This window comes from Artemia franciscana, chromosome 21 (assembly GCF_032884065.1).
Source record: "Artemia franciscana chromosome 21, ASM3288406v1, whole genome shotgun sequence".
Lineage (NCBI taxonomy): Eukaryota > Metazoa > Arthropoda > Branchiopoda > Anostraca > Artemiidae > Artemia > Artemia franciscana.
Genome location: NC_088883.1, coordinates 32,832,832 through 32,901,602, shown reverse-complemented (window position 1 = coordinate 32,901,602; position 68,771 = coordinate 32,832,832). Strand labels below are relative to the sequence as shown.

The following is a 68,771-nucleotide window of genomic DNA, read 5'->3' as shown; positions in this document are numbered from 1 at the left end:
GTCTAAGTGGGTACCATGCGAAATCTGGGGAATGTACACAGAAAGGGTATGTGAAAGCACAGGATGGTTGGCTCCCAATCATCCTGTTGGAAGGGGGTTTATCATAACTAGGCCATGTTTTGCTGACGAAGGATGACAGATTGAGAAAATTGGTCATTCATCTGTGGCCCAACAAAAAGTAGGTTGACCCCCCTCCCCCTGAATGGGACAGGAATATTTCATAAGCAAATATTCCTTTAAAGGGAAACTGGAACAGCGTGGGAAGAAATAAAGAGTAGAGCTTTGAATAGATTAGTGTGGAAGAGGACCGATGGCAACTGTGTTGGCCTCAGGCGGCTCATTACTGCAGCGAGACGCAAGTAGTAGCATTTGCAGTAGTATATTAAAGATGGAATTGGGGAATGGGAATGCCTAAACTATTTAAAATAAACGCTCTTCGCCTGTCTCCAGCCAAGACATTTTCTAGAGCTGATTTGGTAAACTGCAGTTACAAACCCTTCTTCTTCCCTTTATTGCCATAGAAACTGTCGGCAGGGGCGGATCCAGGATTTTCTTTAGGTGGGGGGCGCATGATAAGTTGTTTTTTTTAAACTCGCGAACAAATATATACCCGCAATTTAAAGGGAACCTCGAAAATTATACGTCGTAGGTAGGTAGTGGGTATTGACGTAAATTTAATCTAAAATCTGGTGAGGGTTAAAGTTCTAATAAATCTATTGAGATTAAAAAGGGAAAAAAAAATATTGATACGAAAAATAGTAAGTAATAAACACCAACCCGCCATTCAAAATAAAAAAAAATTATAAAGCTGTTCACCATCTATAAAAAAATTATATTTAATATTTTCTGCATAATTTTTTGCCTTTGTACTTCTGACCACTATAGTGAGTGAGTTAAGCTTTTATTGTAAAAAGAAAAAAAGAAAAGGACAGGACAGGACAGGAGAAGTTTATGTGGGAGGATCTTTCCATGGAGTAATTTTTCATGAGGGAAGAGAATTTCCATGAAGGGGCGCAGGATTTTCTAGCATTATTTAAAAACAAATAATGAGAAAATAAATAAAAAAAAGTTTTTTCAACTGGAAGTAAGGAGCAGCATTAAAACTTAGAATGAACAGAAAATATTACGTATGTAAGGGGGTTTTTCTCCTCCAACAGTACCATGCTCTTTACACTAAAGGATCTTTAGTAATTTCAACTATTTATTGTACGGCCTTCGTGATTCAGGGGTTATCAAACAGTTCGTGGTAACGAACTGTAGTAAGGAGCGACCCGGCTCAATAGTAACCAAAAATCTAAAAAATTGAATTTTGATATCAATAGCTACATCAAAAGAATCGCATTTTAATGCTGATTTTAAATATATAAGTTTCATCAAGTTTAGTCTTACCTATCAAAAGTTACGAGCCTGAGAAAATTTGCCTTATTTAGGAAAATAGGGGGAAACACCCCCTAAAAGTCGTAGGATCTTAACGAAAATGACACCATCAAATTCAGCGTATTAGAGAACCCTGCTGTAGAATTTTCAAGCTCCTATCTACACAACTGTGGAATTTTGTATTTTTTGCCAGAAGACAATCACGGGTGCGTGTTTATTTGTTTTTTTTTTTTCCCAGGGGTCATCGTATCGACCAAGTGGTCCTAGAATGTCACAGCAGGGCTCATTCTAACGTAAATAAAAAGTTCTAGTGCCCTTTTTAAGTTACCAAAAAAATTGGAGTGCATCTAGGCCCCCTCCCACGCTCATTTTTTTCCCGAATTCAACAAATCAAATTTTGAGACAGCCATTTAGTTCAGCATAGTCGAAAACCATAATAACTATGTCTTTGGGGATGACTTACTCCCCCACAATCCCTGGGAAGGGGCTGCAAGTTACAAACTTTGACCAGTGTTTACATATAGTAATGGTTATTGGGAAGTGTACAGACGTTTTCAGGGGATTTTATTTTGTTTGGGGGTGGGGCTGAGGAGAGGGGGCTATGTTGGAGGATCTTTCCTTGGAGGAATCTGTCATGGGGGAAGAAAATTTCAATGACAAGGGCGCAGGATTCTTTAGCATTACTATAAGAAAACAATGAAAAAATAAACATGAAAACGTTTTTTCAAATGAAAGGAAGAAGTAGCATTGAAACTTAAAACGAACAGAGATTATTACGCATATGAGGGATTCTAAAACTACTTCAGCATAAAGAGCGAGGTATTTAGAAGGAGGTAAATACCTTGCTCTTTATGCTAAAGTATTTTTAGTAATGTCAACTATTTATTCTACGGCCTTTCTGATTCAGGGGTCATTCTTAAAGAATTGGGACAAAACTTACGATTTAGTGAAAAGAGCGAGGTATTACCGAGGGTACAAACCCCCTCGTATACATAATAAAAATATAAGGTTATGAAGTTTGTTACGTAAGTTAATTCTTAAGTTACGTATATTTTTTACTAATAAAAACGTTCGTTAAAAATTAAAAGTTCTAGTTGCCTTTTTAAGTAACCGAAAAATTGGAGAGCAACTAGGCCTCCTTCTCCACCCCTTATTTCTCAAAATCGCCTGATCAATACTAAGAGAAAGGCATTTAGCCAAAAAAAAGAATTAATATACAAATTTCATTTTAATAATTTATGTGCGGAGAGCCAAACCAAACATGCATTAATTCAAAAACGTTCAGAAATTAAATAAAAAAAACTAATTTTTTAGCTGAAAGTAAGGAGCGACATTAAAACTTAAAACGAACAGAAATTACTCCGTATATGAAATGAGCTGTCTACTCCGCAATCCCTCGCGCTTTACGCTAAAGTTTGACTCTTTGCCACAATTCTACTTTTTAAAACAATTAAAAGCTTTAGCATAAAGAGCGAGGGATTGCGGAGTAGACAGCTCATTTCATATACGGAGTAATTTCTGTTCGTTTAAGTTTTAATGTCGCTCCTTACTTTCAGCTAAAAAAATTAGTTTTTTTTAATTTAATTCTTAAAGAATTGGGGCAAAATCCAAGCTTTAGTGTAAAGAGCAAGTTATTGACGAGGGGGCGAATCCCCTAGTATACGTAATAAAAATATAAAAATATAGAACTTCGTTGTGTAAGTTAATTCGTAAGTTACATATATTTATTACTAATAAAATTTTTACTTAATCAAAGTTTTTTATTGTTTCAAAAAGTAAAGCTGTGACAAAGAGTCAAACTTTAGCGTAAAGAGCGAGACGTTGAGGAGGGAACAACCCTTTCTAATACGCAATAATTTCTGGCGTTCTAAGTTTTAATGTCGCTTCTTACTTTCAGCTAAAAGAATTGTCTTTCTATTTAAATTTTTACACGGTAGATGTCTACCTCAATATTTCGGTGAATGTTTATAATGGTCAGTCGTATCAGTCTAGAGTCTTGTGAGTTTAAAACTCTTCGTTAGCATTTCCTCTTCTATTCATCCTAAAATATTCGAATAAAGATCAAAATCGTCAGAAAAACATGAACTCTAATAAAGATGCATGTAGATATGTACTTCAAACTAAATATATGAATCGAAATACTCCTTAAAAACAAATAATTATGTAATAGTTATTTTTGTTTTTGATAGGTATAGATTGATGATTCAAATTCTCAAGATTTCAAACTCTGGTAGGTTTCTAATTGATTTTTTTTTATCTTGAGATTTCCAGCTATTCAATTCAAACGTCTGTTCAATTGATACGTCTGTTGAGCACAAAAATAAAAATTTGGAATTTGACTCAGATTTAGGATTAAGTAAGAAATTTGTCCTGTAAAATTTTGATTTACAAACAACCAATCGTGGAAACATGATTGGATGGCATGTATCAAAATAAGTATAAAAATCCTCAGCGGTATATATAGCACTTGAGACATTTTAGGGGCAAATATAAAGCAACCCCTATACAAAAACATAACTGTATTTTGTGGCTGGTTACTATTGAGAAGGTGAGAAATTCTGAAGTATATTGTAGTTGCATTCCGTTTCCGCGGATAACTCAAGTTGTGTGAATTTCCGCTTTTTATCAACATTTTATTAGTAAATGTTTGAAAAAAAATCGAAGCCATTCCGCTGATTCAAACTGAGAATTCAGAGACCCATCTATACCAGCTAAATAAAAACAAAATAAACACATAATTATTTGTCTTCTTTTATAAACAATTTTTTCAATATTACTTCTTCTTAAATGATTACTCCGACCTTTGAAGGAGTATTTCAACTTACATATTTAGTTTTAAGTATATGCGTATACGACCTTTTATTAAATTTTTAAAGATTTCTAACTTTATTTTAATGTTTTAGGACGGGGTAGAGGTGATATGTCATATAATGCAGAGCTTTATATGACATATTATGACATATTAAGCCAGTATTTGCTCACCAAAGTCCAAAACTTAAATTAATAATTTTTGCACTTCTCATACATTCAGTTTCTATTATACAAATCCCCTAAAAAACAAAAAAGTTGTAAAAGTCACACTGCTTCGCAAAAAAAGCTAACCAGAACAGACAGCCAAAAAAGTAATAATATAAAATTTCTTCACCTCTGTGCCATAATAAGACTCGAAAACAAATTTTTGACCGTAAAATTTTGCTATATAAGTAAATATTTTGCTATTCAGCCCCGTTGCGACAGCCCAATCCTGAACTTTCATTTTAACAGCCTAAAGAAGTTAGGATTTCAAATTTCCCCTCCTTGTTATTACAAAATGAAGATTTTCGCCTCCCAGTTGGCTTTTGAGGTAATACGGACATGTTTCCTTGATAAACCTAAATTCAATTAAATACCTTTTGGTGGTATGCAGCATCAGTAAAATCTAACAGAGACCACAAAAAGCAACTAAAACCTTGTTTCAAACTTGTTGCAAAAAGAAACAGTCTTAACAATAAAAAAAATCATTAAAACTCAACTAATAAAAACCAATTAAAAAAAAATTAACTTTCGCCCTAACCCGAACCAGAGCAAGCGGTCCCAACCACAAATCCACCACTATGGCAGGGGGTACCCCCCCGCGCCCCTGCAATCCTGCCACAGACTGTCGGCCCGTTTGTCATTTCCTAGTGCCAAGCAAGTAGGGGACACTTTCGGAAGGGGCCATAACAAACATTTTCATTGGATAATTTGAATAAGAGGCACTCCGTAGTTTGGGGACAATAGACAAGCCCCATTACATAGCATATACTAAAATCAGACTGAGTTCAGGGACATGTTATATAAAATGTTTATTTAGTCATAAAAGTAAGTAATTTAATCAAAGGAAGTTGGAAGATTTGAATTATTGTATTTCACCAATTGTCTCTTATGCTTTATGAAAAATAATTTGCATATTTTCCACTTTGTAATTTCCACAAAACTAGTTCTGCAAAATTTGACTAACATTTCTGAAAAGTATTTTAATTGTAACCTCCCCCCAATGAGAGCCATCAACAACTAAGCTAGATCCTAGGTTAAAAATAGTTTTTGGTGGCTCCTTGACAAGGCCCATTTAGCAATGCCACAAAAACTGCTTCCCTTGTCATCATTGGTATATGTATTTGTGACTTGTACCTTTCATGCTTGAGTCCCTGTGTATTTGCTCCCAGCTATATTTACAATGAGGAAAATTGAGGCCATTACCCAAGGACACTATAATTTACGGTGCCATATGCGGGCAGATCTTTTGCTAATTACGATTTTCAGAAACAGTTGATCATTGCAATTCAGATTGATACACACTTTTTTCACTTTGAAGTGATCTTTTTTTTTCTTTTTTTTTAAATGATTGATCAGTATTGAATAAAGTTCTTACGTCAGTTTAATGCTTAGAGTTGTTTTGATTAACTATAAACTTTAGGGTGAGAAATTATAAATTAGAGTGCCAAAAAAATCAGACCTATGAGTGATACAAAGTCAAATCTGGCTCTTAATATGATGTTTATTAATTCTAAAGCTATTTATTAACTATAAACGACAAAATAGGCGATTATTTTCAAATGAAAAAAAAGGAAAAAATAACTTAAAAGGAAATGATCTCTGTGTGCCATTGCCACAACAAACAACCGGATTCAAGGTTTCCATTCTCAAGAAAAATGTCTGTACTTTAATTTAACATCAATTTGTTCCTTCTTTTCAAACCAATCTGGAAAATTTTTTCTTCTCTAATTCAACTTCTTACTAAGTCCCGAAGTACCAAAAAAAAAAAAAAAATTATTATTGCCTTTTTGACATACAGCACAAAATAAAAATCTGATTTGCCCAGCTACTTCCCAAATATTTCATCATATATCTAAATGGCAAATGTTAAGTGTTAGAAGCTTTGGTAAAGAATATCAGTAAAAATCTACACTGGTGCCACCTAGTTGCTCAGTGATGCGGCTGTACCTATATATTGAACACGCTATATTTATTCACTACAATAACTTTAAGATTAGTTGCAATCGAGTGCTTGGTACTGAAACCAATTCATTGTCATTAAGATACGTAGAGACGGTGTTGCTAAATATTCTCTCTTAGACTTAGAGAGCTACTGGCATTATGCCACCATTGTGGATGGGAATAGTTTGTATATCTTGCCAATCGCGAGGTATTTTCAATGCTGCATTACTAATGCTTTGCGGACTTCTTTCAGAGTCCTAAGCAAAATTTGTCATGTCTTATTGCTTTGCTGGAATTTAATTTTGTAGCCACGTCTCGTCTTTTTCAGAAAAACAGCAGTTGGTGTCTAAAAACAATCTACTTTCGGCTTCATAAAAATAAGTGGCTGGTCTATTTGCATCAAATATTCTTATTCCTCTAACCAATTATAGCTTGAATTAACGGGACTGAAGGAGGTTTTCTGGTTAAAGTCAATCATGCCAAACTTTATTATTCCGCCATAATAAACAAATAATCTACCGGAATAATATTGTTTCTTCATTTCCTGGTAGCTTGATGTTAAGTAGTTCACTTGTGTGAGGCTTTATTTTAACCCTTGCTAAACTGTTTCTTGTTTTATTTGCTGACTTGGCAATACTACTCTTGACTCTTGACTCTTTCTCTCAATTCTTCTTTTTAAAGCAGTAAAAAACTTTTGCGTAAAGAGCGGGGCGTTGATGAGGAAGCAGCCTCTTTCATATACGAAGTAATTTCTGGTCGTTTTAAGTTTTAATGTCGCTCCTTACTTTCAGTTAAAAAACTTGTTTTTTTTTTTAATTTCTGGACGTTTTTGAATCAATGCATGTTTTGATTTTGGCTCTCCGCAGAGGAATAATTAAAACAAAATTTGTATTTTTTTCTTTTGGCTAAATGGCTTTCTCATAATTTTGATCGAATGATTTTGAGAAAAAAGAGCGGGGGAGGAAGCCTAGTTGCCCTCCGATTTTTTGGTTTATTAAAAAGGCAACTAGAATTTTTAATTTTTTACGAATATTTCTATTAGTAAAAGATTTACGTAACTTATAAATTAGCTTACGTAAAGAACTTTTGTATTCTCATATTTTTATTACATATATGAGGGGGTTCGCCCCCTCGTCAGTACCTCTCTCTTTACACTAAATCTTAAATTTTGTCCCAATTCATTAAGAATGACCCCAGCATCACAAAAGCCGTAGAATAAATAGTTGAAATTGCTAAAAATACTTTAGCGTAAAGAGTGAGGTATTAGGAGGAGGTGAGCCCCTCAAATGGGTAATAATTTCTGTTTGTTTTAAGTTTTAATGCTGCTCCTTACTTCCAGCTGAAAGAACTTTTTCATATTTATTTTTTCATTGTTTTTTTTTAAATAATGCTAGTAAATCCTGCGCTCCCTTCATGGAGATTTTCTTCCCCCATGACAAACTATCGATGGAAAGTTCCCCCAGCATATCCCCCTCTTCTCAACCCCTCCCCCAACCAAAAAAAATCCTCCTGAAAACGCCTGTACACTTCCCAATAACCATTACTATATGTAAGCACTGGTCAAAGTTTGTAACTTGTTGCCCCTCCCACGGGGACTGTGGGGGAGTAAGTCATCCCCAAAGACATAGTTATAAGGTTTTTCGACTATGCTGAATAAAATGGCTATCTCAGAATTTTGATCTGTTGACTTTGGTAAAATAATTAGCGTGGGAGGGGGCCTAGGTGCCCTCCAATTTTTTTAGTCACTTAAAAGGGCACTAGAACTTTTCTTTTCCGTTAGAATGAGCCCTCTTGCAAGATTCTAGGACAACTGGGTCGAAACGATCACCCCTGGGAAAAAAAAAAACAACAAACAAATAAACACGCACCCGTGATCAGTCTTCTGGCAAAAAATACGAAATTCCACATTTTTGTAGATAGGAGCTTGAAATTTTTGCTATAGGGTCCTCTGATACGCTGAATGCGATGGTGTGATTTTCGTTAAGATTCTATGACTCTTAGGAGGTGTTTCCCCCTATTTTCCAAAATAAGGTAAATTTTCTCAGGCTCGTAACTTTTGATGACAAAGACTAAATTTGATGAAACTTATATATTTAAAATCAGCATGAAAATCTGATTCTTTTGATGTGTCTTTTAGCATCAATATTCTGGTTTTAGAGTTTCGTTTACTATTGAGCCGGGTCGCTCCTTACTACAGTTCGTTACCACAAACTGTTTGATATAGTATTGGCTGATAAAATGGCCTATAAGCTAACGTGGTATTCACGTGATTGTAAGACGGCAAACCTTATTGATTATGTTAAAAAAACAAATAAACACGCATCCGTGATCTGCCGTAGGTCTACAGTCGTGATCTACAGTAGGGTCTCTGATATGCTGAATCTGATGGTGTGATTTTCGTCAAGATTCTATGACTTCTAGGGGGCGTTTCCCCCTATTTTCTAAAATAACGCAAAATTTCTCAGGCTCGTAACTTTTGATGAGTAAGACTAAACTTGATGAAACTTACATATTTAAAATCAGCATTAAAATGCGATTCTTTTGATGTATGTATTGGTATCAAAATTCCATTTTTTAGAGTTTTGGTTACTATTGAGCCGGGTCGCTCCTTACTACAGTTCGTTACCACGACTGTTTGATGAATAATGTCTGACGTGAAGGTCAAGTTCTTTCGATATGATATATATATATATATATATATATATATATATATATATATATATATAATATATATATATATATATATATATATATATATATATATAATATATATATATATATATATATATATATATATATATATATATATATATATATATATATATATATATATATATATATATATATATATATATATATTCTGACCTACCCAGATGTTTTTTTTTTTTTTAATGCGTGAATATCCTAAGATACTAGGAGAGCTTTTTAAGATCCTAAGAACTTTGGAGAATTTTTAGGGGTATCTTAAACTAAATCAAAAGGCACTAGGTGCATCCAGTTTATCAAAAAGATAGATGTGCGACAGTTTAAGAACAGCTGAGGGTATTAAGTTGAAACTTTCAGGAGATGTTAAGGGGTATTTTTTAAAGTGGTTAGAAGGCTACAAGTTTCCCTTTCATGCCCCTCTTTACCTGTCTTCTTTCCAAAAACTTTTGATTAGAATTTTGATTTAGCCATATTCTTCAAAATAGTCTAAAGTTCAAATAATCTTATTGAGCCGTCAATTAAATACACCATTAGTTCTAAGGAAGGGAAGTCAGTTTTTTCTAGAAGTTGGTCAAAGCTGAAGCTATAATCGAAATTTACAGTTGAAAGTCTGCTTTAGTGGAAGCCAAGCCCTCTATGGACCCGCCCAAGTACTTTTTTTTTAGAATTGGGAGTGCGTTATATTGTTTACATTTAAGCTTATGCTTTAATCATTCATCTTTTAATTTTTGTAAATAAAACTGCAGTTGGCTAACTTTGTCTGTCGTTGCAGAATTGGGAGTGCATATTATTGTTTATATTTAAGTTTTTGCTAAAAACTTCCATCTTTTAATTTTTGCGAAATAGAATTGCATATGTTTGTAAATATATCCCTTTTTTATTTGCAGATAATCCGTGGTGAATTCTTTGTTGTGGAGCACATTGACTGGAAAGATGCTATAGTGAACCGTACTGAAATTGTATCAGTGTATTGTATCAGTTCACTATAGCATCTTCCCAGTCAATGTGCAACATTGTGCCAGTTACTAGCGTTGGAATAACACTCTTCCCTCAGATGTTTATATCTCCATATAATAGTAACCAGAATATTGGATGCTTTTTCCAACATTAGTCTAGAAAACCCGGAATGGACTGTATAATTTACTGTACTGAAAATTGCCGGGTAATGATTAACACATGAATCATCAGGAATTGAAGTGATCGAAGCAGTTAGATTTAGCTTACTAGAATTCACCACTTCACTCCATTGCCAAGGACTTAATACTCAATGCTCAATACTCAATATTTTACTGATACTGATACAATATAAATTGTATCAGTGGATATGATCCGTGTACCAAATCCCAACCCCCCTTTAACAAAAGATGTGTTTGTCAAGTTTGGAGTTTCAGGTTAGGTATACAATATAAATTATAAACTGAAACTCCAAATTTGACAAATATATCTTTAGTTATTGTGTTTGTCATGTTTGGAGTTTCAGTCCCCATGGATTTGAGAGATTAGTAAGTATTTTTTTACTATACTTTTTTTCTCATAACATTTGTAAATGATCAATATTCAGCAAGGTGGTGTAACCCTAAAATGGCTTGGACGTCTATGCATTCCATAGCCTACCAACCATATTTCATTAAGAAATTTATGATGAAGACTTTGACAAAAACGAAAAATTAAACGTTAATTAAGAACAAAACAAGGGTGATTTTCAAGAAGTAAAAAAAAAAAAAAAAAAAACAACAACTGATTATCAGCCTAAAGCCATAAATATATCGCTAACCATATTTCATTAAGAAATTTATGATGAAGACTTTGACAAAAACGAAAAATTAAACGTTAATTAAGAACCAAACAAGGGTGATTTTCAAGAAGTGAAAAAAAAAAAACAAAAAAAAACAACAACTGATTATCACCCTAAAGCCATAAATATATCGCTAACCATATTTCATTAAGAAATTTATGATGAAGACTTTGACAAAAACGAAAATAAAGGTATTTTTAACTAAAACGAAAAAATGAGGTATTTTTAACTTACAAATGGTTTATCAGATCTTAATGGAATTTGATATTTAGAAGGGCCTCGTGGAGAGATCGTAATGAAACTTGGTGGGAAGAAGCTCTTGGCTCTTCTGACCTCATCACAAGTGCCATATGAGCTCTTGGCTCTTGTTCTGATTAAATAAAAAAAAACTAGTTTTTTTGTAACTGAAAGTAAGGACCAACATTAAAGCTTAAAACTAACAGAAATTACTCCGTGTATGAAAGGGGCTGATCTTTTCTCAACGCCCCACTCTTTACACTTAAGTTTGACTCTTTTCTGTCAATTCTACTTTATTAAACAGTAAAAAAACACTTTAGCGTAAAGAGTGGGGCGTTGAGAAGGAAATAGCCCCTTTCGTACGCAGAGTAATTGTTGTTCATTTTAAGTTTTAATGTCGCTCCTTACTTTCAGTTAAAAAAAACTAGTTTGTTTAATTTAATTTCTGAACGTTTTTGAATTAATGCATGTTTGATTTTGGCTCTCCACACATAAATTATTAAAATGAAATTTGCATATTAATTCTTTTTTTTTTGGCTAAATGGCTTTCTCTTTGTTTTGATCAGACGATTTTGAGAAAAAAAGCAGAACAGGGTAACTCAACTAGAGGCGAAAGTTGATGATTATGAGCAGGAAGCTTAGCTAGATTCTCTCTTATTTAACGGTGTGAAACAGAACCCATCGCAAAATCTAAATCCAGCTATTAATCATATCATACGTGACCAAATGGGCCTGTCTAGTATCGCAAATTCCGATGTTGTGAGTGTTCATCGGTTCCGTCTGGGTTCTAGTAACTCACAAAGACCGGACAAGGTGGCTCCCGTGCTCATGAAATTTCGTTCTAAGGACATTGCTAGCGCCGTTTTCAAAGCAAAGAAGAATCTTGCAAATAGTGGAATTTTTGTATCTGAAAATCTCACAAAGAAAAAGCGCGAGTTACTGAATGCTGCCAGAGATAAATTTGGAAACCGATGTGTATGGTCAGATCAGGGGAGAGTTTTTGTGCGACAGTGTAGTGTTAGTCCCATTCAGCGTATTTGGGGTATCGATGATCTTCTGTAATATCAGTGATAGTGATAATCGTTTTCATTTCCGTTCATTTTTTTTTCTTGTTGGAGTTTAGAATATTTTTTGTTTTTTCGTTATCCCTCTTCTGTATATTTCCTTTAAAGGAAGTTATTAAGGGCTCTTTTAACTTTCATTCGTCCCGGGATTTACTGAGAAGAATAATATTGGATAGTTATGATGATTTTTTCTCACTTGACCAGTACCGTTTAGATGATTTTGAAAATGGTTGTAGATTTTGATAGATTGCGTCCACTTGAGAATAGTCAACTTAATTTGGCTCATTTGGAGTTAATAGATGAAAGTAGAGGGATTGATGATTTTGTTGTAGAGGAAAGTAAAATAGCAGTACGCTATATTAGCCTGGTTGATATTTCTGAATCGATGCCTAATGACTCTCTTACGGTTTTCCACTTGAATTGTCGGGGACTGCAAAGCAGTGTAACATATTTAAATGAACTATGTATGTTTTCTGGAATTCAAATATTAGCTCTAACTGAAACTTGGTCACATAATCATAATTCTAGTTTATTAGAAATAGGTAATTATCGATTGTGTCTTAAGAATAGGGAGACTCGTCAGCATGGTGGACTGGGTGCTTACATTAGAAAAGACTTGCTAGTTATATAAAGAGATGATTTAAGGGTTAATAGAGAAATGGTATTTGAGAGCTTGGTATTAAAGGTTAGCAAGAAATCCAAGGTGTTTTATTTGGTTGTTGTTTATAGACCTCCGTTGAGTAATATTAATGAATTTTTTATGTTACTAGAAGAACAGTTGGACATGATTAGGAGTAGAAACTTACCTATATTTGTGTGTGGTGATTTCAATATTGACCTAATGAATTTGTTTATTAATACAGAAGTTAGCCAGTTTTTAAATATTATGCTGAGTTATGGGTTGAAGCCTACGATTACAGTCCCAACTAGGGTTACTATGAATTCAGCATCGTTGATTGATAATATTTTTGCTAATGTCAGTTACTATAATGCAAGTGTAATAATAAATGAAGTATCTGACCATTTTGGGATATTTTTGAGTGTTCAAAATTGTTTTAGTAAAGGTACTAGGCTTAACTCAAATTCACAAAATAGATATAAAAAAGTGATCATTGATAATAATGTGCTCATTCTTCATAAAGTAATGTTAGAGAAATGTAATTTTGAATTTTTAAATAGTAATGAACTAGATATTAATGCTAAATTTCAAAACTGGTATTCAATTATAAATAGTTTATTGATTGATTGTAGTATTTGTAAAAATGCAACTCGTAGAGAAACTCCAAAGAAACCATGGATCACCCGAGCTCTTTTAAAGGTCATTATTAGAAGAAGATATTTGTTCAAAATGTGTGCGGCTAGTAATAGTGTAAGTGATAAAACAGAATACAAGATTTATAGTAACCAGTTAAATACACTACTTCGTAAAGCCAAAGCTGATTACTATCGTAATAAATTTAAATCTTGTGAAGGTAACCCTAGAAAAACATGGCAAATTATAAAATCCGTCGTAAGTCCTTATTATGATGGTATATTTCCTGACGGTACACATAATGATAGTACAACTGCTGATAGAATATGCCGTCATTTTGCTAGTGTGGGGAAGGATTTGGTTCAAAGTATAGTTATTTCTGAGCATGAAGGTAGTTTTAAGAAATATTTATCGAATGCAAGTGATGTTTCAGCATATTTGAAGCCAATCAACGCTTCTGAGCTTTCTGAAACATTGAAAAAATTAAAAATTGGAGCTTCAGGCTCTGATTTTGTAACAGTTAAAACTTTAAAGTATATTTACCCTGTTATTTCCGGTCATTTAGTGTATTTATTTAATGAATGTTTAAGGACTGGAGTGTTTCCAAGTTGTTTTAAAATTGCAAAAGTTATTCCTATCTTTAAAGGTGGAGATAAAAATGTACTAGGAAATTATAGGCCCATTTCTTTATTACCAGTAGTATCTAGATTGTTTGAAAAATTGATAGTTAAAAGAATGGTTGAATTTTTGGAGAGTAAATCATTTTTTAATCCAAATCAATTTGGTTTTCGGAAGGGTTTATCTACTGAGCATGCTGTTTTATTTTTGACAACTATTGTGAATGATGCGTTGGATAATGGTATGAAAGTAGCTTCTGTTTTTCTTGATATTGTAAAAGCTTTTGACTGCGTTGACCATTTTATACTCATTGCCAAATTAGAAAATTACGGTTTTAGAGGACCATTTCTTGAATTACTGTCCTCGTTTTTAAAAGAAAGAACTCAATATGTACAACTAGGAGATAATGTTTCTTCAGTCAGTAGTGTTAAATTTGGACACTCATATAACTGTGGCTGCACGAACAGGAATTCAGCTGTTGAGTCGTATTAGTTCTTGTCTGGAGTTTGTACAAAATTGGATGAAGCTTAATAAGTTAAATTTGAATTATAGTAAATCTTGCTTTTTATTGTATGGTAGGAGCTCAAATTATTACCCTTGGATAGACAGACTTAATATTGCTGATATGAGTATTTTAAGAATAAATTGTACAAAATATCTAGGAGTTTAATTTGATGAATGTCTCAGCTTTAGAGAACATATAGATTATATTAGTCTTAAACTCGCTAGGAATGTTGGCATTTTAAGAAAGTTGCAGTATATTTTCCCAAGAGATATTTTAAGAACTATATATTATTTCTTAATTCATCCTTATCTGCTATATTGTTGCAATGTTTGGGGTAGTATATTTCCTTCTCAACTCCATCGTGTTCGAGTTTTGCAGAATAAAGCGCTTCGAGTGTTATGTGGTGTAGGTTTTAAAGATTCGGTACAAAAGAGGTATATAGAATGCAAAATTTTGCCTTTAGCAGGACTTATTATTTTTATCGAAGCCTGTTTATATATAAATATTTTCAAAATTGTTTACCAATATGTTTTAAAAGTATGTTTGAATTAGGAAGTGATATTCATACACATTCTACGAGACAGACCGATATAATTCGTCGTCCGCTTGCTATTACCCGTAGATCTCAATTCTCTATTCGGCATCTAGGACCCCATGCATGGAATTGTTTACCTACGACTTTGAGAAACATGGATAGTTTTTTTGAATTTCGGCGGGAATTAAAGCTATTTTGCCTTAATATTTATGGTTTTGATAGTTGAGTGGACCTCAAGTGGAGCCAAGATGTTGGTTTTGATTTTGGCGATACTGGTAAAGTGGTTTTAGTTTCTTTTTGTTTTGTCTCTTTTGAAGTGTAAATCCGTTTCGATTGAAATGCAGGGTAATTGATTTTTTCTTCTTTCTTTTCCTTTTCTTTTCTTTTTATTTTTTCTTCTTTTTCGTATTGTTTTAATTGTATGTGTATTCGGGTTGTAAGCCCAAACAAGCTTTGCTTCGGGCGATTTACTTGTTTTGTTTTGTTATTTATATTAATAAACCCATCTTTCTCTCTCTCTCTCTCTTTACACTAAAGCTCAAATTTTATCCCAATTCTTTAAGAATGACCCCTAAATCAGAAAGGCCATATAATAAAAGATTAAACATCAAAAAATTAAACAGGCACCTGATTGGTCTTCTATTGAAAATGAAAATTTCCACATTTTTGTAGATAGGAGCTTAAAACTACTACAATAGGGTTCTCTGATGCGCTGAATGTGACGGTGTGATTTTCGTTAAAATTCTATGACTTTTAGGGGTCCTCCCTCCTATTTTCCAAAGTAAAGAAAATTTTCTCTGGCTTGTAACTTTTTATAAGTAAGACTAAATTTGTGAAATCTATAGATTTAAAATCAGCATAAAAATCCGATTCTTTTGATGTATCTTTTAGTATCAAAATTCCGTTTTTTAGAGTTTTGTTTACTATTGAGCTGGGTTGCTCCTTACTACAGTTCATTACTACAAACTGTTTGATTCTTGAATCATTTTCACAGTGAAATTCAGCATTTTATTTAAAATGTCAGCATTATGTTGTCTCTTTCATTCAAATAAATGTATTACTTGAACTCTCCACAGCTGAGTAGTCAAATATCCATTATTACTTGATTTACTGCCTTCAAATGAAATGGGTCAGTTGAAAATAAACAAATGATTGCTTGATATGCTTACTTTTACCTTAAAGTAATGTGGCATTCGGGGAATCACCCTATCTTGTCCATTATAAACTTGTTTAGAATTGATTGGGTGGTCTTGACATAACTCGTAGAGCTTGATTAAGAAATCCAAATAAATGACAGAAAACCAACATCTGTTTATCCAAAATCTTGGGACTATTGGCTTATTATTAGTTAATGAGGGAGATACAAAGGGGAAGTGGATGCTTAGGCAAGTGGCTTCTTCAGCTTTTGAAGCTTTGACCTATCCAATGTAAAAATCGTGTGTACATACCTGGCTGTAGTTATGGATTTTGTATGTATATCAGAACAAATTCAAAGCGTGTTCAAAAAGTGTGCTTCAATCCTGCTTTTCTAGGACTAATGAGAGGACATTTGATTTGAGATTGCAAGGGCCCATTCTGTAGATGAACAATGACAGATTGCCCTTCTCAGCCAATCATCTAAGACTAAATAGAAAGCGAGTTGTCTGCAGTTGGGGTGGGATGATGTCATAAAGACAGATTTAAGGGAATGGGAACTTTCTGGGACGGTGTAAAGAGGGAGTCTTTTAATAGATTGGGATGGAGGAGTGTTTGTAGCTGTGTTGGTCTCAGGTGGCTCGGTGATGTGGTGAGTTGTTAGTAGTAGTATAAAAATTGGCAAAATTTGGTTGATGCAAAATCTATTGTTTTTTGTCTTTTCTTCTAAAATGACTTACTAACAACTGAGGTGAGTTGTTAGTAGTAATAGTGGTAGTTTCTAATTAGCCATAAGCCGCACATGTTGCATGTGCAGGAAGTGCCTTTGATAAGTTAATAAACATTTGGAGAGGTGTCACATTTTCTTTGAAGCTGAAATTGAGGGAGTAATGTCCTTTCAGGTCTAATGTATCGTTCTGAAAGCTGGGTGGTGACCAAACAGCTTGAGAAAAGAATCCAAAGTAGTTCTGAAAATAATTGTCTTCAATGGATTATCAGAATTGACTGGATGGACAAAATTACCAACTCATTCTTCAGAGAGAAGACTAAGCAACCACTCGTTATTGATAAATCATAAGCAGTCAGTGGCAATTTTGGTGACACATGGTTAGAAATGGCAGTAATTGCCTGCCTGATGATGTTTGGTCTTGGACTCCTCCAGGAGTTTGATGGCGAAGATGACAGAAGGCTACACTTGGATGATGCCTAGAAAAAGAGGCAGTGCTCTCAAGAACATGTTTTGATGATCTTTGGCCGAAGATGCTGGAGAGGTCATCATAGAGAGGCATTGTTTCCAACCGGCATGGGAAGTCCTAAGTAAATAAATAATTAGGCATAATGCTTCATTTGCATTGCTGTATGCACATCTTACGCATTAGATTATTGGATCTCAAAGAGTTATGAGTAATAACTTTATTTGGCCATAAAAAAAAGCATAGTTTACAAAATGCTGAATTACGCAGTGCAATCAATTCAGAAATAGGAAAATTTACTCCATTTTGTGTACAATCATGATCCTTTGAAAACCACAATTTCCATGGTTCCAATTCATCACTAGTTATAAAATTTTAAATGCTTGAGTAGAATATGCTTTTGGGTCATTCTATATAAAATCAGCCAGGGTATGATACCTATAGTCTTAGATTTTAATGAGACAGTGTAGGTTTATACCTTTCCTGAGCATATGCAACCATGAATGTTTTTTGCATAGCTTTTTGGTTTTACAGGAATACAAAATTTTGACTTTTTATATCATGGAAAACAAATACTACAGCTTGGTTTACTTATAAAATCTCTACACAAAATCTTCCTTGTTAACTAAAAAATCACTTTTCTTTATTGATAAATGAGGAATACAAAAAAAAATAATACTAACCCAAAGATGTCGGAACAAATTGTACTAATTATGGCACTTGGTATTAACCAAGTGACATATAGCAATCGCAAATTCTGTCAGTCTGTCGGTCCTGGTTTTGCTACTTATGGCACTTCCAGGTAAGCTAGGACGATGAAACTTGGCAGGTGTATCAGGGACCGCACCAGATTAAATTTGAAGTATTCGTTTTCCCAATTTGACAATCTGGAGGGAGTGGGGGGCCCATTAATTTGGAAAATATAGAAAAAATTAAGTATTTTAACTTATGAACGGTTGATCAGATCGTAATGAAATTTGATGTTTGGAAGGATATCGTGTCTCAAAGCTGTTATTTTATATCCTGACCGGGTCTGGTGACATTGGGGGGGAGTTGGGAAGGAGGAACCTAAAATCTTGGGAAAACACTTAGAGGGGAGGGATCGGGAGGAAACTTGGGGGGGGGGAAATAAGCACAAGTCCTAGATACATGATTGACATAACCGGAACGGATCTGCTCTCTTTGGGGTAATTTGGGGGGGGGGGGGGGTTATTCTGAAAAATTAGAAAATATGAGGCTAAAACTTGGGGTGTGTTCCAGCTGATGGTTTTTCAGTAACTGCAGTTACTGCGCGGTAGCTGCCCATTTCTAACTGCAGTAGAGCCAGTGGGAACGGCACAGTAAGCTGACTAGCAGTAGCGTCATTTTCGAATTAAATGCACGTGATTAAATTTAAGGGACAGTTTAATGCTGATTAGTATAATTTTTTTTATTCCTTCTGTTTCAGAGAATTTAGGGAGGTTCTAACCCAACCATGGGCATTTGGCTGTCACAAATAATTCTGCTCAAATGAGCTGGTGAAAAATAAATAGAACATATACATTTTCTCTTTTTTTATTATTTCAAGACTAGAATATCACAAAACTAAGCATTCACATAGCTTGATTGTATCTTAAGCAAATACAATCCCTGATGGAGTTTTGTTGATACCTGTCCTAAATTGATTTGTCGAAATAAAATGGGCCTATAGCATTTACAGGATAGTAGTGGGACAACTATAGCAAGTTTTTTTTTCAATATTCTACTTTTTTTCAAATAATTATTATTCTCTGGTCAAATTTATGTTCCTTGCTAAGTGGTAGGCGCTCTGGGTTGGAATGCTTTGTCCAAGTGGTACAGGTTTAATTCCTGGCATTGTCAGTTTATTTGGTTTTGGATAGGGGTTGGTGATATGACTAACCTCAGCTAGAATTGGCCTAACTTTAAATGAGTACAGATGGAAATCTAGGGACAGTAAGAAGGAAGGACATGCAAGAGCATAGGCTGGCTGGTCCCTAGCTTCCTATTGCACCACCTGGCTAAAAGACCACCAGGTCCTTTACTGGCCTACTGACTTAGCCATATAAACTTTCTTTCAAACCCATTAAATATAAGTAGAAATGAAGAATACCAGCATGATGGTCCTTCTATTTCCCTGAAATGTGGATGTATGGACAAGAGTGTGGGTCATGAGAGATAGCTTGTGAATGTAATTGGGGTGAATGTTCTGCAAGATTTAAAAAAATTATGACAGTTGCTCAGGTTGGCAACTGAACACAGAAGTATAATTTTGTTATTTGTTTTTCTTTGTGACTATTATGCTTATTTAATGTCAAGTATTTTAAAGTTAATCTTCTTTAATTTGTTTTTAATTGCCAAGGCCCTAGGGCTTAAATACAATAAAACCTACTTATATCCATTGATTTTCTTTAAATAGATAGGAGCTCTATGTTTCCTAGCTTCAGTAAATTTAAATGTAATGCAAGTTTTCACAAAGTAGGTGAAAACTTGCAAATGAACCTATGGTATCAATAAAAATTTGTAAGAAATGGATATCAATTTAAAGATTAAAAAACTGTTAGAAAACAAAGAAGACAAATGAATAAACTAAAGTATCCCTTTACAACCATTTAATAAATTGTCACAAATATAGGTCACCCTTAAGATTGAAATGAACAAAGCTTCAATTATGAATCCATTTTCCTTTAAACAGACTGAAGGGGCAAACCTCCAAGCTTTGACAAATTCAATCTCACTTTTGGGCATTCTCACCTTTCTTTTTCAAAGGAAACTTTCTTAGGATGTTTCCCATCCAACTAAAAACAACACAGACAGCATCAGGTACAAGTGACCATCTACTTAGCCTACATACCAAAGGGAAAAGCATGCATCTCTATACTATAATTTACCTCCAACCTGCCTAATATGCAAATATATAGCCAAAATTATGTAGTTCCAATGCATTCTGTCACCTGTTACCTTTTCCTTCATTCTTGCTTTGTCACAGTTGCTTCAATTAACAGGGAGTTAAAGGTTGAGGGATAGATTGGCAGAATCAATGGGAAACATGTAACTTCAGCTATATATATTTTTGAAGGTCATCAAAGATCAGGGCCCACTAAAGCAAGAATGAGTAGAGATGTGTACTTTGAAACACCTTCCCATGACATACTTTAGCCTGTAGACCCATCCCTGAAAGTTTCATTTTCCTAACCTAACCCCTTTCAGTGATAGCAAGAAGTCAATCAACTAGAATTTTACTGGATAAAATTACCATCCTTTGGAATAGACTCTGAATAGTCTACCCTAGCCTACTTCTTCAATAGGAATAAAGACAGTCTCATAATAATGATTTGGCAGCCCATAAATCCTCAACTTATCTGTAATACTTCAGCTAGGTCTGTTTACAGAGCCTAAAAGGAATCAATGCTTAGAATGCTCCCATGTGGCAATTTAATGGAACCTCGATGTTACCTGGAAGAAGTCAATCCTTAGAATGATTCCAAATAACAATTTAAGGTAATAATTATGCCTGGATATGCCAGAAAACATGGAAATCTTTAAATTAAATAATAAGTTTTTCATTGATTTAACCTACTTGCTAATAGATAGCCTACTACTCAGGGTGTCCTTTAATGTTGATCCCAAAATATGGTGATTTACTAACCTGGCTCAGATCCCTCTTTCTTTTGCAAAATCACCGTCCCACCTTCTTCCAAGCAAATAACTTGATATTCCATTACTTCATTCTTGTCCATATTTATTTTTTGTTGAATGAAATTTTTGTTGAAGAAGGTGAATTATGTACTTACTGCGCTAACGATTCTTTTGAGCACGGTAAGAAAATCACTTACTGCGGTTACTGCCGGCAGTAACTATTCTCGTTCCCAGCGGGTTGGGCAGTAGCCATCGTCCCGCTAGGAACGGAAATAGTAACCATTCGGTTACTACAGTAAGTCCCTGGAACACACCCCTGGCTTATTCTTTATCTTCTGCTTTTACCTTGAACTGTAACTTTGATGGATTCATTGCACTAGTATGTGTATTCTTAAATTTTTGCTGTTCTTATCAGGTTGACTGTTAGCTTGTGATATTTATTTTATTTTTTAGCTGGCAACCGGATTTGGCGCCGAAGAGATTTGCATTCGGAAGGTCGTGCCTACCTCCTCTCAAAGATACTATTGGTGCTGCGCCTTCATATGCTGAAGGACAAGAAATTTAGGTGTATTCCAGGAAATACGATCGAGGACCCGATTTTGGATGGTGGCGTGCTACTATTAAGGTAAGTTGGTTAATATATAGAAAATTAACTTTTTTTTAATTTATCCCCTTCAACCCCCTTTGGGTGTGGTTGGCTAACCAAGTGACAAGGTGCCCCACTTGACCGGAAAAAGGTTACACTAAAAAATAAATATCCAAGCGATTTTTGATGTGTTTTTACTTAAATGCTTATTTTTGATTTTAACTAAATGTTGACTCTTTTTTTTTGCAATGAATAATGTCTGAAGTGAAGGTCAAGTTCTTTCAATATGATATATATATATATACATTTATCATTTGCAAAACCCAAAATTAAGGGTCTTAATGAATTTTCTCAGAATTCTGACCTACCCTGTTTTTTTTTAATGCGTGAATATCCTAAGATACTAGGAGAGCTTTTTAAGATCCTAAGAACTTTGGAGAATCTCTGGATTCAAAAATCCTGGATTCAAAAATCGCTAAAAATCAGCTTAAAAGTTACGTTTAGGGAATTTTTTGACTCTATTTACACGATTAATGGGGGAAGTCTTGATAACGGCTTAAAAAAAACCCTCTTTCAAGATATTGCCTTTAGTCCTGTAAATTCGTGAGTTAGCTCACCCTTAATTTTTCTCCAAAAATTGTGAGGTAAATAATTTTTTTACACTTAGGGGCCTACATACCCCCAAAGGGGTTAGGGTACCCCTAGATTGCTCCAATCGAACGATTGAAAAATAAATGATTTTTATGGTAGGGTCCGAAACGGTCTTCCATATTTATTTTGTACAGGTGTGAGAATGTTAATGTGAGAATGGGAAGTCCTAAGTCTAAGTAAATAAATAATTAGGCATAATGCTTCATGTGCATTGCTGTATGCACTTCTTACGCATTAGATTATTGGATCTCAGAGAATTATGAGTAATAACTTTATTTGGCCATAAAGAAAGGCATAGTTTACAAAATGCCGAATTACGCAGTGCAATCAATTCAGAAATAGAAAAATTTACTCCATTTTGGGTACAATCATGATCCTTTGAAAACCACAATTTCCCTGGTTCCAATTCGTCACTAGTTATAATATTTTAAATGCTTGAGTAAAATATGCTTTTGGGTCATTCTATATAAAAACAGCCAGGGTATGATACCTATAGTCTTAGATTTTAATGAGATGGAGTAGGTTTATACTTTTCCTGAGCATATTCAACCATGAATGTTTTTTGCATAGCTTTTTGGTTTTACAGGAATACAAAATTTTGACTTTTTATATCATGGAAAACAAATACTACAGCTTGGTTTACTTATAAAATCTCTACACAACATCTTCCTTGTTAACTAAAAAATCACTTTTCTTATTGATAAATGAGGAATAAAAAAAAATAATACCCAAAGATATCGGAACAAATTGTACTAATTATGGCACTTGGTATTAACCAAGTGACATAGCAATCGCAAATTCTGTCAGTCTGTCGGTCCTGGTTTTGCTACTTATGGCACTTCCAGGTAAGCTAGGACGATGAAATTCGGCAGGTGTATCAGGGACCGCACCAGATTAAATTTGAAGTATTCGTTTTCCCGATTTGACCATCTGGAGGGAGTGGGGGGCCCATTAATTTGGAAAATATAGAAAAAATTATGTATTTTAACTTATGAACGGTTGATCAGATCTTAATGAATTTGATGTTTGGAAAGATATCGTATCTCAGAGCTGTTATTTTATATCCTGACCGGGTCTGGTGACATTGGGGGGGGGGACTTGGGAAAGAGAAACCTAAAATCTTAGGAAAACACTTAGAGTGGAGGGATCGGGAGGAAACTTGGGGTGGGGGGAAATAAGCGCAAGTCCTAGATACATGATTGACATAACCGGAACGGATCCGCTCTCTTTGGGGTAATTGGGGGGGGGGGTTAATTCTGAAAAATTAGAAAAGATGAGATATTTTTAACTTACAAACGGGTGTATTCCAGGAAATACGATCGAGGGTCCGATTTTGGATGATGGCGTGCTACTATTAAGATAAGTTGGTTAATATATAGAAAATTATCTTTTTTTTAATGTATCCCCTTCAACCCCCTTTGGGTGTGGTTGGCTAACCAAGTGACAAGGTCCCCCACTTGACCGGAAAAAGGTTACACTAAAAAATAAATATCCAAGCGATTTTTGATGTGTTTTTACTTAAATGCTTATTTTTGATTTTAACTAAATGTTGACTCTTTTTTTTTTGCAATGAATAATGTCTGACGTGAAGGTCAAGTTCTTTCGATATGATATATATATATATATATATATATATATATATATATATATATATATATATATATATATATATATATATATATATATATATATATATATATATATATATATTTATCATTTGCAAAACCCAAAATTAAGGGTCTTAACTTTGAGACCCTATGACAGTATTGCCAAGTCAGCAAATAAAACAAGAAACAGTTTAGCAAGGGTTAAAATAAAGCCTCGCACAAGTGAACTACTTAACATCAAGCTACCAGGAAATGAAGAAACAATATTATTCCGGTAGATTATTTGTTTATCATAGCGGAATAATAAAGTTTAGCATGATTGACTTTAACCAGAAAACCTCCTTCATTCCCGTTAATTCGAGCTATAATTGGAAAGAGGAATAAGAATATTTGATGCAAATAGACCAGCCACTTTTTTATGAAGCCGAAAGTAGATTGCTTTTAGACACCAACTGCTGTTTTTCTGAAAAAGACGAGACGTGGCTACAAAATTAAATTCCAGCAAAGCAATAAGACATGACAAAGTTTGCTTAGGACTCTGAAAGAAGTCCGTAAAGCATTAGTAATGCAGCATTAAAAATACCTCACGATTGGCAAGATATACAAACTATTCCCATCCACAATGGTGGCATAATGCCAGTAGCTCTCTAAGTCTAAGAGAGAATGCTTAGCAACACCGTCTCTACGTATCTTAATGACAATAAATTGGTTTCAGTACCAAGCACTCGATTGCAACTAATCTTAAATTTATTGTAGTGAATAAATATAGCGTGTTCAATATATAGGTACAGCCGCGTCACTGAGCAACTAGGTGGCACCAGTGTAGATTTTTACTGATATTCTTTACCAAAGCTTCTAACACTTACCATTTAACATTTACCATTTAGATATATGATGAAACATTTGGCAAATAGCTGGGCAAATCAGATTTTTATTTTGTGCTGTATGTGAGAAGGCAATAATAATTTTTTTTGTACTTTGGGACTTAGTAAGAAGTTGAATGACAGAAGAAAAATTTTCCAGATTGGTTTGAAAAGAAGGAACTGATTGATGTTAAATTAAAGTGCAGACATTTTTCTTGACAATGGAAACATTGAATCCGGTTGTTTGTTGTGGCAATGGCACACAGAGATCATTTCCTTTTAAGTTATTTTTCCTTTTTTTCATTTGAAAATAATCGTATTGGGTTCAAATATCGTTATTTGATGGCATTTGACTTTGGTTGATGTATTCAGGCAAGTCGCTTAATATCTGTAGGAGCGAGTACCACAAGGGAGGGAAATCTAGTGCATCAGCTCTTTTCAGACAATAATGGTGTCATTAATGAAGAGCTCAGCTGTAATGCCTTACTTTTTTTTTTACATTAGCCCATTCCCTTTCTTCTGCTCCATCTTAACAGGGAGTTATTTTAATTTCCCTCTGGTTTATATTTTGTCCTTTATGTTTCCTTGAGGAACATCCTCTTCAATTTCATTAGTAATGAAGATAGATGATCTTGGTTAGTGGTTCCTTATAGTTCTGCTAAAACTTGGCTTATTCTTTATCTTCTGCTTTTACCTTGAACTGTAACTTTGATGGATTAATTGCACTAGTATGTGTATTCTTAAATTTTTACTGTTCTCATCAGGTTGACTGTTAGCTTGTGATATTTTATTTTATTTTTTAGCTGGCAACCAGATTTGGCGCCGAAGAAATTTGCATTCGCAAGGTCGCGCCTACCTCCTCTCAAAGATACCACTGGTGCTGCGCCTTCATATGCTGAAGGACAAGAAATTTAGGTGTATTCCAGGAAATACGATCGAGGACCCGATTTTGGATGGTGGCGTGCTACTATTAAGGTAAGTTGGTTAATATATAGAAATTAACTTTTTGTTTAATTTATCCCCTTCAACCCCCTTTGGGGGTTGAAGGGGTGTGGTTGGCTAACCAAGTGACAAGGTGCCCCACTTGACCGGAAAAAGGTTACACTAAAAAATAAATATCCAAGCGATTTTTGATGTGTTTTTACTTAAATGCTTATTTTTGATTTTAACTAAATGTTGACTCTTTTTTTTTGCAATGAATAATGTCTGACGTCAAGGTCAAGTTCTTTCAATATGATATATATATATATATATATATATATATATATATATATATATATATATATATATATATATATATATATATATATATATATATATATATATATATATATATATATATATATATTTATCATTTGCAAAAACCAAAATTAGGGTCTTAACGAATTTTCTCAGAATTCTGACCTACCCAGATGTTTTTTGTTTTTTTTTAATGCGTGAATATCCTAAGATACTAGGAGAGCTTTTTAAGATCCTAAGAACTTTGGAGAATTTCTGGATTCAAAAATCCTGGATTCAAAAATTGCTAAAAATCAGCTTAAAAGTTACGTTTAGGGAATTTTTTTACTCTATTTACACGATTAATGCGGGAAGTCTTGATAACGGCTAAAAAAACCCTCTTTCAAGATATTGCCTTGAGTCCTGTAAATTCGTGAGTTAGCTCACCCTTAATTTTTCTCCAAAAATTGTGAGGTAAATAATTTTTTTACATTTAGGGGCCTACATACCCCCAAGGGGGTTAGACTACCCCAATTTTGCTCCAATCGAACGATTGAAAAATAAATGATTTTTATGGTAGGGTCCGAAACGGTCTTCCATATTTATTTTGTACGGGTGTGAGAATGTTAATTAATTGGAGCGGGAGATTGATATTTGGTACAGATGAATTATTGTCTACTGTTAGATAAAATAAGATTATTACATTGAGATTGGCCTGAGAAAAGAACCATTGGTGCTGCGCCTTCATACGCTGAAGGACAAGAAATTGAGGTTTATTCCAGGAAAAATGATCGAGAGTTATTTGGATGGTGGCGTGCTACTATTAAGGTAAGTTGGTTAATATATAGATAATTAACTTTTTTTTAAAATTTATCCCCTTCTACCCCCTTTGGGTGTGGTTGGCTAACCAAGTGACAAGCTGCCCCACTTGACTGGAAAAAGGTTACACTAAAAGATAAATATCCAAGCGATTTTTGATGTGTTTTTACTTAAATGCTAAGGTGGACTTATTTTTATTGTTAACTATTTATTTTTGACTTTAACTAAATGTTGACTTTTTTTTTGCGATGAATAATGTCTGACGTGAAGGTCAAGTCCTTTCGATATGATATATACATATATATATATATATATATATATATATATATATATATATATATATATATATATATATATATATATATATATATATATATATCTATATATATAAAAATAAGTTGTCTGTCTGTGTGTCTGTCTGTCTGTCAGGTGACGTCATGTTTCTGTGTTGACTGACGTCATCAAGTTAGTTTTCGTCATTTTTGCTACGACGGTGACGTCATTCAAGATATTTAAGACATATGTTCACGTAGAAATCTATTAATGTTTAAGTTTAAAATGACTGATGAACTTACAATGGCAAAAGCCGATGAAGATGCTCAAAGAGTCTATGCCAAAAAACTTGCTGCTGATAGAGAAAGTCAGAAAAGAAAGCGTGCCGAGGAATCAAAAGAACAGCAAGGAAACAGGCTTGAGGCTGATAGAGAAAGAAAGAACAGAAAGCGTGCCGAGGAATCAAAAGAACAGCAAGGAAACAGGCTTGAGGCTGATAGAGAAAGAAAGAACAGAAAGCGTGCCGAGGAATCAAAAGAACAGCAAGGAAACAGGCTTGAGGCTGATAGAGAAAGAAAGAACAGAAAGCGTGCCGAGGAACTACCAGAGCAACGCGGAAGCAGACTTGCTGCTAAAAGAGAAAGTGAAAAAAGAAGGCGTGCCGAGGAATTACAAGAACAGCAAGAAATCAGGCTTGCTGCTGATAGAGAAAGTAAGAAAAGAAAGCGTGCCGAGGAATCACAAGAACAGCAAGAAATCAGGCTTGCTGCTGATAGAGAAAGTAAGAAAAGAAAGCGTGCCGAGGAATCAGAGCAACCTGAAAGTTATCGCCTGGCATTCAGGTACAACCCAGTCGATGATTATAGCTTGAGTAGATGTGTTCAAATCGGGACAATGTCTAAAATTTGTCCCTATTGCAAGGCCTTGAAATTCAATGGTGAAACAATGGGAATGTGTTGCGCCTCAGGAAAAGTTAAAATTCCTCTATTGGCTGCACCACCAGAGCCATTGAAGACTTTCCTTACTGAAACTACGTCAGAATCTAAGCGTTTTTTGTCACAAATCAGAAAATACAACTCATGTTTCCAAATGACGTCGTTTGGAGCCCAAATCGAAAATCCAGATCAATTTATGTCTACTTTCAAAGTAAAAGGGCAAATTTATCATAGAGCAGGGTCCCTTCTACCATTCTCAGGCGAGAATCATAAATTTTGTACAATTGTACTTCATCAGTGATAGAAATTCTGAATTGAATGCACGTTACGAAATTTCTCCCAACGTTGAAAGGACAATCGTTTCCCAATTGCAACATCTTTTCCACGAAAATAATAATTTAGTGCGTCTGTTCAAAACAGCCATCGATTAGATGCCTACTGATACGCATAAAATTGTTATTTCCGCAGACAATACGCCTCCTGGCCAACATGTGCGTAGATACAATGCTCCAACTATCGACGAAGTGGCAATCGTTATGGTCGGTGATCAGTTTTTACCTCGAGATATTATTCTTCATAAGCGAAACGATCAGTTGTTAAGAATTGCTGAAACTCATCGATGCTACGATGCCCTACAATATCCTATCATTTTTTGGGACGGAGCCGACGGCTATCACTTTAATATTAAATTGATGAATCCAGCCACTAACAAAGAAATGAATAAGAAATGCAGTGCAATGCATTATTATTCCTATAGACTAATGATTCGGCAGGATGAAGAAAATTATATTTTAAAATGCCGTGAATTGTTTCACCAATTTGTCGTTGATATGTATGCTAAAATTGAATCAGAACGTTTGCTATATATCCGCCTGAATCAGACCAAGCTCCGCTCTGAACAATACATTCATTTGCGAGATGCAGTTATAAATGACGGTAATACCACAAACGTTGGAAGATTAACAATTTTACCTTCGTCATATGCTGGCAGTCCCCGTCATATGCATGAATATGCTCAAGATGCTATTGCGTATGTTCGTCTCTATGGTCGTCCAGATTTATTTATTACATTTACATGTAATCAATCTTGGGACGAGATACTGCAGCTTTTACTTCAAGGACAATCGGCGGTTCATAGGCATGACATTACGGCCCGTGTCTTCCGGCAAAAGTTGAAATCACTGATAAACTACATAGTAAAACTTGAAGTGTTTGGGTCAGTGCGATGCTGGATGTACTCAGTGGAATGGCAAAAACGAGGTTTGCCACACGCACATATACTATTCTGGCTACATAAAAAAATTACTTCGAACGAAATTGATGATGTGATTTCCGCTGAAATACCTGATAAAAATGTCGATAAGGGGTTACATGATATTATTGTAAAAAATATGATACATGGACCTTGCGGTGCACTGAACGAAAATTCACCATGCATGGCCAAAGGAAGGTGCACAAAGCAATATCCTCGACTTTTAGTATCAAACACAATTACTGGCAATGATGGTTACCCACAATATAGAAGAAGATCTACTGAAGATGGCGGTAAAACAGCAATAATAAAGAAGCGTAACGGTACCACCATCGAAGTAGATAACCAGTGGATTGTTCCATATTCCCCATTATTATCAAAAACATTTAATGCACACATAAACGTTGAATACTGTAACTCCGTAAAGGCAATCAAATACATATGTAAATACGTCAACAAAGGCAGTGACATGGCAGTTTTTGGCTTGCAGCCCGAAATCAAAGATTTCGACGAAATCGTACAATATCAGGCTGGAAGATACATAAGCAGTAATGAAGCTGTTTGGCGAATTCTTTCATTTCCGATACATGAACTTAGTCCAGCTGTTGTTCACTTAGTGGTACATTTACAGAATGGTCAACGTGTTTATTTCATGGAAACCAACGTGCAACAAAGAATCCTGAATCCACCGGATACAACATTAACAGCTTTTTTTTCGCTTTGCAAAAATGATTCTTTTGCAAAAAAACTGCTGTATACTGAAGTGCCTTCGTATTACACGTGGAATACTAAAAATAAAGTATTTGAACGTCGAAAACAGGGTAAGTCAGTCGACGGCCAACCTACCATCTTCAAAGATACCACGATAGGAAGACTCTACACCGTTCACCCCAATCAACATGAATGCTTCTTTCTACGCCTGCTTTTGGTGAATGTACCCGGTCCGACATCCTTTGAGTATTTGAGAACTGTAAACGGTACTATAAACGGTACAAACAAACCTCTTCAGGATTTGGGAATGCCTTCACCTAACCGTATCGCTGCTGTTTCGACATGTGTAGAATTGGATCGTGAACAAAGTTACAGTACGAGTGATCTATTGTCGTATGTACAAAATAACATTTCCAAGTTAACGTCGGAACAAAAAGACATTTATGATACGATAATGCATTGTGTCGATAACAACGTTGGAGAAATTTTCTTTTTGGATGCACCAGGAGGTACTGGTAAAACAATTGTGATAAAACTGATTCTGGCATCAATTCGATCAAAAAATGATATAGCGTTGGCAATTGCGTCGTCCGGAATTGCCGCAACATTGCTGCCTGGTGGAAGAACTGCTCATTCCGCTTTGAAATTGCCTCTGAATTTGCATTCTACAGAAACTCCCACGTGCAATATTCCCAAATCATCTGGGATGGGTAAAGTATTGCAGCAATGCAAACTTATTATTGGGGATGAGTGCACAATGGCACACAAAAAATCGCTCGAGGCTCTGGATCAATGCTTGAAAGATTGGCGAGGGAAGTTGAAACCCTTTGGCAGTACATTAATATTGCTTGCGGGAGATTTCAGGCAAACATTACCTATAATACCTAGATCAACTCCTGCAGACGAAATGAATGCTTGCCTGAAAAATTCTAATTTATGGGCACACGTAAAAATATTAAAATTAACTACAAATATGCGTGTCCGATTGCAAAACGATGACTCTGGTCAAACAGTTTCAGATCAATTGCTGGCAATTGGAAACGGAAAGCTCCCAGTAGACTCAATTTCAGGACGTATACAACTACCTGCTGATTTCTGTAATTTAGTGACGTCCAAAAATGAATTGATTGAAAAAGTATTTCCGAATATTCTAAAAAATTATAAAAATAATAAATGGCTAAGTGAAAGAGCTATTCTCGCACCCAAAAATATAGACGTCCACGAAATCAAAAATATTGTTTTGACCAAGATTCGAGACCAGGCAGTCCTTTACAAGTCAGTCGACACAGTTTTGGAACCAAATGAAGCGGTTAATTATCCACCTGAATTTTTAAATTCCATAGATCTTTCAGGGTTTCCACCACACGTGAAACAACTAAAAATAGGCGTACCAATAATACTTTTAAGAAATATAAACCCACCAAAGCTTTGCAATGGCACTCGACTTGCCGTAAAAAAACAATGGAAAACCTAATAGAGGCCACAATCTTGACAGGGCCTTTTCAGGGTGAGGCTGTTCTTATTCCTCGCATTCCCATGATTCCAACGGATCTGCCTTTTCAATTTAAAAGATTGCAATTCCCAATTCGATTAGCATTTGCAATCATCATTAACAAAGCTCAAGGTCAATCATTAGAAAAATGTGGTATAGATCTTAATACTGATTGTTTTTCCCATGGACAATTGTACGTTGCATGTTCGAGGGTTGGTAAACATGACAATCTATTTATATGCAGCGACAATTGGACAGCGAAGAATGTTGTATATTCGCAAGTTTTACGCAGTTAATTTGTATTGCATCTATCTATCTATCTATCTATATAAAAACGAGTTGTGTGTATGCATGTTTGTTTGTTTGTAAAAAGAGCGTTTGCATATGACGTCATTATTAGTACATACGGCTTTGTATATGCACAGACAATGGGAAAGCCAAGAATGTTGTATATTCGCAATTTTTACGTAGTTTGAAACACATATATAAATCTATCTATATTCACAGGTGGGACACAGGGACACAACTACAATGGCACGTAACTAATATGGCGCGTAACGACTTACGCGCGCGGGGGGGCTTGGGGGGGCGCGAAGCGCCCCACCAACTAGGTGTTGGGGTGGCGTGAAGCGCCACCCCAACAGCTAGTATATATATATATATATATATATATATATATATATATATATATATGGCCGAGTTGGCCGAGTTGGTTGGTGCGCTGGATTCGGGATCCTTTGTTTGAGAGGACGCGGGTTCGAATCCCGGTGTACCCAATTCTTCAGTTGGGACGGGGGTCAGTGGCGTGACTCTGTAAGCTTAGCCAGAGTCGACCCAGCTCTAAATGGGTACCTGGAGAAATCTGGGGAAGGTAAACAGGAAGGGTGTGCGCAAGCACAGGATGGCTGGCCCCCAACCCCCCATTGTACTTCCTGGCTGAAGGGCCAAGAAACGGAGATCAGCACCGCCGGTAGGGACTGTAAAGTCTAATGCCGTATCCTTTACCTTTACCTTATATATATATATATATATATATATGTACATATATATACATATATATATATATATATATATATATATATATATATATATATATATATATATATATATATATATATATATATATATATATATATATATATATATATATATATATATATACATATATATATATATATATATATATATATATATATATATATATATATATATATACATATAAATATATTCTGACCTACCCAGATGTTCTGTTTTTTTTAATGCGTGAATATCCTAAGATACTAGGAGAGCTTTTTAAGATCCTAAGAACTTTGGAGAATTTTTAGGGGTATCTTAAACTAAATCAAAAGGCACTAGGTGCATCCAGTTTATCAAAAGATAGATGTGCAACAGTTTAAGAACAGCTGAGGATATTAAGTTGAAACTTTCAGGAGATGTTAAGGGGTATTTTTTAAAGTGGTTAGAAGGCTACAAGTTTCCCTTTCATGCCCTCTATACCTGCCTTCTTTCCAAGAACTTTCGATTAGAATTTTGATTTAGCCATATTCTTCAAAATAGTCTAAAGTTCAAATAATCTTATTGAGCCGTCAAGTAAATACACCATTAGTTCTAAGGAAGGGAAGTCAGTTTTTTCTAGGAGTTGGTCAAAGCTGAAGCTATAATCGAAATTTACAGTTGAAAGTCTGCTTTAGTGGAAGCCAAGCCCTCTATGGACCCGCCCAAGTCTATGTAACACATCTATAGGACATGATGTCCAACCGTGTAGTTGGCTTACTTTTTTTTTTAGAATTGGGAGTGCATATTATTGTTTATATTTAAGCTTATGCTTAAATCTTACGTCTTTTAATCTTTGTAAAATAAAACTGTAGTTGGCTAACTTTGTCTGTCATTGCAGAATTGGGAGTGCATATTATTGTTTATATTTAAGTTTATGCTAAAACTTCCATCTTTTAATTCTTACGAAATAGATTTGCAAATGTTTGTAAATATTTCCCTTTTTTATTTGCAGATAATCCGTGGTGAATTCTTTGTTGTGGAGCACATTGACTGGAAAGATGCTATAGTGAACCGTACTGAAATTGTATCAGTGTATTGTATCAGTTCACTATAGCATCGTCCCAGTCAATATGCTAAATTGTGCCATAGATTGTGCAATAGATGTTTATATCTCCATATAATAGTAACCAGAATATTGGATGCTTTTTCCAACATTAGTCTAGAAAACCCGGAATGGACTGTATAATTTACTGTACTGAAAATTGCCGGGTAATGATTAACACATGAATCATCAGGAATTGAATTGATCGAAGCAGTTAGATTTAGCTTACTAGAATTCACCACTTCACTCCATTGCCAAGGACTTAATACTCAATGCTCAATATTTTACTGATACTGATACAATATAAATTGTATCAGTGGATATGATCCGTGTACCAAATCCCAACCCCCCTTTAACAAAAGATGTGTTTGTCAAGTTTGGAGTTTCAGGTTAGGTATACAATATAAATTATAAACTGAAACTCCAAACTTGACAAATATATCTTTAGTTATTGTGTTTGTCATGTTTGGAGTTTCAGTCCCCATGGATTTGAGATATTAGTAAGTATTTTTTTTACTATACTTTTTTTCTCATAACATTTGTAAATGATCAATATTCAGCAAGGTGGTGTAACCCTAAAATGGCTTGGACGTCTGTGCATTCCATAGCCTACCAACCATATTTCATTAAGAAATTTATGATGAAGACTTTGACAAAAACGAAAAATTAAGCGTTAATTAAGAACCAAACAAGGGTGATTTTCAAGAAGTGAAAAAAAAACAACAACAACTGATTATCAGCCTAAAGCCATAAATATATCGCTAACCATATTTCATTAAGAAATTTATGATGAAGACTTTGACAAAAACGAAAAATTAAGCGTTAATTAAGAACCAAACAAGGGTGATTTTCAAGAAGTGAAAAAAAAACAACAACAACTGATTATCAGCCTAAAGCCATAAATATATCGCTAACCATATTTCATTAAGAAATTTATGATGAAGACTTTGACAAAAACGAAAATGAAGGTATTTTTAACTAAAACGAAAAAATTAGGTATTTTTAACATACAAATGGTTTATCAGATCTTAATGGAATTTGATATTTAGAAGGGCCTCGTGGAGAGATCGTAATGAAACTTGGTGGGAAGAAGCTCTTGGCTCTTCTGACCTCATCACAAGTGCCATATGAGCTCTTGGCTCTTGTTCTGATTAAATAAAAAAACTAGTTTTTTTGTAAACTGAAAGTAACGACCGTCATTAAAACTAACAGAAATTACTCCATGTATGAAAGGGGGTGTTCTCTTCTCAACGCCCCACTCTTTACACTAAAGTTTGACTCTTTTCTGTCAATTCTACTTTATTAAACAGTAAAAAAACACTTTAGCGTAAAGAGTGGGGCGTTGACAAGGGAACAGCCCCTTTCATACACAGAGTAATTGCTGTTCATTTTAAGTTTTAATTTTGCTCCTTACTTTCAGTTAAAAAAAACTAGTTTGTTTTATTTAATTTCTGAACGTTTTTGAATTAATGCATGTTTGATTTTGGCTCTCCACACATAAATTATTAAAATGAAATTTTGCATATTAATTCTTTTTTTTTGGCTAAATGGCTTTCTCTTTGTTTTGATCAGACGATTTTGATAAAAAAAAGTGGTGGGGGAGGAGGTCTAGTTGCCCTCCAATTTTTGGTTACTTAAAAAGGCAACTAGAACTTTTAATTTTTAACAGACCAAGGACTTAATACTCAATGCTCAATACTCAATATTTTACTGATACTGATACAATATAAATTATAAACTGAAACTCCAAACTTGACAAACACATCTTAGTTATTGTGTTTGTCAAGTTTGGAGTTTCAGTCCCCATGGATTTGAGAGATTAAGTAAGTTTTTTTTTTTTATACTTTTTTTCTCATAACATTTGTAAATGATCAATATTCAGCAAGGTGGTGTAACCCTAAAATGGCTTGGACGTCTGTGCATTCCATAGCCTACCAACCATATTTCATTAAGAAATTTATGATGAAGACTTTGACAAAAACGAAAAATTAAACGTTAATTAAGAACCAAACAAGGGTGATTTTCAAGAAGTGAAAAAAAATCAACAACAACTGATTATCAGCCTAAAGCCACAAATATATCGCTAACCATATTTCATTAAGAAATTTATGATGAAGACTTTGACAAAAACGAAAATGAAGGTATTTTTAACTAAAACGAAAAAATTAGGTATTTTTAACTTACAAATGGTTTATCAGATCTTAATGGAATTTGATATTTAGAAGGGCCTCGTGGAGAGATCGTACTGAAACTTGGTGGGAAGAAGCTCTTGGCTCTTCTGACCTCATCACAAGTGCCATATGAGCTCTTGGCTCTTGTTCTGATTAAATGAAAAAAAACTATTTTTTTTTTTTAACTGAAAGTAGGACCAACATTAAAGCTTAAAACTAACAGAAATTACTCCGTGTATGAAAGGGGCTGTTCTCTTCTCAACGCCCCACTCTTTACACTAAAGTTTGACTCTTTCTGTCAATTTTACTTTATTAAACAGTAAACAAACTTTAGCGTAAAGAGTGGGGCGTTGAGAAGGGAACAGCCCCTTTCGTACACAGAGTAATTTCTGTTCATTTTAAGTTTTAATTTTGCTCCTTACTTTCAGTTAAAAAAAACTAGTTTGTTTTATTTAATTTCTGAACGTTTTTGAATTAATGCATGTTTGATTCTGGCTCTTCACACATAAATTATTAAAATGAAATTTGCATATTAATTCTTTTTTTTGGCTAAATGGCTTTCTCTTTGTTTTGATCAGACGATTTTGAGAAAAAAGCGGTGGGGGAGGAGGTTTAGTTGCCCTCCAATTTTTCGGTTACTTAAAAAGGCAACTAGAACTTTTAATTTTTAACAGACGTTTTTATTAGTAAAAAATATACATAATTTAAGAATTAACTTACATAACGAACTTCTATATTCGTATATTTTTATTATGTATATGAGGGTGTTTGTCCCCTCGTTAATACCTCGCTCATTACACTAAAGCTCAAATTTTATTCCAATTCTTTAAGAATGACCCCTAAATCAGAAAGGCCATATAATAAAAGATTAAACATCAAAAAATTAAACAGGCACCTGATTGGTCTTCTGGTGAAAATGCAAAAGTTCCACATTTTTGTAGATAGGAGCTTAAAACTACTACAATAGGGTTCTCTGATGCGCTGAATGTGATGGTGTGATTTTCGTTAAAATTCTATGACTTTTAGGGGTCCCTCCTCCTATTTTCCAAAGTAAGGCAAATTTTCTCTGGCTTGTAACTTTTTATAAGTAAGACTAAATTTTTTAACTTTTTAAACACCCTTCCCCTCGCCCTATTTGAGTTATTCATCTCAGAACTTGGAATTATGTGTCATGTTGGGCATATTTTCTCAAATTCTTGATCAAAGTTACAACTCCATAAGTTAGAATAAACTAAATCAATATTTAAACTTTTTCAATGTTTAAATCCGACTTTTCCTTGCCCTACTTGAGCTAGAGTCTTCATATCATAACTGAATGTGTCACAATGCAAGGCATATCTGGTTTTATTTTCTAATAAATCTGCCAACGCTTTTAAGAGGTATACCAAGCAAGAAACTCCTTTTTATTTCAACTCTTAAAACTCCCTCCTCTTTGGCTTTTTATGGCACTTGGTGCCATAAAAATGGAAAAAATTGAAGTATTTTTAAATTACTAATGGTTGATCAGATCTTAATGAAATTGGATGTTTGGAAATATATCGTGTCTCAGAGCTGTTATTTTAAATCCCGACTGGATCTGGTGACATTGGGGGGAGGAGTTAGGTACTTTTATCTTACGAATGGGTGATCAGATCTCAATGAAATTTGATATTTAGAAGGATAGCGTGTCTCAAAGCTCTTATTTTAAATCCCGACCGGATCTGGTGACATTGGAGGGAGGTTGGAGTTGGGGGAACCTAAAATCATGGAAGACGCTTAGATTGGAGGGATTGGGATAAAAATTGTTAGGAAAAATAAGCAGAAGTCTTAGATACGTGATTTACATAATTGGAACGGACCCGCTCTATGGGGGGGGGATAATTATGAAAAATTAGATCAAATGACGTATTTTTAACTTACAAAGGAGTGATCGGATCTTCATGAAACTTCATATTTAGGAGGACCTCGTAACTCAGATCTCTTATTTTAAATCTCAACCGGATCCAGCGTCATTGGGGGGGGGGCAGAAATCTTAGAAAATACTTTTAAGCAGAGAGATCAGGATGAAACTGGATGGGAAGAATAAAAACCTGTCTAAGATACATGAGTGACATAACCAGACCGGATCTGCTCTCTTTGGTGGAGTTGGGGGGGGATAATTTTGAAAATTGAAGTATTTCTAACTTACAAAAAGGTGACCAGATCTTAGTGAAATTTAATATTTAGAAGGATCTGGTCCTTTAAAGCTCTAATTTTAAATTCCGACCAGATCCTGTGACATTCGGGGGAGTTCGAGGGGGAAACCGGAATTCTTGGAAAACGTGTAAATTGGGTTATTTTTGTCTTACAAATAGGTGATCGGATCTTAATGAAGTTTGATATTTAGAAGGATTTCATGTTTCAGAGCTCTTATTTCAAATCCTGACCAGATCTTTTGAAATTGGGAGAAGTTGGGGCGGGGGGGGGTCTTAGAAAACACTAAAACACTTGGAGTGGAGGAATCATGAGGAAGCTTGGTGGATAGAATAAGCAAATGTCTTTGATACGTGATTGACATAACCGTACTGGATTTGCTCTCTTTGGGGGAGTTGGGGGGGGGTTTAGTGATTTGGGGAGTTTGGTGCTTCTGGACGTGGTAGGATAATGAAAATTGGTAGGCGTGTCAGGGAGCTGAACAAATTGACTCGATGATGTCGTTTTCCCCTATTCGACCATCTGGGGGGCTAAAGGGAGAGGAAAAATTATGTATTTATAACTTACGAGTGGGTGATCGGATCTTAATGAATTTTGATATTTTGAAGGACTTTATGACTCAGGGCTCTTATTTTAAATCCTGACCGGTACTAAGCCTCTAATTTTCCTTATAAATCAATCTATTGATTCTTAGAATTTTGTTATAGCTCATACCAAATGAGCTCTTAGCTTGTAGCTCTTCTTGCTTCGTCACAAGTGCCATGTGAGCTCTTAGCTCTTGTTTGAGCTAGGGTCTTCATCCTACAACTTGATTTGGACCATGGGCCATTACACATCTTTGGTCCAATTTTAATTCAATTCTGACTGCCAGTTCACCCGCTATATTCAATTACACAATATTCCCATTCTGGATAGTAGTTAACTACGAGCAGAACAATGGAAACCGCAAGAAGGCATCCAGAATATATGGAAGGATGAATATATTTACAAAACTGAAGGCCTGAAACTCATTAATATACCATTGATCTTTCTTCTCTTGGGATTGTTGATGCTACAAGGAATATTATATCACGCGTTCCAACACCGCGTAATGATATTATCAATGGGGCTAAAAACTTCAGGATTAGTTAAATGTATTTGTGGCTGTGTCATTGAAAGCCTTTATCTTTTTCAAGTATTTTTTATGTCTTATGTTTTTGCTAGCGTCTGCTGTACTACTGCATTTTTTGCCACTTTAAAGACAAACATGAACAGTTAAGAGCAGACTGATAAACGGTTATCAGCTTAATCGGTAAATAGGTCATTTGGATGTAATTTTACTTTTTTAAGGTTGAAGTTGGGTCAGGCGGAGAGATCCAAGAAACAGAGGAACCCGAAGAAAATGTCACATATGAAGACAGTGGCCAGGTCCAGTTAGACTCTGTGGAAGAAACGAATCCTATCTTGTTTGAATCCCCAAATGGCAGGACATCGTCGTGCTCATTCGCTCAGCCCAAGTCCCCCACCCCGAAGAGAAAGAAAGCTTTGAAGGGAGAGTGTTCAAAGTCAGAATTCGAGAGAGATCTGATCGGTATTGTTGGAAAGGAGCAAGACCCAGACGAGATGTTTTGTCTTGTTCTTGCTGCAGATATTAAAAAACCAAGTGACAAAAAGAAAGCTTTCATCAAATTTAAAATTCAGGAGCTTCTTTTCAAATTGTCTATTGATCAGATCTCTCTCGACTGATGGCAGTGTTCTGTCAGTTATTCTTTTTAAGTTAATTTTTTACTGTTTTTGAATATAAAGCTTCTTTTTTATTTCAGTGGACCAAGAAATATCAGGTTTATTAGTTGGAGTTTTCAATGTATCATGGTATCTGTTACCACGTTTCGGCAGATACTCAGTATCTTGCCAATTTGCGTTCCCTGGTATCCTGACTGTAGTTTCTAAGAAAGTCGAAGGACCATATCATTTTGTCAGATTGAGTAGAAAGCAGTTTGGGGCTATTGATTTGGGTAAATAGAAGAACTTCTTTTTGGGTGACTTCTAAATAACATAGATTCGGCAATTGCCTTTTGGGTAAAGTAAATGTTGTATTAGATACCATGTTAACTCTAGAATGAACAAAATGCAGGTTCTTTTTGAGTGATATCAAAAACTATAGCTTCTGCAAAAGCGCAGCTTGAAAAGGTTGACCTACAAAAATTTTTGCGCCATTAACCAGCGTTTGACTCGGCTGTTTGCTTATATTTTGCTGCTTCAGATCAACTTGTATTATACAAAAAAGAAGGAATGCACTGAAAGGAAGAGGAGAAATGATGCTCTGAGCATATAACCAAGAACAGAACTATGTACATAAATAGGCCTACTGAAAATGGAGAAACTAAGCATGAGAATATTATCCAAACAGGTACTCTTCCTGCCATGGTAGGGCGCCCTGCCCTGAATTGAAGTATTCCAGAAATTTCGTCCTTATTGTCATGGGAGTAACTGCGAAATTGTTTGCTCCCTGACGTTGCTGCCGCTGAAGCCAGTTATCAGAGACCATGGTTCTCCAGGCTCCAGGGATAATCTCCCTGTTTCCACTCTGGGCATCTACGAAGTTAATTGGACAATACTGCGAGTTCTCGTTCATTACGAAATTATGCAAGCAACAGCAAGCTTTGACTATTGAATCAACTGTTTCAAGTTTGCAATTAATAGGTGAGTAAAAAATACGCCAGCGTGCAGCTAAGATTCCAAATGCGTTTTCTACAACCAAGTGAGTTCGAGACAAACGGTAATTGTAGACCCTTTTCTGCCTGTCAGCTACACTCAAGCCACCTGGAAATGGTCTCATTATGTTCATTTTCAAGGGGAATGCCTCGTCAGCTACGAAAAAATGTGGTAAGATGGTCCCATTAGGGATGGGCTTAGGCTCAGGAGTTTCAATTGTTCCGTTCAGAATGGCACACCCAAACGATGACCTGGCAAATATACTTGAGTCACCAGCACTACCCTCTGCTCCAACGTCTACAAACTGAAACTTATAGTCAGCATCAACAACTGCCATCAGTACAACACTAAAGAATCTCTTGTGGCAGAAATACGTAGAGCCACTGTTTTCTGGGCATCTCAACCTGATATATTTTCCATCAATTGCTCCTATGCAATTTGGAAAGTCCCACCGCCTCAGAAACTTGTCAGCGATTGTCTGGAACGTGGATTGGGTTGGTGGCTTCAAACATTGGCTTTTCATGCTAGTCCAAATGGCCTCTGTCGTTTCTGCCACTATAAGAGTGACTGTCGAACGGCCAATCAAATACTGGTAGGACAAAGACCTCTTTGACTCTCCTGTGGCAAGATGCCTGATCGTCAGTGCAAGTCTCGTAGCTGCTGAAATAGGTCTCCTCCAATTGGTATGTTTCTTCTCAATCTTACTTTTAACAATTGCTAAGAGTTCCTTGAATTTTGTAGGAGTCATTCTAAGGTATTCGAAATACCATTGTGGATCTTCCTTTTCTAGATCCTGCACCAATTTGCTGAAGGCACCATCTGTTTCTCTTTTTCTAAGGACTGGTCTGACCCACCACCTCCGTGTAGCTTGTTTTGCACTTCCATATAGCTGCTCCTATAAGAAACAAAGAATATAAACATAGGTCTCTATTAAAAGAAAGCTGGAATAGGTCTTTGATAGTGAACATTTTCAAGCCCTTGACAAGCAAAGTGAAACAGGAAACACTTATAATTGTTGCAAAATAGCAAAGGGCAAACTACAATTTTTTTTAAATCCATTATTTTTCTTAGCTGTTTTTCTGTAGATGAGGTTATTATGAGCCTTTTGCAGCATAGCCTGTACCCAGCTTTGTTTAGTGATTTATACCGAGATGTAAAGCAGTAACTTACTTTCAAGACTTAAGAGACTTTCATACATTTAGCATAGCCTGTACCCAGCTTTGTTTAGTGATTTATACCGGGATGTAAAGCAGTAACTTACTTTCAAGAGACTTTCATACATTTAGCGTAGCCTGTACCCAGCTTTGTTTAGTGATTTATACCGGGATGTAAAGCAGTAACTTACTTTCAAGACTTAAGAGACTTGCATACATTTAGAAAAAGCTACATGCAACCTGATCTAAATAAAGATGCTATTGTAGAGTATCAAAGAGAAGCCTACAAGTATATCCCTATTGCAGTAAAGGCACATTACAAAGAACAAGAACCTACAGGAACAGGTTCATAGTATACCGTTGGAGTGGTAAAGAAACTAGAAAATTGCAAAAATTAAGATAAAGAACTAAGAAGAAGATTAAAAAGAAAATTTGAAAATTGCAAGTACAGTACTAAGTACATACAGCAAGTACTATTAGCAAATTAATGAGATCATAGCTGCACTTTTTTTTTCTCTCATGCTTGTTAAACTAACACATCCATTTTGCAACAGTTGTGCACCAGGTTCTTTGGAGGATTCTTCTGCCCAGGGAAATCCCATAGAGGAGTAAATAATTACTGTCTAGGAGAATCTGATTTTGGAAGGAAAACCTTTGAATATCTCTGTCGAGAAAACTGTAAGTCCTGTTACCTATTCTATTGAACTATAAGAGGGTCAGGGAGGTGTCACTGATCAAGTTAATACTTTCTTAGGTCTGTAGAACCATTTGGGTCCAGAAAATTTTCTGGATGACCACTTTTTTGATAGGTGATAATTCCAGGGGCTGATGGCCTGCTCTAGGTGACCTCTCTGTGAACTGATAACCCAGACAGGGTCATCAGTCCATAGAGATGTTACCCAGATTTAGAAAATAGGCCATCACTCTATAGACTGATCACCCATATTTCAGACTAGGTCAACACTTTATAGAGAGATCACCCAGACCAAGAATGAGCCACCAATCCCTAAAATAATGACCTGTTAAATGAGCGGTTACCCAGAAAAACTTGTGGACCCCACTGTCTAGAACAAATATTTCTATTTTCCAGCTTCATTCATCCCTGTCATACAAGATTCTAAAAAAAATGGTGACCCAGCTTTAGCAGAGACAGCATAAGGTATAAGTGACTTGCTAACATTTAGAAAAAGCTACATGCAACCTGATCTGAATAAGGATGCTATTGTACAGTATCAAAGAGAAGCTGACAGGTATATCCAAAATGCAGTAAAGGCATATTACAAAGACAAAGAACAGGTTCATAGAATTCCATTGCAGTGGTAAAGAAACAAGAAAATTACAAAAATTAAGGTAAAAAAGAACTGAGAAGAAGATTAACAAGAAACTATGAAAATTGCAAGTACAGTACTAAGTGCATACAGCAAGTAATATTAGCAAATTAAGATCATAGCTGCACTTTTTTTCTCTCTTGCTTGTTAAACTGACTTATCCATCTACCAACAGTTGTGCACCAGGTTCTTTGGATGATTCGTCTGCCCAGGGAAAATCCATAGAGGATTAAATAATTACTGTCTAGGAAAATTTTATTTTGGAAGGAAAACTTTCTCGATGACCACTATTTTGATAGGTAATAATGCCAGGGACTGATAGCCCATCCTTCAATTGTCCAAATCTAAGGTGACCTCTCTAAGAACTGGTGGCCTGGACTAGGTGACCTCTCTGTGAGCTGATAACCCAACCTGGGGCATCAGTCCATAGAGAGGATTTAGAGAATAGGCAATCACTCTATAGACTGATCACCCACATTCCAAACTAGGTCATCAGTCCATAGAGAGATCACCCAGATTTTAAGAATAGGCCATCAACCATTAGAATAATGGCCTGTCAAGAGAGTGGTTACCCAAAAAAACTTGTGGACCCCACTGTCGAGAGCTGAAATATTTCTATTTTCCAGCTTCAGTCATCCCTGTCATACAGGATTCTCCAAAAAACTGGTGACCCAACTTTAGCTATATATCCTATGTAAACCTAAAAGCAACAACTTGCCTGCTTTCTTCGCTTATTCAGAAGATACGCTGCAATAGCCTTCTTCTGGATTTGGCTTAATGCTCTCATTGCTTCAGTTTGAAAATCTGATTTGAAAAATCGTGTCCGATTTGACGCAGCAGTGGGAACTATAGAATAGAGCTTGTCGCAACGACGCAAAAGTCTGCGTTTCAGTGTGAACACTCCATCCGATTCTGTCGTACGTCTCTTCCGACAGGCAAAAAATCGTGTCGGGATTGACGCAGCAGTGTGAACTAAGGGTTACTTTCCCGACAAATGCTGGGTTTTACTGCATAATTATTAGGGGTGTGTTCCAGCTGACGATTTTTCAGTAACTGCAGTAACTGTGCGGTAACTGCCCATTTCTAACTGCGGTAGAGCCAGTGGGAACGGCACAGTAAGCTGACTAGCAGTAGCGTCATTTTCGAATTAAACGCACGTGTTTAAATTTAAGGGACAGTTTAATGCTGATTAGTATAATTCTTTATTCCTTCTGTTTCAGAGCATTTAGAGAGGTTCTAAGCCAACCATGGGCATTTGGCTGTCACAAATGATTTTGCTCAAATGAGCTGGTGAAAAATAAATAGATCATATACTTTTTCTGTTTCTTATTATTTGAAGACAAGAATATCACATAACTAAGCATTCAAATAGCTTGATTGTATCTTTAGCATATACAATCCCTGATGGAGTTTTGTTGATACCTGTCTTAAATTGATTTGTCTAAATAAAATGGGCCTATAGCATTTACAGGATAGTAGTGGGACAACTATAGCAATTTTTTTTTCAATATTCTACTTTTTTTAAAATAATTATTGTTCTCTGGTCAAATTTGTGTTCCTTGCTAAGTGGTAGGCACTTTTGGCTGGAATGCTTTGTCCAAGGGGTACAGGTTTAATTCCTGGCATTGTCAGTTTATTTTGTTTTGGATAGGGGTTGGTGATATGACTAACCTCAGCTAGAATTGGCCTAACTTTAAATGAGTACAGATGGAAATCTAGGGACAGTAGGAAGGAAGGGCATGCAAGAGCATAGGCTGGCTGGTCCCTAGCTTCCTATTGCACTACCTGGCTAAAGGACCACCAGGTCCTTTACTGGCCTACTGACTTAGCCATAGAAACTTTCTTTCAAACCCATTAAATATAAGTAAAAATGAAGAATACCAGTATGATGGTCCTTCTATTTCCCTGAAATGTGGATGTATGGACAAGAGTGTGGGTCATGAGAGACAGCTTGTGAATATAATTGGGGTGAATGTTCTGCAAGATTAAAAAAATTTATGACTGTTGCTCAGGTTGGCAACTGAACACAGAAGTATAATTTTGTTATTTGTTTTTCTTTGTGACTATCATGCTTATTTAATGTCCAGTATTTTAAAGTTAATCTTCTTTAATTTGTCTTTAATTGCCATGGCCCTAGGGCTTAAATACAATAAAACCTACTTATATCCATTGATTTTCATTAAATAGATAGTAGCTCTATGTTTCCTAGCTTCAGTAAATTTAAATGTAATTGTGAGACCAGGGATTACAAAGTAGGTGAAAACTTGCAAATGAACCTCTGGTATCAATAAAAATTTGTAAGAAATGGATATCAATTTAAAGATTAAAAAAACTGTTAGAAAATAAAGAAGACAAATGAATAAACAAAAGTACCCCTTTGCAACCATTTAATGAATTGTCACAAATATAGGTCACCCTTAAGATTGAAATGAACAAAGCTTCAATTATGAATCCATTTTCCTTTAAACAGACTGAAGGGGCAAACCTCCAAGCTTTGACAAATTCAATCTCACTTTTGGGCATTCTCACCTTTCCTTTTCAAAGGAAACTTTCTTTGGATGTTTCCCATCCAACTAAAAACAACATGGATGGCATCAGGTACAAGTGACCTTCTACTTAGCCTACATACCAAAGGGAAAAGCATGCATCTCTATACTATAATTTACCTCCAACCTGCCTAATGTGCAAATATATAGCCAAAATTATGTAGTTCCAATGTATTTTGTCACCTGTTACCTTTTCCCCCATTCTTGCTTTGTTTACAGTTGCTTCAATTAACAGGGAGTTAAAGGTTGAGGGATAGATTGGCAGAATCAATGGGAAACATGTAACTTCTGCTATAAATATTTTTGAAGGTCATCAAAGATCAAGGCCCTCTAGAGCAAGAATGAGTAGAGATGTGTACCTTGAAAAACCTTCCCAGGACATACTTTAGCCTGTAGACCCATCCCTGAAAGTTTCATTTTCCTAACCTAACCCATTTCAGTGATAGCAAGAAGTCTCAATCAACTAGAATTTTACTGGATAAAATTACCATCCTTTGGAATAGACTCTGAATAGTCTACCCTAGCCTACTTCTTCAATAGGATTAAAGACAGTCACAGAATAATGATTTGGCAGCCCATAAATCCTCAACTTATCTGTAATACTTCACCTAGGCCTGTTTACAGAGCCTAAAGGGAGTTAATGCTTAAAATGCTACCATGTGGCAATTTAATGGAGCCTCAATGTTACCTGGAAGAAGTCAATCCTTAGAATGATTCCAAATGGCAATTTAAGGTAATAATTTTGCCTGGATATGCCAGAAAACATTGAAAACTTTAAATTAAATAATAAGTTTTTCATTGATTTAACCTACTTGCTAATAGATAGCCTACTACTCAGGGTGTCCTTTAATGTTGATCCCAAAATATGGTGATTTACTAACCTGGCTCAGATCCCTCTTTCTTTTGCAAAATCACTGTCCCACCTTCTTCCAAGCAAATAACTTCATATTCCATTACTTCATTCTTGTCCATATTTATTTTTTGTTGAATGAGATTTTTATTGAAGAAGGTGAATTATGTACTTACTGCGCTAACCATTCTTTTGAGCACGGTAAGAAAATCACTTACTGCGGTTACTGCCGGCAGTAACTATTCTCGTTCCCAGTGGGTTGGGCAGTAACCATTTTCTCGCTAGGAACGGAAATAGTAACCATTCGGTTACTACAGTAAGTCCCTGGAACACACCCTAGACCTTTTAGGGATTTCAATTTTCTATTCTGTCAATTAAAACCTTTGAACTTCGAAGTAGAGCTGTAGAAGTCATAAATTATTGTATTGGTCCTCTTATTAATGGAGGATCTGTTTATAGAAGTTAAATTAGATGATGAAGCCTATTATGAGGTACTTTGAAATTTTTAGTGGTTTGTTAAAATAAGGCCCTTGCAGTATAGGCTATTTCTGAACCCATGTAGCCTATAAGCAAGGCTAAAGATAACATTTTAATTTGCTGAGTTTCTAAGCTCATTTAAAATACGGCTAAGATTCTGGCAAAATTCTAGATGGAAGGTCTTTTGCTACCTTGGAGCTAAAACAAGTTATGAGTATGAATAACCTATCAGGAATAAATAAGGCACCAAAATTTTGCTGAGGTGTTTTCAACATTCTGTCTCTAGATTACCTCTTCTCTCTTTCTTAGGCTCAGAGGATTGCATATGCATTGAAGACTGTGCTTCTAGGTTTTATAGAAAAAAATGTGCTTTTTCTCCAATTTGCTTTGATTTTACCCTTGGCTACCTTTCATTGACTGTAGGATTTAGAAACACAGTTCCACTAATTTAAGTAGGATTTGAAGTTATATGCCTCTATAATTTTTCCATAGGCCTATTTGATATTGTTTTCTGAACTCTTCAAAGCATTTCAGTCAGGATTAAACATGGTTTTGAGGTTTGAAACACATTTTTTGTACCTCATTTAGGTAGTCAACATATCTAATGGCTATTGTTCAGAAAGGAACAGGCCAACAAATAAAATTAGTAGGCCTAGGCTAGGTAAATATTTTGCTGTTCATATTTTTGCATTGCTTTGCAGCATAGTTTCCAGTTTAGATAGCTTGTGATGAAACTAAGCATTTACTGACAAACTTTCCATGGAAAATATTCAATAGAGTTGAAATTTTCTTGGGTATTTTTATTCTGGGGGAATTTTTCAGGGGAAAACTGCAGTAGCAACTTTCTATTGAGGGGAGGGGGGCAGGGAGTGGTTTCAAGGGAAAATTTAAGCTTAGGTAAGATTCTGCCATGACCTGAAAAATAATTATAAGTTAATTTAAAAAAACAGTTGTTTCTTCAATTGAAAGTATGTTCAGGAGGGTTTTTCAGGTAGAATTGTCTATAAGAAATTTTCTGGGGGAGTTTGCAGCAAGGATAGAATTATTAAGGGTAAGTTCATGGGGGGAGAGGGATTTTAAATAGAAGGAGAATGGATTTCCTGGGATTATTTGAAAAATGATGAGAAATTAAACAAACATTCTTGAAACATAAGGGTCATTTAATTAGTATCAGAACCTTTTTTAAAAGTACTGAAAAACTTCTTTTTAAAGTATTGAAGAAGGGGAAGCTCTACCCCCTCCCTTATATTCAGAATACTTTCAGTTCATTTTAATGGTGCTCCTTACTTTCAGTAGAAAAAAACTTGGTCTTTTTTATTTAATAACAAAGAAGATTGATACTATCACAAGATTCAACACAATAAAGAAATGTGTAACCACTGCTTTAAATCAAACTGGCAATAAGATGAATCCTGTACCCAGTTCATATATTTGGATATTTTGTACATGGTCAGATTCTTCTTGATCTGTCCAAATCAATTGACAAGGTTTGTTGTGAATTCCTCATAATCAAACTGAAGGCTGCAGATGTCTATGAATGTGTTGTACAGTGGATTATGGGCTTTCTCTCTGAATTTCACAGAGTGTCAGAGTTTTTGATTCACAAGGAACTCCTCATTATTCTTCTCCCACAACTGTATTAAGTGGCATGCCCCAGGGCACTATTCTTGGACCAACACTTTTCAACTTCTATGTTAACAATCTACCAACCCTTCTTTCAAATCTTGTTACCCTTTAAAAGCAGCTACTCCCTCCGATCAGCAATCAATTCAAACAGATCTTGATAGTCTAGAAAGATGGGCTAACATGTGGCTTCTGACTTTCAATGTTGACAAATGCCATGTAATTCATTTTAGCAAAAATAACAAGCATCATAAGTATTTCCTTCAAGACAACTTCCTTTCTGTTGTTTCCAATGAAAGAGATCTTGGGGTTATTGTAGATCACCAATTAAAGTTTAGCAGCCATGCTAAGTTTGTTTCATCTTCTGCAAATAAAACCCTCGGTATCATAAAAAGAACCATCTCCAGCCACCCTAGAGACACCCTAGAGTTCTTATGAAGTTATATGAGGTGCTTGTACGTCCACGCCTGGAGGTTGGAATGTCATTGACAGCCCCTTTCTTCAAAAAAAAAAGATTGGAAGTTGCTTGAGGATGTCCAGCGTTGTGCCACTAAGATGGTTACCAACATGAATAAATTTCCATACAAAGAAAGACTACGTCGTTTGAAGCTGCCGACGCTGACATACCAACGGAAAAGGGATGACATTATTTTAACCAAAAAAATCCTCTCTAAAAATACCCTTCCCGGTCTCTTTGCACAGCCCTTGCTTTCTGGTACTAGAGGACATTTTTTGAAGCTCTCCATGCAGCGTTCCACGAGTAGACATAGAAGCCACTTCTTCAGCCAAAGAATCATCAATAGGTGGAACCAGCTCTCTGAAGAAACAGTTTCTGCTACTTCAATTGACATGTTCAAGTCCCACCTTGATAGGGAATGGCTCTGCCAGGAGTTCCTTTACAATTGGAAAGCTGCAGAGTCCTCCACAAGAGTCTAATCTAACAGACACAATCTACACCAAACGAATTCTTTTTTTTTTCTCATGGAGCATCACAAGGATGGATAATCCTTATATCGCTCCAAGCTGCCATTTAAGGTAATTTAATTGAACATCTTGAGGTCAATAACATCCTCTCCTCATCACAACATGGATCAGATCTGGTAGAACTGTGGACACTAAACTTATCCAAACATATGAATTGGTGACTACACTGCTGGATTAGGGTATTCCTGTCAACATGATTCTTCTTGATCTGTTCAAAACAATTGACAAGGTTTGTTGTGAATTCCTCATAATCAAGCTGAAGGCTGTAGATGTCAATGAAGGTGTTGTACAATGGATTGGCTTCCTCTCTGAAAGATCACAGAGTGTCAGAGTTTTTGATTCACAAGGAACTCCTCATTATTCTTCTCCCACAACTGTATGAAGTGGCATGCCCCAGGGCACTATTCTTGCACCAACACTTTTCAACTTCTATGTTAACAATCTACCAACCCTTCTTTCAAATCTTGTTACCCTTTATGCTGATGACTCAAAACTAGTTGGAAAAGCAGCTACTCCCTCTGACCAGCAATCAATTCAAACAGATCTTGACAGTCTAGGAAGATGGGCAAATAAGTGGCTCCTTACTTTTAATATTGACAAATGACATGTCATCCATTTTGGCAAACACAACAAGCATCATAAGTATTTCCTTCAAGGCAACTTCCTTTTTGCTGTTTCTGATGAAAGAGATCTTAAAAATGAAAGTTTTAGTAGCCATGCTAAGTCTGTTTCATCTTCTGCAAATAAATCCCTTGGTATCATAAAAAGAACCATCTCCAGCCAACACCCAAGAGTTCTTATGAAGTTATATAAGGCACTTGTACAACCATGTCTGGAGGTCAGAATGTCATTGGTAGCCCCTTTTTTCAAAAAAGATAAGAAGTTGCTTGAGGATGTCCAGCATCATGCCACTAAGATGGTTAGCAGCATGAATAAATTTCCCTACAAAGAAAGACTACATTGTTTGAGGCTGCCAACACTGACATACCAAAGGAAAAGGGGTGAAATTATTTTAATAAAAAAAAAATCCTTTCTAAACACACCCTTCCTAGTCTCTTTGCACAGCCCTTGTATTCTGGTACTAGAGGACATTTAATGAAGCTCCCCTTGCAGCACTCCACAAGGAGAAATAGAAGTCATTTATTCAGCCAAAGAGTCATCAATCTGTAGAATCAACTGTCTAAGGAAACAGTTTCTGCAACTCTAACTGATACTTTCAAGTCCCACCTTGATAAGGAATGGCTCTGCTAGGAGTTCCTTTAAACGAATTTTTTTTTCATCACTGGAGCATCACAAGCATGGAAAATCCTTATATCACTCCAAGCTGTGGTTTAAGGTAAGGTAATAGTATAGATCTGGCAGAAGTATATGCAATGCAGACCTTTTTTGTACTAAGTTTATGCCCTGATTTTCTGTTTTACACATATTTGTTCAAGGAGCATCAAACTGAAGTAAAGTACTGTATTCTAATAGGCCTAGTGGCTTCACCAAAAATTTATAAGCAGTGAAAAAGAGGCAAGATGAAAGCAACTAAAGAGTTTTGATTGCTCGAGGACACCATTTCCAGATCTTGATCAAATGAAAGGCTATGAAGTTTGAAGTCTCTTAATGAAACTCTCTGATCTATAATATATGCATTTGAATTTATCTCAATATACTTTGTATAGTACTTGGCTAGAAAACCATTGCATAAACATTTTTTAACCCTAGACATTTACCTTGATTGGTATTCATGAAGTTTTTAACTTCCCAATTAGTTAATCAGGTATTTAACCCCTCATGAACTGTTATTAGACCTTGGGAAAATTCTGAATTTTATCCAAGTGATCCATTAGTTCTATCATTGAAAAAAATGGTTTATTAGAAACATTGCTAAAAAAAAAACCCACTGATTTCTTTGGTTTTCCTTGGCCAGTGATCAATTCAATCTGACTTTGTAGATATGGAAAGGATTGTCATGCATGGGAGGGGGGGCAATGTTTTAGTCACATGAAAAAAAAATAAGTCAGTAAAATAGTAAAGCAAAGCACCATGGAGTCAGTTTTACTGACTCCTGCCATAGGTTTACAGATGTTGCCATAATTTTCCATTTGGTTAGATAAAGAGCATTAGCGTAGTGGCATGATATGTACTGAAATCTAAATCTCAGGTGGTAAATGTAGCAGTTTTGCTGACTTGTGGAGTGATTTATATATTGTATCTGAAATGGACATTGTACTAGTTGTTGACAAAAACAGTTGGTAAAAATGACCAGCCATTCAGTAAAATCCCTTGCCCCCCCCAAACGTTTTGACTAGTAACAACCTTGGAAATACGTAATTGGATTCTTTTATTGCTGCACATTGGACTCCAGACTCTTCTAAATCTTCTGAAGGTCTCCTACTTTTATGCTGATACATTCCACAAGCAGATGTATAAAGTCCTGCAGCAACTTTGGACCAAAATGCTTGCAGTACTATTAATTGTTTTGTTCTTGAAGTAAATGCTCTGATATCTGAATTGAAAAGTAGACAGCTGTTACAGATGGCTGTATCAATGAGCAAGCAAAAAAATTTCATGTGCCATTTCTGTATCCAAAGTTGTGTTTGACACATCTCTGTCAGCATGACAGGGCAACCCTTTTAATTAGACTTTGATCAATGCTCCAACAAACAGAAAACCTTTCAGTTTGAGCAAACTCATGAGGACCAGACTTTGGAAATAGTGATCCCCCTACAGATCTTGTATAATTAAATTGCTCACAAAAGAAGAAGCTGTAGAACTCTGTTTCATGCCATTCTAAGGTCTGGCTATATGTTGTTGTCTGAAAGAGTTCAATTTCCTTAATAAACTTCAAAATTATGTATAAGACCTGAGAGACCTACTTTTATAAACACCTGTATTTCCCATTTAGTTGGTTTCTTTGGCAGATACTGCTGCAAGGCACTCCTTCCCTTAGAATGAATCATTTGATCATCTGTCAAATGGTGTTCTTTGGGAGTAACTTCATGAATATTTAAGTGAAGGTAACCTGAAAGAAGTGGCTTGATTTTGTTCCCTTGCTCCTTGAGTTTCTTAGCTTTATTATTGTCACAAAAATGAAGAAACCATTTAATTCTGTCAAACACCTGTCTGCCCATTGTATCAGTAATTTGAGAGTATCTTGTAATTGCTTCCCAGTGCTCTGATAGTATAGAATTTGCCACACCTAAAAGTAAAACAATGCTTGCAATTCATGTGAGAGGAAGGTTGAATCCTTCAGTTTCATATACAAAAATATTGCTTTGTTCAACATTGAGTGGAAGATGCTCATTGTCAAAGAACTTTTGCATATGCCACAGTGGAGCTTATAAGATTCTGAAAGTGGGCAATAAGTGATACCTTTCCAAGGGATGTACACCATTTGACTAATGGAAAAAAATAGCATGTAAGCCTATATAAAAAGGTACTATCCAATCTCCCTATAAATACAAATATTTTTGCCATCTAGTTGGATAATTTGGCAATCTCTATAGCAATACTCAAATTTGTCAGCTAGTTCACAAGAAAATTTGCCCCAGAAAACTATTCCTTTTCTAACTAGTTGACAAGTAATTTTCCCCCAGAAACACTGTCTTTCCAACTAGCTAGAGACAAACATTGCCACAGAAACACTTTTATTAACCATCTAGTTGGCAAGTAACTCTTCCCAAGAAATGTTTTTATTAACCACCTAGCTGATGAAAAACTTTGACCCAAAAAAATATTTCCTTTTCCAACTAGCTGGAAAAAGTTGTTGCCCCAGAAACAATTCTGTTAACTATCTAGTTTGCAAACAACAATGCCGCAGAAACTCTTTTGTTAACCATCTAGTGAACTTTTCTGTTTTGCATTTTATTAGCATAAATGCTATATGTTGCTTTATTCATCTGTCTGTTTCTCTACTCTCTACTCTATATTCTCTACTTTTTCTCTACTGTTTCTATATTCTCTACTCTCTTTCTTTGTCTTTTATTAATTTCTCATATGAGTATGCCATCTAAAATGAAATAAAACATTTTTTCTGTCTCCTTTGTAGCTTTAAGACAATTCCACCCTAAAAAAGGAGAAAAAAACCTACTCAGTTGTTCATTTCATATAGTTTTATATGTATTAAAATTCAGTATTTTTGAACCAACATGGCCTTTTTTGTATTTTAACAAGTAGTATTCAAAACATAGTTTTTTAAACCTTTTAAGTCTAGTGCTCTTCTGATTTTTTTTTTTTTTTTTTTTTTTTTTTTTTTTTTTTACAGGATGATAAATCACAAGTATCAAATGAATAAAAAAAACGTCTCATTTTTTTTCTAATTTACTAGCTTAAACATTGCTTACATTTTTACTTCTTTCCATGTTCCATCCATTCAATGACACACTGGTTAGCCATTTGCTCATTGGGTTTTCAGAAAACATTAGTTTACTGCACCATCTTTTCTCTGTCCAATGGCAGTTTCAAAAGTTAATAATTTCTAGTCATAGATGTTAATCCATCCATTCAAAGTAGCTGCTGTCCTTCATTGAATCTAAAAAGCTTTGTGTTAATCACATTTTCAATAGATTAGGGTATGTCATTTACATATACACAAGTTAAAACAAAAATATCCTGATCTAAATAATCCTGAGTCGGAGGGGTGTGATTTTGAAAAAAAAAAATTATTTGGCCTGTGTAAAATTTTCCTTTTCAATTGTTCTTTATTTTTTTAGGCTTTCTTAACAGATGTTACTGATACAGAAATTGTAGTTACATTTGAAAATCTGTAAGTATTACTTTCAGTATTTAGTTTATTAGGTTATATTAGAAGATTTTTAGTTCAAAAATATCTCCCTAGGAGATATTAGTTGTTTTATCTAACTTTACTTTAGATATTTTTAATTATATATCTCTTTTGGAAACACGTAGTTTTTTAGGAGATTTTTATGTTATATTTAGGTTATTACATTATACTAGGTTTGTTTGGAGATTGAATCAATATTATGGCACTTGGTATTTACCAAGTGACAAATAGCAATTGCAACTTCTGTTGGTCTGTCTGTCCTGGTTTTGCTAGTTTTGGGCACTTCTAGATAAGCTAGGATGATGAAATTTAGCTGGTGTATCAGGGACCAGACTAGATTAAATTAGAAATAATTGTTAATTTGGAAAATTGGAAATCATGAGGTATTTTTAACCTATGAATGGGTAATCAGATCTTAATGAAATTTGATATTTAGAAGGACCTAGTGTCTCGGGGCTCCTGACCAGATCCGGTGACATTGGGGAGACTTGGAGTGGGAAACAGCAAATCTTGGGAAAATGCTTAGAGTGAAGACATTGGAATGAAACTTGGTGGGAAGAACAAGCACATGTCCCAGATACAATATTGACATAACCGTACTGGATCTGCTCTTTTTGGGGGAGTTGGAGGGATTTGCTAATTTGGGCACTTCCAGATAAGCTTGGACACTGAAAGCTGGCAGGCATATCAGGGACCAGACTAGATTAAATTAAAAATAGTTCCTTCACTGATTCAACTATCTGGGGCGGGGGGGGGAGCAAGCAAACAAGATAGTTGAGAAGAATTTTATTTGCCAATAAAACAAATGATTGTTCTTCTTAAGTATGACTTGTGGTCTTGAGGTATGGATCTTGCTTAGGGTTTGAGAGGATTCAGGTTCAAATCCTGGACCACCGCAATTTATACATGAAGAAGAATCAAACTATATATATGACCAATATAGTTATGACTGAAAGTTGGTAGGCATATCAGAGACCTGGCCAAATTAAATTAGAAATAGTTGCTTCCCCGTTAATTCAGAAAAAAATAGAAAAAATGAGGTATTTTTAACTTACAAATGGTTTATCAGATCTTAATGGAATTTGATATTTAGAAGGACCTTGTAGAGAGATCGTAATGAAACTTGGTGGGAAGAAGCTTTTGGCTCTTCTGACATCATCACAAGTGCCATATGAGCTCTTGGCTCTCGTTCTGATTAAATAAAAAAAAATAGTTTTTTTGTAACTGAAAGTAAAGAGCAACATTAAAGCTTAAAACTAACAGAAATTACTCCGTGTATGAAAGGAGCTGTTCTCTTCTCAATGCCCCACTCTTTACACTAAAGTTTAACTCTTTCTGTCAATTCTACTTTATTAAACACTAAGTGTGCAAAGTTCCATATTTTTGTAGATAGGAGCTCAAAACTACTACAATAGGGTTCTCTGATACGCTGAATGTGATGGTGTGATTTTCGTTAAAATTCTGTGACTTTTAGGGGTTCCCCCCCTATTTTACAAAGGCAAATTTTCTCTGGCTTGTAACTTTTCATAAGTAAGACTAGATTTGATGAAATCTATAGATTTAAAATCAGCATAAAAATCCAATTCTTTTGATGTATCTTTTAGTATGGTATCAAAATTTCGTTTTTTAGAGTTTTGTTTACTATTGAGCTGGGTTGCTCCTTACTACAGTTCATTACCACAAACTGTTTGATTTTTGAATCATTTTCACTGTGAAATTCAGCATTTTGTTTAAAATGTCAGCATTATGTTGTCTCTTTCATTCAAATAAATTTATTACTTGAACTATCCACAGCTGAGTAGTCAAATATCCATTATTACTTGCTTTACTGCCTTCAAATGAAATGGGTCAGCTGAAAATAAGTAAATGATTGCTTGATATCCTTACTTTTACCTTAAAGTAATGTGGCATTTGGGGAATCACCCTATCTTGTCCATTATAAACCTGTTTAGAATTGATTGGGTGGTCTTGACATAACTCGTAGAGCTTAATTAAGAAATCCAAATAAATGATAGAAAACCAACATCTGTTTATCCAAAATCTTGGGACTATTGGCTTATTATTTGTTAATGAGGGAGATACAAAGGGGAAGTGGATGCTTAGGCAAGTGGCTTCTTCAGCTTTTGAAGCTTTGACCTATCCAATGTAAAAATCGTGTGTACATACCTGGCTGTAGTTATGGATTTTGTATTTATATCAGAACGAATTCAAAGCGTGTTCAAAAAGTGTGCTTCAATCCTGCTTTCTAGGACTAATGAGAGGACATTTGAGATTGCAAGGGCCCGTTCTGTAGATGAACAATGACAGATTGCCAAAGATTGCCCTTCTCAGCCAATCATCTAAGACTAAACAGAAAGCGAGTTGTCTGCAGTTGGGGTGGTATGATGTCATAAAGACAGATTTAAGGGAATGGGAACTTTCTGGGACGGTTTAAAGAGGGAGTCTTTTAATAGATTGGGATGGAGGAGTGTTTGTAGCTGTGTTGGTCTCAGGTGGCTCAGTGATGTGGTGAGTTGTTAGTAGTAGTATAAAAATTGGCAAAATTTACTGTTTTTTGTCTTTTCTTTTAAAATGACTTACTAACAACTGAGGTGAGTTGTTAGTAGCAATAGTGGTAGTTTCTAATTAGCCATGAGCCACACGTGTTGCATGTGCAGGAAGTGCCTTTGATAAGTTAATAAACATTTGGAGAGGTGTCACATTTTCTTTGAAGCTGAAATTGAGGCTCTTTAAGAGTAATGTCCTTTCAGGGCTAATGTATCGTTCTGAAAGCTGGGTGGTGACCAAACAGCTTGAGAAAAGAATCCAAAGTAGTTCTGAAAATAATTGTCTTCAATGGATTATCAGAATTGACTGGATGGACAAAATTACCAACTCATTCTTCAGAGAGAAGACTAAGCAACCACTCGTTATTGATAAATCATAAGCAGTCAGTGGCAATTTTGGGGACACATGGTTAGAATGGGCAGTAATTGTCTGCCTGATGATGTTTGGTCTTGACTCCTCCAGGAGTTCTATGGTGAAGATGACAGAAAGCTACACTTGGATGATGCCTAGAAAAAGAGGCAGTGCTCTCAAGAACATATCTTGATGATCTTTGGCCGAAGGTGCTGGAGAGGTCATCATAGAGAGGCATTGTTGCCAACCGGCGTGGGAAGTCCTAAGTAAATAAATAATTAGGCATAATGCTTCATGTGCATTGCTGTATGCACTTCTTACACATTAGATTATTGGATCTCAGAGAATTATGAGTAATAACTTTATTTGGCCATAAAGAAAGGCATAGTTTACAAAATGCTGAATTACGCAGTGCAATCAATTCAGAAATAGGAAAATTTACTCCATTTTGGGTACAATCCTGATCTTTTGAAAACCACAATTTCCATGTTTCCAATTCATCACTAGTTATAATATTTTAAATGCTTGAGTAGAATATGCTTTTGGGTCATTCATGAATGTTTTTTGCATAGCTTTTTGGTTTTACAGGAATACAAAATTTGGACTTTTTATATCATGGAAAACAAATACTACAGCTTGGTTTACTTAGAAAATCTCCACACAAAATCTTCCTTGTTAACTCAAAAATCACTTTTCTTATTGATAAATGAGGAATACAAAAAAAATAATACTAACGCAAAGATGTTGGAACAAATTGTACTAATTATGGTACTTGGTATTAACCAAGTGACATATAGCAATCGCAAATTCTGTCAGTCTGTCGGTCCTGGTTTTGCTACTTATGGCACTTCCAGGTAAGCTAGGACGATGAAATTTGGTAGGTGTATCAGGGACCGCACCAGATTAAATTTGAAGTATTTTATTTTTCCCGATTTGACCATCTGGGGGAGTGGGGGCCCATTAATTTGGAAAATATAGAAAAAATTAAGTATTTTAACTTATGAACGGTTGATCAGATCTTAATGAAATTTGATGTTTGGAAGGATATCGTGTCTGATAGCTGTTATTTTATATCCCGACCGGGTGTGGTGACATTGGAGGGGAGTTGGGAAGGAGAAACCTAAAATCTTAGGAAAACACTTAGAGTGGAGGGATCGGGAGGAAACTTGGGGGGGGGGAATAAGCACAAGTCCTAGATACTTGATTGACGTAACCCTAACGGATCCGCTCTCTTTGGGGTAATTTGGGGGGGAGGTCAATTCTGAAAAATTAGAAAAGATGAGGTATTTTTAATTTACAAACGGGCGATCAGATCTCAATGAAATTTGATATTTAGAAAGATATTGTGTCTCAAAGCTCTTATTTTAAATCCCGACCGGATCTGCTGATATTGGGGGGGGGGACCTAAAATCATAGAAAACGCTTAGACTGGAGGGATCGAGATGAAACGTGGTGGGAAAAATAAGCAGAAGTCTTAGATACGTGATTTACATAATTGGAACGGAGCCGCTCTATTGGGGAGGGGGGGGGTAATTCTGAAAAATTAGAAAAAATGACGTGTTTTTAACTTACGAAGGAGTGATCGGATCTTCATGAAACTTTAATTTAGAAGGACCTCGTAACTCAGATCTCTTATTCTAAATCTACACCGGATCCAGCGTCTTTGGGAAGGGGGGCAGAAATAGAAAATACTTAAAGCGGAGAGATCAGGATGAAACTGGATGGGAATAATAAAAACCTGTCTAAGATACGTGACTGACATAACCGGACCGGATATGCTCTCTTTGGTAGAGTTGGGGTGGGGGTAATTTGGAAAAATGAGGCATTTGTAACTTACAAAAGGGTGACCAGATTTTGATGAAATTGATATTTAGAAGGATATTGTTCTTTAAAGCTCTGATTTTAAATTCTGACCAGATCCTGTGACATTGGGGGGAGTTGGAGGGGGAAACCAGAATTCTTGGAAAACGTGAAAATTGGGGTGTTTTTATCTTCCGAACAGGTGATCCGATCTTAATGAAATTTGATATTTAAAAGGAATTCGTGTCTCAGAGCTCTTACTTCAAATCCTGACCAGATCTTTTGACATTGGGGAGGAGTTGGAGGGGAAAATCTTAGAAAACACTTGGTGTGGAGGAATCGGGATGAGAAACAAAACAACTTCTATCTGAAACCATACAGCGCAGGAGATGGCTCTTCAACTCCCCATAGCAGTGTTGGAATTCCTATTCTGGAATGGCTTTTTGCTGGGCTGTTACAGCCTTTTGAATCCTTTTGACTTTCCTAAAGAAGATCCCTTTAGGGGATTGTTTAACTTGGGGAAGAGATAAAGTCAAAGGACTCGAGCCAGGCGAATAAGGAGGCCGTGGAGCCACCGAAATATTTCACCAGCCATCAGCTCTTTTATTTAAAAATTTGGTCAATTGACTATAGGCTTCTGAGGATTTTTTTTTTTAATTTTTTTTTGATTTGAAAGCGTTTCTCTTATAAAAAGTTGTTTATAAAACTTAATTTAGCTATTATCTGACGTCAGTGGCGTATTTGCCCCCTCTCAAAAACTTTAGGATTTTTTGAAGAGCCTAATCTCTTGCTGCGGTTACCTTGATTCTTTATTTACAGTTTGTTAATCTATTTTAAGCACTTCGCAGCAATAATTTCCTTATCGCAACCAACACGTTGCTTTGATGAAACATAGATTCCCTTAATCCATCACCTTTAGCAGTAATTGCAGAATATTTACATTTAAGTACTACAATTTACAACGATTAACTTAGGGAAATTGAACGCTCCATACTGAAAGACTATTTGTTTGTATTTCTACACATAATGCCGTCTAGTAACCTTCCCATTGGCTTTTAACCTTCACAACCTTTTTTTGACCTTCACAAAGTCAAATCTGGCTCTTAACATGATGTTTATTAACTCTAAAGCTATTTATTAACTATAAACAACAAAATAGGCGATTATTTTCAAATGAAAAAAAAAGGAAAAAATGACTAAAAAGGAAATGATCTCTGTGTGCCATTGCCACAACAAACAACCGGATTCAATGTATGTCTGTACTTTAATTTAACATCAATCTGTTCCTTCTTTTCAAACCAATCTGGAAAATTTTTCTCCTGTCATTCAACTTCTTACGAAGTCCCGAAGTACCAAAAAAAAATTAATTATTATTGCCTTTTTGACATACAGCACAAAATAAAAATCTGATTTGCCCAGCTATTTTCCAAATATTTCATCATATATCTAATGGTAAATGTTAAATGGTAAGTTTTAGAAGCTTTGGTAAAGAATATCAGTAAAAATCTACACTGGTGCCACCTAGTTGCTCAGTGATGCGGCTGTACCAATATATTTAACATGCCATATTTATTCACTACAATAAATTTAAGATTAGTTGCAATCGAGTGCTTGGCACTGAAACCAATTCATTGTCATTAAGATACGTAGAGACGGTGTTGCTAAGCATTCTCTCTTAGACTTAGAGAGCTACTGTCATTATGCCACCATTGTGGATGGGAATAGTTGGTATATCTTGCCAATCGTGAGGTATTTTTAATGCTGCATTACTAGTGATTTATGGACTTCTTTCAGAGTCCTAAGCAAACTTTGTCATGTCTTATTGCTTTGGTGGAATTTAATTTTGTAGCCACGTCTCGTCTTTTTCAGAAAAACAGCAGTTGGAGTCTAAAAAACAATCTACTTTCGGCTTCATAAAAAAAAGTGGCTGGTCTATTTGCATCAAATATTCTTATTCCTCTTTCCAATTATAGTTCGAATTAACGGGACTGAAGGAGGTTTTCAGGTTAAAGTCAACCGTGCTAAACTTTATCATTCCGCCATAATAAACAAATAATCTACCGGAATAATATTGTTTCTTCATTTCCTGGTAGCTTGATGTTAAGTAGTTCACTTGTGTGAGGCTTTATTTTAACCCTTGCTAAACTGTTTCTTGTTTTATTTGCTGACTTGGCAGTACTGTTGCAGCTAAAGATGAGGTGTTGTGAAGTCATAGGGTCTCAACATTGGGTTCAAATATCGTTTATTGGATGGCATTTGACTTTGGTTGATGTATTCAGGCAAGTCGCCTAATATCTGTAGGAGCGAGTACCACAAGGATGGGAAATCTAGTGCATCAGCTCTTTTCAGACAATAATGGTGTCATTAATGAAGAGCTCAGCTATAATGCCTTACTTTTTTTTACATTAGCCCATTCCCTTTCTTCTGCTCCATCTTAACAGGGAGTTATTTTAATTTTCATCTAGTTTATATTTTGTCCTTTATGTTTCCTTGAGGAATATCCTCTTCAATTTCATTAGTAATGAAGATAGATGATCTTGGTTAGTGCTTCCTTATAGTTCTGCTAAAACTTGGCTTATTCTTTATCTTCTGCTTTTACCTTGAACTGTAACTTTGATGGATTCATTGCATCAGTATGTGTATTCTTATATTTTTACTGTTCTCATCAGTTTGACTGTTAGCTTGTGATATTTTATTTTTTAGCTGGCAACCGGATTTGGCGCCGAAGAAATTTGCATTCGCAAGGTCGCGCCTACCTCCTCTCAAAGATTCCATTGATGCTGCGCCTTCATATGCTGAAGGACAAGAAATTGAGGTTTATTCCAGGAAAAATGATAGAGAGTTATTTGGATGGTGGCGTGCTACTATTAAGGTAAGCTGGTTAATATATAGAAAATTAACTTTTTTTTATTTATCCCCTTCAGCCCCCTTTGGGTGTGGTTGGCTAACCAAGTGACAAGGTGCCCCACTTGACTCTTTGAAAAGAGTCATGTTGATTCTTTTTTCTTTTTTTTTTTTGCAATGAATAATGTCTGACGTGAAGGTCAAGTTTTTTTCGATATGATATATATATATATATATATATATATATATATATATATATATATATATATATATATATATATATTTATTTATTTATCATTTGCAAAACCCAAAATTAAGGGTTTTAACGAGTTTTCTCAGAATTCTGACCTACCCAGATTATTTTTTTTTTTTTTAATGCGTGAATATCCTAAGATACTAGGAGAGCTTTTTAAGATCCTAAGAACTTTGGAGAATTTCTAGATTCAAAAATTCTGGATTCAAAAATCGCTAAAAATCAGCTTAAAAGTTACTTTTAGGGAATTTTTTGACTCTATTTACACGATTAATGCGGGAACGGCTAAAAAACCCCTCTTTCAAGATATTGCCTCTAGTCCTGTAAATTCGTGAGTTAGCTCACCCTTAATTTTTCTCCAAAAATTGTGAGGTAAATAATTTTTTTTACATTTAGGGGCCTACATACCCCCAAGGGGCTTAGGGCACCCCTATTTTGCTCCAATCGAACGATTGAAAAATAAATGATTTTTATGGTAGGGTCCGAAACGGTCTTCCATATTTATTTTGTACAGGTGTGAGAATGTTAATTAATTGGAGCGGGAGATTGATATTTGGTACAGAGGAATTATTGTCTACTGTTAGATTAAAATAAGATTATTACATTGAGATTGGCCTGAGAGAAGAACCATTGGTGCTGCGCCTTCATATGCTGAAGGACAAGAAATTGAGGTTTATTCCAGGAAAAATGATCGAGAGTTATTTGGATGGTGGCGTGCTACTATTAAGGTAAGTTGGTTAATATATAGAAAATTAACTTTTTTTTATTTATCCCCTTCAACCTCCTTTGGGTGTTGTTGGCTAACCAAGTGACAAGGTGCCCCACTTGACTGGAAAAAGGTAAAACTAAATAATAATTATCCAAGCCATTTTTGATGTGTTTTTACTTAAATGCTAAGGTGCACTTATTTTTATTGTTAACTATTAATTTTTGACTTTAACTAAATGTTGACTTTTTTTTTTTTGCAATGAATAATGTTTGACGTGAAGGTCAAGTTCTTTCGATATGATATACAAAACAGCAAATGTAAAACAACCAAGTAGATATATATATATATACATATATATATATATACATATATATATATATATATATATATATATATATATATATATATATATATATATATATATATATATATATATATATATATATATATATATATATATCATTTTCAAAACCAAAAGTTAAGGGTTTTAACGAATTTTCTCATGACTTCTGACCTACCCAGATGTTTTTTTGTTTTTTTTTTAATGCGTGAATATCCTAAGCTACTAGGAGAGCTTTTTAAGATCCTAAGAACTTTGAAGAATTTTTAGGGGTATCTTAAACTAAATCAAAAGGCCCTAGGTGCATCCAGTTTATCAAAAGATAGATGTGCAACAGTTTAAGAACAGCTGAGGGTATTAAGTTGAAACTTTCAGGAGATGTTAAGGGGTATTTTTTAAAGTGGTTAGAAGGCTACAAGTTTCCCTTTCATGCCTTCTTTCCAAAAACTTTCGATTAGAATTTTGATTTAGCCATATTCTTCAAAATAGTCTAAAGTATAGTCTATATAGTCAAAATAGTCTAATAGTCAAATAATCTTATTGAGCCGTCAAGTAAATACACCATTAGTTCTATGGAAAGGAAGTCAGTTTTTTCTAGGAGTTGGTCAAAGCTGAAGCTATAATCGAAATTTACAGTTGAAAGTCTGCCTTAGTGGAACCCAAGCCCTCTATGGACCCGCCCATGTCTATGTAACACATCTATAGGACATGATGTCCAACCGTGTAGTTGGCTTACTTTTTTTTTAAAATTGGGAGTGCACATTATTGTTTATATTTAAGTTTTTGCTTAAATCTTTTAATCTTTGTAAAATAAAGCTGTAGTTGGCTAATTGTGTCTGTCTTTGTAGAATTGGTAGTGCATAGTATTGCTGATATTTAAGTTTGTGCTAAAAACTTCCATCTTTTAATTTTCGCGAAATAGAATTGCATATGTTTGTAAATATCTCCCTTTTTTATTTGCAGATAATCCGTGGTGAATTCTTTGTTGTGGAGCACATTGACTGGAAAGATGATATTGTGAACCGTACTGAAATTATATCAGTGGATAGAATCCGTGTACCAAATCCCAACCCCCCTTTAACAAAAGATGTATTTGTCAAATTTGAAGTTTCAGTCCCCATGGATTTGAGAGATTAGTAAGTATTTTTTTTTACTATACTTTTTTTCTCATAACATTTGTAGATGATCAATATTCAGCAAGGTGGTGTAACCCTAAAATGGCTTGGAAGTGTATGCATTCCATAACCTACCAACCATATTTGAACAAAGTCTAATTATTATTGAAAAAGACAGTGCCCTTCAATAGGGAATAATAAATGATGAAATTTTTTTATATTTTTCATTACGAAATTTATGATGAAGACTTTGACAAAAACGAAAAATTAAACGTTAATTAAGAACCAAACAAGGGTGATTTTCAAGAAGTGAAAAAAAAAAACAACAACTGATTATCAGCCTAAAGCCATAAATATATCCAGAAATCATACGGGCTATGCATGGCGTTCAACAAAAACTAAGAAAACGAAGAAAAAATTAAAGTGGAAGAAAAAGACGAAGCAAGTATATATATAAAAGAAAAAACTCTAATTTTCAAAGTAAAATGTAGCAAATGGAAAAGTACTTCAAAGGTTGATTGGTCTTTTATATATAGTTTTTTCATTCACTGGTTTTTGACCACTGAGGTAGGCTAAGTTAAAGTCTTTCCTGAAATATCTACTTTTTGTTTTTTATTTTTCTTACTTGATTCTTTTTTTTCGAACATGAGATATAGCCAGTGTGGTCTCAGGATGTATATATGGTGAAGAGTCCTTAAAGATTATAAAATGTGATTATACAAACAAGTAATAATTCACTTCGTTTTTATTTCGAGTGACAGGATTATAAAATTTATGTTCTAACCTCGTGATTCCCAACGTGGAGTGCAGGCCCTACCGGTGGTTCATGGTAATATTTTGGTGGGGCATGGACAGGACCTTCACCCTTTGGCCTACAATACTTTAGATTCTTAATTAAAAAAGAAAAAAATGTCGTTTCAATGTGCAAAACTTTTTATTCATAACTTTTATATCTAGAGGTGAATATAAAGGTGTAAAACCATCAGATTTTGTCATAATAGGGTTTTTCCCGCAATTACTTCAATATTTAGGGGTGAAAATAACATTGCAGTTAAGGCCACATCCAAAAGGGAGGGGGCTACCGAGTTCAAATCCCTCTTCCTCTCGTTTAAACCCCTCCGACCTGTAAAAAAATAAACAAATTTCATAATTTTTGTAAAGATTTTTTTTTGTAAATTCCCCCACATAAAATAAATCCTGGATACGTCCTTGAGTGTAGAGTTTTGGTAAATTCAAATGAAAATGAAAAACTTTAATATATTGAGGTTTCTTTTTATGGAGGTTCCGTTGCACTATGAAATTTGTAGTAACTTTATGCTTATAAATATTTCAAGTTAATAATTTTGGAATCTAACTGAAGTCTATTGAAATTAAACGCCTGGCTATTTACTTCACTACAGTCACTTCATTTATCTTTTCAGCGCAAAGAGAGAAGGTGTACATAAGGAATTTCAACTTATTATCGGTGCTGCCATCTGTAGATTTGTACCAGAAAGTGACTCTCTTGTTTGCATAGTAAGTTTTAAACAAATACATCGTCCGCCAGAGACAAACCCGTTTAGAAGTTGAAACCCCTATAAAAAAACAGCATTTATGTTGCTGTCAACCAACAAAAAGATAGATGAAGGAATAAAAGAAAATAGTGTGTGTCAACCTCACTCAATATGAGGTTTGAAAAACCCCTAAAAAGTCTCACAATTATCTTATCTCACTGGTAAGGGGGGGTGGCTTCATGGCGATGCTTCCGTGTCCATACTCAGCCATGAGGCCCAACCACCTCTAAATAAGCCTCGAATGAAGGAATCGAACCAATTGAGAGAGATACCTTGACAAAATCTTGAAAAATCCTAACATCGTTATAAATAAGCAAGACAACAAAGGTATAGAAAAACTAAGAGTTTATTAGCAAAGAAGAGAATTTCATTTAATTACTTTAAATTATTTTATTATAATTGAAAATCAGTATTTATTATTCACAATTTCAGAAATAAAAGATCAAATCTTGTTCTTGTAATGGCTGTAAGTGAAATTTCATTATTATTAAAGAAAAGCAAGCGGTTTATGCGGTTATAACTTTTGATGGGTATAACTGATCTTGATGAAACTTGTATATTTAAAATCAGCATTAAAATGCAATTCTTTTGATGTAACTATTGGTATCAAAATTCCATTTTTTAGGGTTTCGGTTACTATTGAGCCGGGTTGCTCCTTACTACAGTTCGTTACCACGAACTGTTTGATGGTAAGGCTGACACAATCCGACTTGAAAGAATCTGATAATATTATCAAAGAAATGAGGTATACACCCCTTTACTACGACTTAACATAATACAAGTAAGAATTAGCTAGGAACATATTAGATTTACATTCTATAAGCATGCAACAAGCTATAGCAAAGCTTTCACCCCAACTGAATCCCATTGGCATTGTATCTCTCTATTTAAAACATGTCGCCCTCCTTATCTGTCAAATGAGGAGAAAGTCAATATTTCCTATAATTTGTCACGCTCTCTCCTGATCTGTTACTCCTTGTTTTTGCAGCTTCCGTATGATGTTCTACTGCCTTTATCTTTGCGTCCGGATGATTTCGGGCTTATTTATTTGTGTCTTTATTGATAATTCAATTATATTTTCTTGATATATTTTAATTTAATTTATCAGCTTATTTCGTTAGAATTCGTTACTGATAAATCAGCAAAAACTCTTTTCTTTATTCATGCCCTGCTTATTTTTCTACCCCTTTTCTCGTTCGTTCACAGAGTTAACTTTTTGTCGCTTTTGGAGTGTTTATGTCTGAAAATCTGGGCTTTATTTTCTTTAAAAGTACTTGTCATAAACACTGACGATATAATTAATCAATAACTGTGTATGAATGACTATTTTTTTTTGTCTTCCTTTTTTTTTAAATCGACTATGTTTAGCTTTAATGAAACCCGTTTTCATTAGCACGAATAATTAATAAGCACTTTTTTCTTTTTTTTTCAATTCAGCAAAAGCTCTTTTCTTTATTCATACCTTGTTTATTTTTTGTACTTTTTTCTCGCTCATTCATATAATTGACTTTTTATTGCTTTTGGAGCGTTTATGTCTGAAAGTAGGGGCTTTGTTTTCTTTAAAAGCATTTGTCATAAACACTGACGATGTAACTAATAAGTAACTGTGTATGAATGGCTATTTTTTTGGTGTCTTACGTTTTTTTTTTAAATCAACTATTTCTAGCTTTAACGAAACAAACTATCATTAGAACGAGCAATTAATCTGCATGTTTTTTTTTTTTTTTTTTTTTTAAATTTAGCAAAGGCTCTTTTCTTTATTCATGCCCTGCTTATTTTTTGCACCTGTTTTACGGTCCTTTATGCAACTAACTTTTGTTGCTTTTTGGGGTATTTAATCCTAAAATCAGAAAATTTTTCCTTTAATATATTTTGTCTTTATATATGCATTAATGTATTTTATTAATAATATATCCTGACTGTATGATTGATAAATTATTATATATACGTATAATATTGACCGACTTTATTTTTACGTACCTTAAATATTGAAGATGATTGTTGGTTTTGTTCAGTTACTTATTCTTTACTGCATTCAATTGCTGTTTTGTTTTACTGTTTGTCCAGCACAGCTGCGCACGCTCTTCTGTCGCCTTAATCTATTCTGATGAGTGTTTACTTAAATAAAAACTAAAAAGAATTTTCCTTTTTTCTCATACCTACTTCATCGTTTGCATATTGCTTCTCTCCATATTTTTTTTCTATGCAAAATATATTTATAGATTTATTACAGATATAATACATGTAGACGAGATATATTTATATACAATATAAGATTGTTTAAGTGTTTGCTTATTTTTTAGTCTCGAGCCGATCGGTCTGAGAGAGCGGCTAACGATTTCAAAGATATGCATTTCGAATGTCTACGTGAACAGGTATTACAATTGAAGATTATTGAAGAGGAGTACTTGAAGAGTATTGAAGAGGAGGCCGTGCCCATGCAGTTAGAATCAACAAGCATTAGCTCAACAGCTGGGATAAGAACCTTTTCAACCTTGTTTTATGTCGCTTTCTCTAATAAACGGTTTGTAGAAAACGCCAAGTGTGTCGGGGCTAAAAGGCTCCCTGACTTGACAAACATGCAGAATATTAATGTACAATATTATTTCTGCCTTGTTGCCAGTTTTATTCAAGGCTTAAAACAAGCAAATAGCAAGGATGATCTTTGTTCCAAGCTAGTTTCAAACCTGATATTTTGAAAATATCCTAATTGGGAGATTTGCTTTAGACAAGGGGATTTCACGGTATTTTTTTTATTATTATTATTATTCAAGCTTGGTTTAACTATGCAACATTGAAAATGTGCACAAAACATGCAAATAGCAACATAAATACTCAGATCAAGATTGTTTCAAGCCTTGACAAAATTCTACAAAAGCCACTTTTGGCCATCCTGAAAAGGCACAAGAAATGTATCATCAGCCTCACAGCTTTACTCAATCTAAATTTATATAATTTATTGTATAATGCTATTTT

The 68,771-nt window shown here is 35.0% G+C and overlaps 2 protein-coding genes across 2 annotated transcripts; one reads left to right on the top strand and one right to left on the bottom strand.

The window, feature by feature from the left end:
• Nucleotides 1-40,074: 40,074 nt before the first annotated feature.
• On the bottom strand, nucleotides 40,075-46,596 carry LOC136040938 (uncharacterized). The gene is made up of 2 exons (XM_065725370.1): nucleotides 46,460-46,596; nucleotides 40,075-41,445 (listed from the first exon to the last, which is right to left on the bottom strand). The coding sequence occupies exon 2, from the start codon at nucleotides 41,296-41,298 to the stop codon at nucleotides 40,234-40,236; it is 1,065 nt and encodes a 354-aa protein (XP_065581442.1). The 5' UTR covers nucleotides 41,299-41,445; nucleotides 46,460-46,596; the 3' UTR covers nucleotides 40,075-40,233.
• Nucleotides 46,597-46,777: 181 nt separating this feature from the next.
• Nucleotides 46,778-68,494, top strand: LOC136040731 (fragile X messenger ribonucleoprotein 1 homolog). Its single transcript, XM_065725036.1, has 6 exons — nucleotides 46,778-46,919; nucleotides 54,213-54,265; nucleotides 61,685-61,853; nucleotides 64,091-64,263; nucleotides 65,664-65,757; nucleotides 68,099-68,494. The coding sequence occupies exons 1-6, from the start codon at nucleotides 46,869-46,871 to the stop codon at nucleotides 68,492-68,494; spliced, it is 936 nt and encodes a 311-aa protein (XP_065581108.1). The 5' UTR covers nucleotides 46,778-46,868.
• Nucleotides 68,495-68,771: the final 277 nt, after the last annotated feature.

Excerpts from the sequence above, each read along its gene's own strand:
- LOC136040731 (XM_065725036.1), top strand. The coding sequence starts at position 46,869 with ATGGAGGATCTGTTTATAGAAGTTAAATTAGATGATGAAGCCTATTAT. Across the intron at positions 54,266-61,684 it reads GTAGTTACATTTGAAAATCT|CTGGCAACCGGATTTGGCGC; the intron begins GTAAGTATTACT and ends TTTATTTTTTAG. Across the intron at positions 65,758-68,098 it reads GTGACTCTCTTGTTTGCATA|TCTCGAGCCGATCGGTCTGA; the intron begins GTAAGTTTTAAA and ends CTTATTTTTTAG.
- LOC136040938 (XM_065725370.1), bottom strand. The coding sequence starts at position 41,298 with ATGACTCCTACAAAATTCAAGGAACTCTTAGCAATTGTTAAAAGTAAG.